This window comes from Erinaceus europaeus, chromosome 2 (assembly GCF_950295315.1).
Source record: "Erinaceus europaeus chromosome 2, mEriEur2.1, whole genome shotgun sequence".
Lineage (NCBI taxonomy): Eukaryota > Metazoa > Chordata > Mammalia > Eulipotyphla > Erinaceidae > Erinaceus > Erinaceus europaeus.
In genome coordinates this window covers 98,786,195-98,858,283 of record NC_080163.1, presented here as the reverse complement: position 1 = coordinate 98,858,283, position 72,089 = coordinate 98,786,195, and the positions used below count along the sequence as shown (strand labels likewise).

Genomic DNA, 72,089 nt, shown 5'->3' with positions numbered 1-72,089 from the left:
TGAGTGTCATAAGGGGAAGAGAGGATTGAATCAGAAAAAGAATGGCAACTATGTATGAATGTAGACAGATAGTTGTAGAAGAAGATGGTCCGCCCATGTCTACAACTTTAGGGAAACTGTGATGGATTGCAGTGGGGAAAGTGAAGATTCAGAACTCTAGTGGTGGTAACAGTGTGGATTCAAACCCCTGTAGACATGTAATTTTGTAATATAAAAATAAAAAAATACATAAAATAAAAATGTTCCAATAAATGTGCTCGCCTTCTATTCCCTGAATTGTTCCAAGGTTTCTGTCTAAGCATCTCATTTCCATCCTTTTCTTCTGATCCCGTAGAGCCGGACTCTGCAAAATTGTACCCGTTATTGTAAAATCTTGATAATCATTATTAAATCACTAATAAAAGTTTTTGAAAAGTAGTTAAGTCAAAATATATCTGTTTAATTATTTCAGTTGTTTATTGCAACTATCCACATTTGCCCAAAGAGCTTGTGTAGGGGCCAGGCAGTGGATCACCAGGTTAAGTGCACATAGGAAGCTCAAGGACCTGTGCAAGGGGGAAAGCTTCACAAACAGAGAAGCAGCTCTACAGGTTTCTATTTTTCTTTCTCCCACTGTATCTCCCCCTCTCCTCTCAATAAAATGGAAAAAAAATGGCCATCAGTAGCAATGGATTCATAGTGCCAGCATTAACCCTGGAGGCAAAAACAAAACAAACAAAAATGTATACAAGTAGACTGAACTCTAACAAAGTAATTCAAATGTTCCTGAATTGAATGACAGAAGATGATTATTACTATTATTCTTTGCTCTGAACTGTTTTACTAGTTCTTATAGTTACCACCATCCTCCATATTAATATTGTTTTTCACACATAGTAAGGTAAGAAGTTAAACTTTAGACTTCTACTAATTTCATCTAGAAAAAGGTGTTAATGAGGGTTAGTGTCAGAGTATGGAAATCAGAACTCTTATCTGTACATCTGAAAGCATCTTTCTTTGATTTATAAAACTTTTTATATATGTTATTCAATATTAAAAGAATATGCAGGGAAAAGAAAAAAAATGTACTGGGCAGAGAGCTTGCATTGTCATATATGTAATTCAAGTTTGAGTTCCAGCACCTCCTCATAGGTGCTGCAGCAATGGAGAAAGCTTAGGCCCTGTGGTGTCTATCTTTCACCTGTCATCTGCCTGTCTATCTATCTGGCTATGTATCATCTGTCTATTCTCTACATATCAGTCTAAACTCTGAATAAGAAATGTGACCCAGAGTGATGGAATGGTACACAAGCTCTGGGTACACTATAAAATATAGAAGAAAGAACATTAATCCTTATTGTGTTGACCCATTTAATGTCACTTTTAATTCATTTCATCTTGTGACTGACACACAAGATGTTTTGAATAGGCATTGGCTAAGATGTTTTAGCATTGATAAAAAAGAATTATATATCATCAGTGAACAAATTGAAATCAAATGTGGTTTCTGCTATCATCTGGATGAACAGAATGACAAAATTTGAAATGAGTTTTAGCAAATTGAGATGCAGCTGAGCTAGATGGTGATTTTAATTAGTCATGCTTCTAACAAAAATTCAGTGACTTCTATGTACTAATAAATCTTGTATATTTTGCAGGTACATGTGTATAAAAAGACTATATCTACCTGTATGTCTCTGTCCATTCTAAAGTGTATTCTCTCTGTTTTTATTTTCTATAATTTTGAAAATATGACTAATTCAGCAATCCAGATTTAATAATGTAGCACTGTTAGAGAAAGATATGTATCATCACAGCTGTATGACTGAAGCACAAAATCTCATTTTCTTAAAAAAAAAATTTGGCTCTTCAAAAAATTAAATCTTCAGAGATTAGCATTTTATTTTTAGATCAATCCTCCTGCTGCATTCATAGCACATGAAACAGGATCAAACAATTTCACCTTTTAAAAGCACAATAAGAAAATTTTGGGCTAAAATACACTTTAAAGTACATAATTTCATTCTGTAAAAAAAAAAAACTTTTAGCAATGATTATCTGAATGTATATAAACCATACAGAGAATACAAAACTACTTTTCAGAGTTAACATAGCTTTTATAATATCATAGACAAAATAAGATACTCACTGATAGCAGTGTAGCAAACAATGTATAGGAAGATTTATTACTATGATCCTTATGTAATTAAAATTCCATGTACATATAAAACTACATGTTTCCCTATAATAAGAAGTGCCAATAGGTAGACATTTGACATAAAATCAATGTATGTACTAGCACACGGTTGAGGGGGGATTATGAAATTGTATTCTTGAGATAACAGCAGTGTTAAAATTAACATTTCATCAATAAAAAGAATTTTAACACATAAAGAAAACAGAATACAAATACAAATAGAATATTGATTCTCTGTTCATATCCTCTGCCCATGCCAGCATGATGCTGATCAGTCTTCCCTGGACAAATGACCCCACCAATGGGTCCTGGAGCTCCACTTCCTCAGAAGAAAGAGGAAGGCCGGGAGTATGAATAGACAAGTCAACGCCCATGTTCAGTGTGGAAGCAATTACAGAAGCCAGACCCTCCACCTTCTGCATCCCACAATGACCTTGGGTTCATACTCCCAGAGGGATAGAGAATGGGAAAGCTATCAGGGGATGGGATGGGATATGGAGACCAGGTGGTGGTAATTTTGCGGAGTTGTACCCCTCCTACCCTACTGTTTTATTAGTGTCTCCTTTCTTAAATAAAAAATAAAAAGAAGAAAGATTTAAAAAATAAATTAATTAAATAAAATAGAAAAAATATATTGATTGTAGTCTGTAATGAAAGCTTGTACTTAAGATAATTATTGAAATGATAAGTAATATTCAATAAGTCTAAAATGACAATTGTGGGAATTGTTAGAAATTTGGAAAGCAGCACTGGGAGATTTTTAAAAGCTATTTAAGCATAGAATATTGTTGGTATGCATGAGACTCCTTCTGTTTCATTTGGTTTAAACCCCCCCCTGCTTAACACTATTCTATTTACATAACCACTTCATTCTATTTACATAACCACTGTTAACAAGTACCACCTTCCCTCCAGGGCATTTGTGGTTCAGTGATAGGATTCTCGCCTGCTCCACCCCCTTGTCACACTCTGATTTTCGCCAGTCACTTTTCTCTCCACCCTCTCTATGTCACATCCTGTTTCCACCCTACTTGGGAAGTATATATAATGACAGCATTGTGAGTTTTAGAGTACTGTACTTTGAGTTTAGCTTAGCTCGTCTTAGATTGTGCTGCGTCCTGCATGAATAAAGAGACACTGCCTACAGCTCAACCATGAGTCCGTGGTCGTCTGTTACCCGCCTGTGAAGCCAGCCCATTGAAAACAACCTAACCCGTCGAAAACAACAGAATATTAGAAAAATATCATAAAGTATTAGTCCAATTTCTTATCTAAGCCTCTTTTAGGATGAAGCTGTTATTAAACTGAATTAATAGGTTGAGCAAATTTTGGAAAGAAAGTCAGTTGTGAAATTATGGAGTTCAGGGGAAAGTATGCATAGGAAAAACAAAAATAGTCTTGTGATACCAATATTAATTATGCCTATGAAACAAAGGACATAAGAATATATATGTGCATATATAAAACATATGTATATATTATATAGGTTATCATAGACTTACAAATTAAATGTAAAAAGTAAGAGCAGAAAAGTAAGTAGAGAGTTTTCAAGGGAGTCTATTTCAATTGTTAGAAAAATATGATTTTATATTTATTTGGAATTTGAACAAAATACCAAATTAATAATTTGATTTGCAGAAAGGACTCAATAATTCTATTATATATCCAATTTCAAGTCCCTACCCCAAACTCATCTCCAAAGGGGAATTTCAGGAGTGGTGAAGCAGTGCTGCATGTGTCTTTCTCTCTCCTTCTCTGCCTCTCCCTCCCCTCTCAATTTTTCTGTATCCTATCAAATAAAAGAGGAAAAAAAAAAGGTTACCAGGATTGGTAGATTGATTGTATAAACACTGAGCCCCAGTAATAACCCTGATGGCAATAGATAAGTAAACACATAAATAAATCTATTATATATCAGTGAATAGACTTATATTTTTTGTTAAATCTTATTAGGTTACTAGAGAAATAGAAAGAGGGAATTATATTCAGAATAAGTAATTGTAGTGATATATAACTAGAAGTGACATAAGTTTTTGAACAACTGTTCTTTCTTGTGTTCTTATTATACTAACTTAATGTAACATAATCTTTAAGCACTTTATTTTGAGGTATATAATTGTTCCTTGCTTGTGGATACATGTATATACATACTTAGTACTCTAGGCCTTGGGTCATAGGCCCTAGCCTGTAGCTAGGATATGTAACTGTGTTGAAAAATGTGCCATCTGAAATGGAACTAGGTAGTCCATATGTTATAGAAGATCAAACCAGATTAGAGGAGTTTGGAGGTTAATATCTCAGGGTTGGTATCTCTGGAGACAATCTGCAGTAACAAGTCAGTAGCAGTGTAATATGATATAGTGGCAATGGTAGCCCCAGCCAACCAGTTGAGCACCCATCTAAGGCTGTAGTACTTCTGTGGATGTTTCAGCTGTAATTATTTTGTTGTTTGAGGGGAGAGTCTGGACTGTCTGCCCTTACTCCAGGGTCATGCCTCCTGGAAGTCCCCTCTAGTTTTCAATTTTCTACAGCTATTTGCCTTGTGCATTTACTTTTCAAGCTTAGATTAGTAAGAAGGAAATTATTCATATATTTATTGTGCAGCTATAGATATTATGCTGATTAGTCATGTACTACATTTGAATAAATGGCTGAAAGTAACTACTCCCCCTCTAAACATTTTTTTTTTTGTGATCAAGTGAGCAGCAGGCTCAAAGACCTGAAGGTGTAATCCTTATTTTATACTATCACTTGCATTCAGAAAAAGACAGAAATTAACTTTTTTTTCCTTCCCACATACCAGCTATTTTTATGTAGTTATATTGGTTGAATATCCAGGTGCCATGGTGACAGGAACCATAGAGATCCAAAGAAGCATAAAATCTCAGCAGTGGTAGAAATTTGTAATAAATATGATTATATAAACTTAAATGAAAAGCTAATAAACTGCTTTAGCAGTAATAAACCAGGTAGTTAAATCAAAATTCTTTGAAGTAGTTTATACCATTTTTCATTTACATCTGTGCTTTTGTTTTTACCTGCAAGGTTACTGAGAACTGGAAGATCACTTGATTTTGCTAAGGTAGTTCTGCTAGATGGCAAGGTAGCTGTGGAAATATAATTTTCTGACATAAAGTCTAGTACCACATTGTGTTTGCTGTAGTTCAATTTTAGGATCACTAACACAGATACCAGAGTTTGGTTTTAAAATGTGTGATTAAGAAATAAAGTGAAAATTTTGCTTTACTGAGTAACATCCACTATATAGTTTCTACCAAAATATATTCCAAATTATTTAAGTGACTAGGCTGAACATGTTGATGCTGATTTACTGCAATATCAATGCAAAAGGACCCATTTCATTAGCAATGACCATTCATTCCCATTACATAATGTGTTTGAATTACACTGTGGTCTATTTCTTTCTCTTCATGTTATGTTCTCACTTCCATATGCTCAAAATATCCCATTACAGGATTACAAATTTGATTCAAAATTATATTTCAGTCATCAGACTTAATCACACCTTGTGGCATTCTTGATCATTTTCTGGAGTAACCACTCTGTTACAATATCTTAATTCTACTTAAACTTTAATATTTTGGCCTTACTAATATATCTCATTTATTACCCTTAACCTACTTTTACATCTTTTATCCAGAATAATTAAAATGCTATCAATAGAAATTATTACCTTACATATAATCTTAAAATTTGTGTTCATTAATGTCTTCTCCTTCCTGTTATTGTTATAATACCACTAAGATGGTGCTATCCTGACTGCTGTTTTGCTTTAAAGTTTAATTATTATCACAAATAATTACTCATCTTGTATGATGACATGACTATCATTTTCTAGAACCTTAATTGTTTTCTAAGATTATTTCATGCCATATCCCCTCTCCTAATATATATCAAGTAAACCTTCCCTGGAGACTAAAAATTCCTAAGATTAACACCAAATCTAAAAACATCACTGTGCGTGGCCTGAAGGGTAGTATACCCAGTAGATTACACAAGTTACCATGCTCAAATTTTTTGGTTCAAACTCCCACTCCCCACTTGCAGGGAGAAGGCTTCACAACCAGTGAGGAAGGTCTGAAGGTGTCTCTCTTTCTTTTTTTAATTTTTTAAAAATTTATTTTATTTATTTCCTCTTGTTGCCCTTGTTGTTTCATTGTTGTAGTTATTATTGTTGTTGTCGTTGTTGGATAGGACAGAGAGAAATGGAGAGAGGGAGGGGAAGACAGAGAGGAGGAGAGAAAGATAGACACCTGCAGACCTGCTTCACCACCTGTGAAGCGACTCCCCTGCAGGTGGGGAGCCGGGGTTCGAACCGGGATCCTTGTGCTTTGCGCCAGCTGCGCTTAACCCGCTGCGCTACAGCCCGACTCCCGGCGTCTCTCTTTATTTCTCCCTTTTTAACTCCCTCTTTTGTCTCAAAGAAAGGTAAAGCGAGGAGAAGGGGCTAAAAGTGACAGAGGGTAAAGGGAAATAGTCATCTTTTTCTTTCAGATATGAAAATTATTGTGAAGATCTTCCTTTATCCCTACCACAAGAAAAAAATCATTTTAAATGTTGATGGAGAATATATTGTATGATAAACATTTATTACACTTTATAGTCTTCCATTTTACTTTCACAAAATTTATTTTGAGATAAAACTGGAAGGAATGAATCTGACTATCTCTAATATTGTAAATCTTGCAGATTTTAAATTTATTTGTTTATAAACCTATTCATTTTAAAACTAACTCTAGTACCTGGGGAAGTAGTTCACCTGTCAGAGTATAGGACTTAAAAGTCTGAGATTCCTGGTTAAACCCCTGGTGTAGTAAGTGCCAGAGCAGTGCTATTGTTTGGTTTTGGGAGCCCACACCTGGATCCAAGAAGGAACCTAAACTCCAGTTTGACAGGTTTCTGGTTCATTCACAGATACCACCTTGGACCAATCACAAAAGACTTCATAAATCAGGTGTGCAAGCTTAATTTCAAAGGAGTGAAATAGATCATGTGCAGGAACAGATATTACTAGTGAAGAGCATAGACAAAAGAGAGCCTTGGTGTCTTTGGTCTCTCCTTGTAGTCTCTCCCTTACTTTATTTTGTCTTTTTAAAAATGTTTTATTATCTTTATTTATTTATTAGATAGAGACAGACAGAAATTGAGAGGGAAGAGGGTGATAGAGAGGGAGAGAGATAGAGAAACACCTGCAACACTGCTTCACCACTCGTGAAGCTACTCCCCTGCAGGTGGGGACTAGGGGCTTGAACCTGGGTCCTTGCGCACTATAACTAGCACGTGCACTTAATCAGGTGCGCCACCACCGGCCCCCTTTATTTTGTCTTAATACTACCAGAAGTCAACTTTTCTTTGGTCTAATGAGATTATTTGCCTTTTCTATTGGACCTCTTGTTTCCCAAGTGTGGCTAAATAAAAATAAATCAAAAGTAAAAATTGTTTAATTTGTCTCTAGCATTATCATAAAGAAACATTTGAAACATAATATTAATAGTATTTATTTTTTATTAAGTAGCAATACTTTAGGAACTATGCTTACACATATTATAGTTATGAAATATATATATATGTATATTCCTTAATTTGTGCACTTACTTGTCTTAAATATGTATTTATTATGTGCTTTGTCAAATACTGACTGGTGAGTAAAATGATTAAAATCCCTAGTTGCACAGAGACTACATTCTAATTAGGATAATAAAAATTTTTATTTTTAAAGATTTTATTTATTTATGAGAAAGACAGGAAGAGAGAGAAAGAACCAGAAATCACTCTGGTGCATGTGCTGCCAGAGACTGAACTTAGGACCTCATGCTTGAGAGTCCAAAGCTTTATCACTGGGCCATCTCCCTGGCCACATAAAAATGATTTTAAATGAGTTATTTGCCTAATTTAAGTTCAATAGGTTACTTGGTAGCTTTTTGGGCTAGTAAACTAACATGCTAATTAAATACATGGGGACTTGCTCTGTTTCTTTGCTTGATATAACCTATAGTTTGATTAAGTATTTTGTTCAAAGTTTAGTACATGAAAAATTGTCTTTTTGGTGAGTCAAGGGAGCATTAAAATTTTTATTCTAGAATGTTAAGTACTTAATGTTAAGTACTTAATCTCTGACATTGTTGATTTAAGGAAATGAAATTAACTTGGTTGATATTCAATAAAAATATAAATTTACATTTTCTATTGGCTATACTTATCTTTATGAGAAAATTTATAATTAGTATTTGTTACTATCAATATCAAGTTTATGTTCAGAGAAAACTTTGTGGCCGCATTTGTAGACAGGTATACATATAGGACCTAAAAAAAGAGGCAAACAAATCTACTATCCATCTCTTTCTCAACATACTGTATTTTATTGTTGTATATTCCTGCACACTAAAAAATCTTAAAGTCTGGATATCTATGACTTATCTTAGTTCTATAGCTTATTTTTCTCATTATCTAATAAGATAAAATAAAATATTCCTTAACATGAAACCCTTAATTTTTCATTTTATGCTCTTAGTTTAGTTCTTTTTTTTGTTTCAAATTTTTATTAATGATTTAATAATGATTAACAAGATTGTAAGATAACAAGGGCACAATTTCACACATTTCCCAACACCAGAGTTCTATGCCCCTCCCCTCTATTAGAAGCTTCCATATTTTTTATCCCTCTGGGAGTACGGACAAAAATTCCTTATACAGTGCAGAAGGTGGAAGATCTAGCTTCTCTTCTGAACATGAACGTCACATGTTGATCCATACCCTCAGCTTATTTCTATCTTTCCCTAGTGGGGTAAGTCACTGGAGAGGTGATGTTCTGGGACACACTGGTCAGGCTGTCTCTCCAGGGAGGTTAAGATGGCATCATGGTAGCACTTGTCACTTGGTGGCTGAAAAGAAGTATGATATAAAGCCAATTGTTCAACAAACAGGCACTCAAAGGTGGAGATAGGGAAAAGGAAACTAGGGGTCTTCATGTAGGAGGAAGCTTGGAAATCTTTTTTAGATATGTTTCATGACTTTAGTAATTTTTGTCTAAGTCTGATAACTAGCATAAAGAGCAAAATATATATATATATACTTTTTAACTTCACTTGGAAATAATAGGTGACATCATTACAGTAAGACTATTATAGTCCATTCCACTGAAATAAAAATCAAAGTAATCATTATTATTATGACATGTCCTGTCAGAGGACAGTTACCTAACAAAATACCAATATTCATAAAATTGAGCATGTTTGAGATTGTTGCTCAGCCTTCTCAATATCAAGCTTTATAATAGTAATAGACCTTAATGGGTGTGTTTATCTAACCAACTCCATTGATATATTGTCATTCATTTTGTTTAGAGAAATGGCTTAAGCTGACATTTGCTTCCTCAAACAGGGGAATATCTTAAGTAATAGCTCACAGCCACAAGCAAATATGTGTTCTTCATAAGACAGTCATAACAGCATTGATAAAAATGCCCACTATGTCCCAGTGAGTATCACTTCATATACTCCTCAGAAACTACCCTGATGAAGAACTATACGCCACCAAGCTAGAGAATCTGGAAGAAATGGAACAATTCCTAGAAGCATATGCCCTTCCAAAGAAGAACTACAAAATCTAAATGCACCAATCACAGACAAAGAAATTGAAACCGTTATTCAGAATCTCCCCAACAACAAAAGTCCTGGACCAGATGGCTTCACAAACGAACTCTACAAAACTTTCAGGAAACAGTTAGTACCCATACTTCTTAAGCTTTCCCATAAGATTGAAGAAACAGGAATACTCCCTTCCACCTTTTATGAAGCCAACATCACCCTGATACCAAAAGCTCATAGGGACACAACAAAAAAGGAAAACTATAGACCAATATCTCTGATGAACATAGATGCCAAAATATTAAACAAGATCTTGGCCAACTGGATACAGTAACATATCAAAAAGATTGTTCATCATGACCAAGTGGGATTCATCCCAGGAATGCAAGGTTGGTTCAACATCCGTAAGTCAATCAATGTCATTCACCACATCAATAAAAGCAAAGCCAAAAACCACATGATTATCTCAATAGATGCAGAGAAAGTCTTTGACAAAATCCAACACCCATTCATGCTCAAAACTCTACAAAAAATGGGAATAGATGGGAAATTCCTCAAGATAGTGGAGTCTATCTATAGCAAACCTACAGCCAACATCATACTCAATGGACAGAAGCTGAAAGCATTCCCCCTCAGATCGGGGACTAGACAGGGCTGTCCACTGTCACTGTTACTCTTCAACATAGTATTGGAAGTTCTTACCATAGCAATCAGGCAAGAGAAAGAAATCAAAGGAATACAGATTGGAAGGGAAGAAGTCAAGCTCTCACTATTTGCAGATGATATGACAGTATACATAGAAAGACCTAAAGAATCCAGCAGAAAATTACTGGAAGTTATTAGGCAATATAGCAAGGTGTCAGGCTACAAAATCAATGTACAAAAATCAGTGGCATTTCTTTATGCAAACACTAAATCTGAAGAAGACATCCAGAAATCACTCCCATTTACTGTTTCAGCAAAATCAATCAAATACCTAGGAATAAAGTTGACCAAAGAAATGAAAGACTTGTATGCTGAAAACTATGAATTGCTACTCAAGGAAATAGAAATTGATACCAAGAAATGGAAAGATATCCCATGCTCATAGATTGGAAGAATAAATATCAAAATGAATATTCTCCCCAGAGCCATATACAAATTTAATGCAATACCCATCAAAGTTCCACCAAGCTTCTTTAAGAGAATAGAACAAAAACTACATTCATTTATCTGGAACCTGAAAACACCTAGAATTGCCAAAACCATCTTGAGTAAAAGAAACAGAAATGGAGACTTCACACTCCCAGACCTTAAACTATATTATAAAGCCATCATCATCAAAACAGCATGGTACTGGAACAAAAATAGGCACACAGACCAGTGGAACAGAATTGAAAGCCCAGAAATAAATCCCAACACCTATGGACATCTAATTTTTGATAAGGGGGCCCAAAGGATTAAATGGAAGAAGGAGGCTCTCTTCAATAAATGGTGCTGGGAAAACTGGGTTGTAACATGCTGAAGAATGAAATTGAACCACTTTATCTCACCAGAAACAAATATCAACTCCAAATGGATCAAAGACCTAGATGTCAGACCAGAAACAATCAAATACTTAGAGGAAAACATTGGTAAAACACTTTCCCACCTACACCTCAAGGACATCTTTGATGAATTAAACCCAATTGCAAGGAAGACTAAAGCAGAAACAAACCAATGGGACTACATCAAATTGAAAAGCTTCCGAACAGCCAAAGAAACTATTAAACAAACAGAGAGACCCCTCACAGAATGGGAGAAGATCTTCACATGCCATACATCAGACAAGAAACTAATCACCAAAATATATAAAGAGCTCAGCAAACTTAGCACCAAAAAAGCAAATGACCCCATCCAAAAATAGGCAGAGGATATGAACAAAACATTCACTACAGAGGAGATCCAAAAGGCTAACAAACATATGAAAAACTACTTTATGTCACTGATTGTCAGAGAAATGCAAATTAAGACAACACTAAGATACCACCTCACTCCTGTAAGAATGGCATACATCAAAAAGGACAGCAGCAACAAATGCTGGAGAGGATGTGGGGACAGAGGAACCCTTTTACATTGCTGGTGGGAATGTAAATTGGTACAGCCTCTGTGGAGAGCAGTCTGGAAAACTCTCAGAAGGCTAGACATGGACCTTCCATATGATCCAGTAATTCCTCTCCTGGGGTTATACCCCAAGGACTCCATAACACCCAACCAAAAAGAGGTGTGTACTCCTATGTTCATAGCAGCACAATTCATTATAGCTAAAACCTGGAAGCAACCCAGGTGCCCAACAACAGATGAGTGGCTGAGAAAGCTGTGGTATATATACACAATGGAATACCATGCAGCTATCAAGAACAATGAACCCACCTTCTCTGACCCATCTTGGACAGAGCTAGAAGGAATTACGTTAAGTGAGCTAAGTCAGAAAGATAAAGATGAGTATGGGATGATCCCACTCATCAACAGAAGTTGAGGAAGAAGATCTGAAAGGGAAACTAAAAGCAGGACCTGACCAAATTGTAAGTAGGGCACCAAAGTAAAAGCCCTGTGATGAGGGGTAGACATGCAGCTTCCTGGGCCAGTGAGTAGTGGGAGTGGGTGGGTGGAATGGGTCACAGTTTTTGGTGGTGGGAATGGTGTTTATGTACACTCCTAGCAAAATGTAGACATATAAATCACTAGTTAATTAATATGAGAGGGGGAAAATCAATTGCATGTCTCAAAGGTTTTCAAAACACAAACTGAATCTTTTTAATATATAGGCTATGTATTTGATATGCGGACTCTCTCAAAAGCCTAGACCAAGTAGATTAGAAGCATCCAATAGCACAGCTATATACAAGATACTGGGTACTGTACAGCAAACCATAACAAAAGGACTTTTCAAAGTTAACCCAATTAGCAAATAATGTGATGATAACATTAACTATCCATTGTCTTTTTGAACCCTAAGACAGCAGGAACCTCACATCTCCACTATAGAGCCTCTACTTTCCCCAGTCCTGGAATCCTTGGATAAGGCCCACCTTCCTGTATGCCTCTCCCAATCCATATCAAATAATATTGCATCCGCCGATCAGAACCTAACCAACACAACGATTGCCACCTCAACATGCTTCAGCTCAAACTGTGTCCAGAGACTTCAGGTGTGGAATGACAACCCTTCAGCTTCATTACTCGGGTGAGACCTTTCCTTTTATAGAACACTCTAATTTCATCTCAGGTGGTTCACTTTCTAACAAAGTCCCAAAACCTAGATATACAGCAGTTTCTGTGAGAGAGAGCTTATGTGCACATGTACCCATAAACTAGTGCAAAATATATACCTGAAAGCAGAAGTACACTAGAGTTTGCAGTGAGTACCTCCCTAACACTTCCTCTCCACTATTCCAAGCTTTGGGTCCGTGATTGCTCAACAATGTTTGGCTTTGTATGTTAACTCTCTTTTCAATCACCAGGTTCCAGATGCCATCAGGATGCTAGCCAGGCTTCCCTGGATTGAAGACCCCACCAATGTGTCCTGGAGCTCAGCTTCCCCAGAGACACACCCTACTAGGGAAAGAGAGAGGCAGACTGGGAGTATGAACCAACCAGTCAAGGTCCATGTTCAGTGGGGAAGCAATTACAGAAGCCAGACCTTCTACCTTCTGCAACCCTCAATGACCCTGGGTCCATGCTCCCAGAGGGCTAGAGAATGGGAAAGCTATCAGGGGAGAGGGTGGGATATGGAGATTGGGTGGTGGGAATTGTGTGGAGTTGTACCCCTCCTACCCTATGGTTTTGTTAATTAATCCTTTCTTAAATAAAAAAAGAAAAAAGAAAAGAAAAGAAACTACCCTGAAGGCACTTACCCCAAATTGGGTATCTTAGGTTTGTAAAGGCCCATATAGTCTTCTCCTGGGACTTCAAATCACTTTTCCTATTGACATTAATAAAAAGCAAATGCCCCAAGTCTTTTCTAGCTCTCCATTTGAGCAATTTGTGAGAATTCTCAAGTGTGCCTTGTGCTTTCTCTAGGACCTGCGAGATTCCTTACAACTGTTCTAGTTCTGTTTCTCTTGTGATCTGTTGTGGAACCTGTCTGGCACCCTGGGCTTTTAAGAGCCAAACATTAATTAGCAAAGTCAGAGCAACGAATGTACAAAGTTTATTTGCATTTCACTAACAGTAATAGTCTCATTTAAAAACTTCCAAGTTTTAAGTTTCAGAAGTATTTTCTCATTCATTTGTATGCAATTTCATATGTCTCGACATTATTGAATATTAAATTATTTGAATCTATGAACAGTACATTTGATTTGATGAACCAAATTCACTCCAATTTGACTTAAGGAACAACAAAATTAACAAAGCTAGACAGATAATAAAATTATTTGTGGATTTATTAAATTCCATTTTTACATAAATTATAACTTAATTGTTAATTAAGACCAGATTAAGATGTGTCAGAAGTAAATGATGTTAGAAAACTATCCAAGTTATTTCTTATATACTAATAGTAATAGATTAACAGAGAATCTACAGTGTCCCAGGATCTACCTATAAATAAATTTTATATTATGATATTTCAACTAAGATAATTAATTACTGATTTATAGATTCAAGAACCCACTTACAAAGGTCTACCTTTTGGTATTTTGACACTAATTATTTATGCTCTAAAGCATAGTGAATGCATTTTGGAAAATTAATGTAAAGCATTCTATTTTTCATTGATGAATTTTTTTAGAATGATAAGATATTTTAACTGAAATGAAATTCAAGTCTTGCATGAACACTTTAGAACAATTTAATCAGATAGTTTTCAAAAATGTCTGGGAATAAAATAAACTTGTCTATTTCAATTCTATTCGTTCAGAAGACTACTAGTGTTAACAAGAGTAGCAAAATTTATTTGATAAATGTACATAAAATTAATAATAAGATCACTTTTCACCACTACATTGTGAGAACATTAAAATTACATAGAAATTTATAACTGAAAAATAGATTCTCCAAAATTTCCTGATGATGATGGTTACCATGAAATTTATATTCCCTTAAGTTACCATTTCCAAATCTTGATTTATCAGACTTTGTTTTCATACACCATTTAAAGTCCTCCATTTTCTGTTTCAAGTTGCCTTAGAATAAATTAAGTGAAAATGTTGTTCAAATCATGTAGCTTGCTTGTTTATATAACTGCAATAGTATTCTGAGGTCTGCATTTGGCATATTTTCCTATTTTCCATAAATTGCTTTGTAATCTGAAAACATGTCTGTTTTTATCCATTCAAATTATTTCACAATTTATAATTTTTTTAAAAAATTAAATATTTCTTTCTGTATTCCCTTTTGATGCCCTTGTTGTTTTATTATTTTAGTTATTATTATTGTCACTGTTGTTGGATAGGACAGAGAGAAATGGAGAGAGGAGGGGAAGACAGAGAGGGGGAAAGAAAGACACCTGCAGACCTTCTTCACTGCCTGTGAAGCAAATCCCCTGCAGGTAAAGAGCCGGGGCCTCCAACTGGGATTCTTATGCCAGTCCTTGCGCTTTGCACCACCTGCGCTTAACCTGCTGTGCTACTGTCCAACTCCCCACAACTTATAATTTTGAGACAAATTATATTTGTTTACCTTTATAGTAATAACTTTGATAATATTTTCTCCCTGGGATGACATCTTATCTTCCTCTTTGTTGAAGTTTTCTTCATAATGAAATACCAGAATTAGAGTGGAGAATGGGTAGTGGCAGTGTAATAGTATAAAAATATGCATCGTTTCTTGATCTCAAAATTGGCTCAGTGTCTAAAGGGGCTGAGTAGTTTCAAAATCTGAGTAAGCAATCTGGAGAACCCATGTAAATGGTGTGATTTCATCTCAAAAACCTCAACACCTTGGGTTTTAAGAAAAGTCTGTTTCACTTCCATTCAGAATGTAGGGCTGACTCAAAAAGAAAAACCAAATATTTCAGGTCATTTTCTCTATTTCTGTATAAGGTCATTTCTATTCCAGTTCTTTCCTAAGAATACTTCTTGCCTGGTTCTGTTCATTTAAAGAACTGATTATATGCCCATGAAAATGACAGGAAAAAATAAGTCCCTATGTCAAATCACAATTGTAGTCAGAGTCTCCTTCTGCATTTTATAATGAACTACTTCACAGTATTAAGTCTTCCCCTTTAATATAGGTATAGGTAGTTTTATTTATTAGAACTGAAGGGAAACTGATATAAAAAGTTGCTTTAATATAATTTTCAGTAAATCCTCCCAAAGTGATAGCATTTATAAATTACCTTACTAGTAAGCCCACAAGAATTACATTCACATCAACAGCAAAACATTTAGAAATGTTTAGATATTTACTCTACCTATCAAGGGTTTTTTTTTTGTATTTTTTATTATCTTTATTTATTGAATGGAAACCATCAGACCTTGAGAGGAAAGTGGGAGATATAGAGCATTGTTTTACTACTTATAAAGCTTTTCTCCTGCAGGTGGGAGCTGGGGGCTTTGAACTAGTGTCCTTGCACACTATAGCATGTGTATTCAACCAGTTATGCTGCCACTCAGCCCCAATGCTCCACTTTTTCTTTTGGTATTCTTATATAAAGGCTTATAGGTAGCTAATCAATTATAAGACAGTAGTTACTATTATGGACAGATTAGGGCTAGATGGATTTTGTTACATGGATATTCTACAGTGGTGACAGAATTGGTCAAGATGACTTTCAGGACCCTGGTCTATTGTTTATGGATACTTTAGGGCAGTTTATGATTATACAAGGGAAAAGGAAGAGAAAGTACCTGTTGATGGGAATAGAGCTTCTAAGGATATAAAAGGCAAATGAAAATTAGCAGGGCACCACATTCTTCAGTGACTGTCACGTAGTAAACTAATCAAATTAAATTAATCTGAGGAATAAAGCCTGAGAGTCATTTATTTAAACTCCTTAGAATTTTCTTCTATGATACTATTTCTTGCTAGAGGTCATGTAATTATTTATACTATGTCAAAACTTAATGAAAATTGAAAATACTGTTAGAAAAATTGGAATTAATTATATTACATTTTTGTCTACTGACATTGTAACTGGAGCAACTCAATATTCCAAGATTTAATTTAAACTTTGAGCAAGAAAATGCGATTATTTACTAAAGCAAAGTTTTGATAATTCTGAATTGCTACCATTAGTATATACTTTGACATTCCATTAAAACATGAATATTTGTTGGAATTGACTTGTATTTTCTTATATCAAGTATTGATTTATTCATTGTAAATTATATAACACTGCAGAAATAACTTCTGTGATTTTTCTTGTGCTTTGTAGTACTAAAATATATTTTAACAGTGGTTCACGTTGTACACTGATTTCTTTTTGTTATGAAGCTTTAGAAATGCTGCCTTCTATTATGTTACATATATAAATCTAATTTTCTCCTTTAAAGTCATTTATATGTATATTTAGCTATTTTCAAAATATATCACTGGAAATTTATCTGGAGTTTCCTGCTTAGCTATCAAATTAAACCAACTATTAATGTTGTATTACTCATCCCTGCATTACTTCTTTTGAAGTTAAAATGTGTGTGTGTGAGAGTGTGTGTGTGTGTGTATTTGTGTGTGTGTGTATGTGTTGGATCAGGCAGTGGTATGGTTGAGCATATATGTTATGATGTGCAAGGAGTCAGGTTCAAGCCTCCAGCCCCCACCTACAGGAGAAAAACTTTACTAGTGGTATAGTAATGCAACTCTTTCTCTCTTATTCTCCATTTCCCTCTTTCCTCTTGATTTCTCTGTTTATAGCCAATAAATAAAGTAAGTTAGATATTAAAAGAAAAGATTGTGCTGTTTTTGATTAAATAAATAAATAAATATCTACATCGGGAGTCCAGGAATTTAAATATTTATCTTAAAGATACTTTCATGACCGGCAAAAACTAATAGCAAAAGAGAGAGATAAAGACCAGATCACTACTTACCTCTGGCATGTGGTGATGTACAGATTGAACCCATCAGCATTTCCTTAATATAGTGTTTAAAAGAAAGTGAGAGAAGTATACTTCAGAAGAATTTACTGTCTTTAATTTTATTTTTCTTTCTTTTAATGAAGAAATTCTATTGTATAAGTGTTGTTTCAGAGATAGAATTTCACATTGCCCCCAAATACTTGTTAGTACTTTCAAGTACTAACATTTCAAGTGCCACATTCTTACCATTACAGTATATTGTGCCCCTCCCTCATTTTAACTCTTCTTAAAAAGTCCCCTTAAATAGTCCCAGGCCTGCAGCTATAGACCAAGGACTTTTTTATGTTTCACACTGTCTTTTCACATGTTTTGCTTCTTAGATTCTGCGTGAGTGATATTATCCTGTATTCATCTTTCTCCTTCAGGTTTATTTCTTTTAGCACAATCTCTTCTCATTCCATTTATCCTGTAGAAAAAGACAGGATTGCATCTTTTCTTACAACTGAGTAATATCCCATTGTATCTATTTATAACTTCTTTATCAACAGGCCTATCCCTCGTGGGCTAGGGCTCTGGGGCGATGGGGTCCCATTTCACATTGGTGAGGCCTTATGCCCAGGTAAGTCAGGTTGGTATTATGGTAGCAACTGCAACTTGTTGGCTAAAAAGCAAGACAAGTTGTTTAATAATCAGGAACCTAAAGGTAAAAATACAGCAGATGAAATTTGGAATCTTTGTTCTGGAAGAAGCAAGGAAGTCTATTTTATATTCCAATGAGCCAATGACTTTACTAATTTTTGCCTGAGCCCAACAGTTAACATGTAAGTGGGCTAAAAGTATTGTCCGGGGAGATGGTGTTGGAGTTGGGAATAGGATCAGAAAGCTGCATCAGAGCAGAGAGAAGCTTCCAAATACGGGAAAAATATAAATACCATTAACTATAAACCCCATCAATCTAACCTAGGGCCCATGTCTATTCATATTTAGCACACAGGAGCAAGCCTGTGTGACGTCTCTATCCCTGTTTGTCTGAGGTCACTTTCCATGGCCGTAGCTAGGAACATTCCAGGCTGCAGTTATTTCAGGAACAGTCTTCCTTGAGTGGCAGAGTATGTTGACACAGTCTCTCTGGAGAGTGGGGCAGTTTCTAGTATTGCTGTTCTATATTGAAGGAATTGTCCTATAGAGGTCCACAAGAGGGTTTATAATGTTGTTCCTGTTGAAGATGACCAGTGATGGTGGAGAGAGTGGTCTGTTAGAGGTCTAGGCCCATCATATCTATGTGGAAATCCCTGGATTCCCTGACTAGGGTCCTAAAAGATGGGGTGGCCTGGTAGTATTCAAAAGGGCCATCATTAAACTGTGCAGGTCTCTTGCATTTATCCAGCTTTTGTATTCCTTACTTTATCTGGTAGGGTTAGAGCTAGAGTGATAGGAAGTAGTTGAGGAGGGTATCTAGGTAAATTAGAAAATATCTGATCAAGTACTTTATAGTATCTTTTTTTAGGTCTTTCTACTTGCTTGCTGTACTTTTGAAGTCACTGTAGACTATTGTACACTTTTACTTTAAGGTCTATATTTTCCCTTATCTTATGTATACATGTGCACATGTACCCTATCTCATGGACCCTGGTCTATATCTAAGTACCATAATTTTGTTAGGAGGTATGCCACTGGAAATAGAATTAAGGAGTCCTATGAGCTAGAAAAGGTCCTACCGGAGTAGTAAAGCTAGAAGTTTGACATCCCAGACCTGCAGTCTCTGTATACAGTCTAAAGTGAAACATATCAAAGTGACACTGGTTCCCTTGATTTGCTTGAGATGAGTACATGCAGTATCAAATAGTCTAGATCAAGGGAAGCATGAAAGAAAATGAGCAAAGCCCCAGAGCTTCCAGGACTGGGAGAAATATGTTTTTTTTTTGTATGTGTGTGTGAAATTAATTCTTTACATTAATTTTTATTGGGGAATTAATGTTTTACAGTTGACAATGAATACAGTAGTTTGTACATGGATAACATTTCCCAGTTTCCACATAACAATACAACTCCCACTAGGTCCTCTGCCATCATGTTCCAGGTTTTATAGAGAATGAGGAAGGTTCCTTGCTGTCTTAGAGTTTAAGAAGGAAAAAGACAATTATTTTGTACAATACAAGGCCTTACCATGATTTATGGCATTTAACGTTATTTACAAATAGATACAACTTTTAAAAAATATTTATTTTCCCTTTTGTTGCCCTTGTTGTTTAACATTGTTGTGGTTATTGATGTCATTGTTGGTAGATAGGACAAAAAGAAATGGAGAGACGAGGGGAAGACAGAGAGGGGGAGAGAAAGATAGACACCTGCAGAGTTGCTTTACTGCCTGTGAAGCGACTTCCCTGCAGGTGGGGAACCGGGGGCTCGAACTGGGATCCTTATGCTTGTCCTTGCTCTTTGTGCCATATGTGCTTAACCCACTGAACCACCTATATACTGATGAGACTGGTTGCTTCTGGTCTCCCTGGTGTAAGATTGCAGGTGTTTTAATATTTCAGAAAAAAAAGCCATTATTAAAAATGTATTCGCAATTTAAGCCCAATGTTAAAATACAATCAGTTTACTAATTTGAAACCTTAAGTGCTTAGATTGTAGGAAAATGTATACTCAGAACTGAATTCTATGCATTAAAAAGCTTGAGACATCAGTCTATTTTTCCCCTCTCCTATTGATGACACAGTGATTCATAATGCTTAGTATGTGATTTTAAGCTTCTTCCGTTAAGGAAGGGAGTATCCTGCTGCTAAAGCTAGAGAGAAAAAAACATGGTAGAAGTTAGGCATTTTTTTTTTTAATCAAAAGAGTAGTTAAGAAATACAGATAAGAAAATAATTTTATTTTGTGTTTTAATCAGTCACATTTCCCTTCTATGTGTAAAATTAACTTAAATCTCCCTCTTGCTCAATTTCTTTCTATCTACCTGCAGCTTCCTTGGCAGCTTTGGTTTTCAAACAAAATATAGTAAATACAGTAGTAAAGCCATATTTGAAAATCAGATGAACCCAATAGTAGAGGTGGAGATAAACACTCAGAAATAATTAAGAAGGTATTTCCTCTATTATTGACTGTGCTGTTTATGATAGTAACCAAATTCTAATAATGTGTGGAAATTTCAATGATAACATTTTAATTTCAATCCATTCAGGGTATTCTGCCAGCATGTAAAATAAGATTTATCAGCCTAGAATTTAAAAAGAATAAATAATCACTAAAATAATGGTTAAATTATTTGATTATTCAATGTAATTACTGTTTATAGAGATATTTCACAGAGGAAATCGTAAAAGAATGAAAACTTCTTAGGATTGGAAATATTCATTTAGACAGACAATAAAAATCCACTTTTAAAACAATTAAATGAAACAAAAATATAAATTATTTTCATGGGATTTACTAGTCATAACTATCATGTAAGTTCCAGAGAAACTGAATAGTCTTCATTCTCTTAATTTAAACACCATACAATAATAGAGATTTATGAATGAACTAGATTTCTAACTAGATATTTTGTTAGCAATTCACTTCTTTATACATATTTTCTTTCTTTTTAAAGATTTTATTTATTTATGATAAAGGTAGAAGGAGAAAGAAAGAACCAGATGTCACTCTGGCATATGTGCTGCCGGGGACCGAACTTGGGACCTCACGCTTGAGAGTCCAAAGCCCTATCACTGTGCCACCTCCCGGACCACATACATATTTTCTATTAAGTTCCCTTATATTCTCAATTTCAGTAATTTATGGGGGAATCAAATAAGAAAACAAATACTGTAATTTTTTTTCTGAAACTTTTTATATGAAAACTGACCTCAGTGTAGTTAAGAGAATTTGAAGAGAACAATATTGGGGGGAAAAGTTTGATTATTTCTCATGAGGGAAGCATAAATATTTCTTAAAGTTTTCACACTACCAAAGTTGCGTATTTTAAATTGCAAATAGTAAGACTACATATTTACAATTATATTATTAGTACAGCCTATAGTAAAACTAATTAAAAATGAATAGCTTGAGATTTTCATTATCATCCTTACTTTATTATATTAATTGTTTTCTGTAGTAACTTGTTTCATTCCTATCTATTTTAAGATCCTCAAACACATATCTGTGTATGGTATAATAGATGATGAAACACAAAAGATTCTTTGACTTTGTAAAAAGTTTACAAACCTGTGTAGTAGAAATAGATTCAGTGCATGGTGGAAGAAGTAAGCTGGTAAGAATGATACTCAGATAACTATCACACAAAGATAAGAAATTGTATTCAACTTGTCTTTTTCTCTTTCACCCCACTCTGTGGTGTGTGTGTGTGTGTGTGTGTGTGTGTGTGTGTGTGTGTGTGTGTGTGTGTGTGCCAGCTGTACTACTTCCAGTGTAGGGTAGGTTTTGTTTTTGGTACCAAGCCCTTGCTGCCCATATTTAAAGTTAATATGTATTACACTAAAAAAAAAAAAAAAGAAAGAAAAAGAAGAAAGAGATGAGTGATATTCATGTAACAACATCTGCTGTAAACTTTCATTTCCCTAACAAAATTTTCCAAAAGAAATATGTGATCTAGAGTAAGACAGAAGCAGCCAGTTTGTATCTTTTGCACAGAACTAGGGCATCACACATGTGCAATTTCATGACTTCTCAGCTGGCTAGCATTTTATTTTATTTTATTATTCTATTTTATTTTATTTTTTAAGTTAAAGGGACAGAGAGAGGCCTCCATATCTCCATGTGATGGTTCAAAGCTGGGGTGCCTTAGGAAGTTATTATCCTACCTGCTGAGCTATCTCTAGACCTCTGTATAGTTTTGGATATAGAAGCAGTAATTAGGAAGAGTAGACAAATAGGTTTGGAACACCATTTATTTTTTTCTGATTTTTTATCTTTATTTATTTATTGGATAGAGAGAGCCAGAAATTGAGAGGGAAAGGGGTGATAAGAAGGGAGAGAGACAAAGGAAGACACCTGCAGCCCTGCTTCACCACTTGCAAAGCTTTCCCCTTGCAGGTGGGGGCTAGGGGCTTGAACCCTGGTCCTTGAGAACTGTAACATGTACCCTCAACCAGGTGCGCCACCACCCGGCTCTGGTTTAGAATATCATTCAGACAGAAGCATTCTTTTTTATTTCCGTAAGAGTTGTGATTATTTAGTACTATACTCTGTATATAAGTTTGTGTACATATTCTTCAGACCAATATGCTAAGACGCTGTAAGATTCTACTAGAAAATGGTCATGTTCTGCAGATCCCCAGTACTTCAGGGTGATCCATTCAAATGATGTAACTACAGAGTTGAGAATTAGCTTTGGAGTGAACTCTGAGATTTATAGTTTTTGTTTTTTATAGTTATAGTTATAATATATATATATATATATATATATATATATATATATATGCATGCTATAGTACTTGTTCCCCTTCCACACTTAATTCTTACCCTTCTTTAATTTGAGTCCACCAAAAATCCACCAGATAATATTTCTTCATCTCTATTAGATAATCATGTGGAGGGTCATGAAGTAAAGCTAACATAAGCTAAAAGAAGAAGAAGAAGAAGGGGAAGATTTACTCATTAACTGTTTATTCACTTCAAAAAACAAAAAAACAAAAAAAAAGGAAAAAAAAATGCTACGTTGACACATTTTGGGAAAGCCTGATCTAGAACCCAACAAATTTACACAAAGTCAATAAACTTTTGAAAACGGCTATTCATTTCTCATTATTGATCTCATAGATAGTTACAATGTAGTTACTGAGCACAGCAGTGGAGAATATAGACATGTTCCCTGTATTCATAGAGTTTATAAAACATTATGGAACGTGATAATGTAAAATACCAAGGAATACCTAGGAGAGGGATTACAAGGTCATAGGGTAGATCCATTTCTAGCCTTCTGAGAGTTCTCCAGACTGCTTTCCACAGGAGTTAGGTCAATTTACATTTCCACCAGCAGGGCAGGACATTTCCTTTGCCCCACAACCTCTCCAGCATTTGTTGTTACTTTTCTTTATTATGTATGACATTCTCACAGGAGTGAAGTGGTATCTCATTATTGTCTTTATTTGCATTTCTCTGACAATCAATGACCTGAGGCATTTTGGCTGAAATAGAACCACTGGTTCCAATGCAGGGCAGGCAAGGTCTAGTGGTTGCAGGAGAGTGGAGTGAAGTTCCTGGTTTCTTTGCACAGACAGAGCAGGGGCCTATTGTCTCTGACTGGGTGCTCAGGTTTTTGGTGTTACAATTGGCAAAGGACAATGGTGTCCCACTGCAGCAGAGACATCAGGGCCCAGTTGAATGTAGACCTCTGTTGGCTAGTGCTAGAGGTGGGGGCCCTCTCACTGTGTATCCCTAGGGTCTTGGCAAGAATGTCAGATTATCTGCCACTTGTGGTTAGGCAAATGGGCAGGTTCCCTCCTCCCCAAGATGTGCCGGACTTCCCTGGAGCTGGTGCATCTCTGCCTACTAGGCATGGGACAGGCTCATTCCCTCTCCCCAGGTGCATGGGCGCTTCCCTACCCCAAGCAGGTGAAACCTCTGACAGTTAGATTAACAGACCATAAGCCCCCTCAGTGGTCCTTGGGAGCCCATGGGACAATGCACTCTTTAGTCAGTGATGCGTGTTGGCATGCTCCTTTCCTAGATGCAGTGTCTTTGAGGCATGTGGAGCAACTGAGAAATGTAGGGAGTGCTGACCTCAGGAAGGGTGTACAGGATACCTTTTCTGGGAGTCAGGGCCTAGGCTGAATAGGGCTGGTTATTTGGGGGAGGGATACTCTCTTGAAGCTGGATATACAGGTAGGTTTTTGTAGGTAAAAAATGGCAAAGCAGGGGACAGAGAGCTGGTGAATCCAGACAGGGAGATGTGCAAGACCATCAGAGTAGGTCTCTGGAGTATTGTGGATTCCCAATGCAGGGAAGCCAGCCCAGCAGTTTGAATGGTTTGGAGGGCAGAAAGATTCCCAGTGTAGCCTTCATTCTTTTAGTTCTGTTTAGGGTTCAATTGGTTGAGGGCACAGGGAACCCTTTGAGGGAGGAATCTATACCTCCAAGATGCTTTTATCTCAGCTCCAGTGTTCCCTGGGCTTTGCTCCCTCTATTTCTGTTTGTTTGTTCTTATGTTTTACAGCTTGTTCCAGTTATTAATGTTCTGTGTAGCTCCCTGGGTTGTTGTTGCTTTTGTCGTCTCCACTTCACAGAGTTTAGTCACGGCACTGGTAGCATTGCTAGATGGTCACCGTCTTTCCCAGAAATCATGAAAATAAATTTTTATAGTTACAACAGAATGGAAAAGCACATTTATCTTTATAATTTTACATATGAGATGAAAGAGGTTAACTAAAATTACTGTACTGATTATGCCATATTATGTATGTCAAACCATGCTGTATAATGTAAACTTACACAAGTTTTTTTAAATATTTATTTATTCTTTTCTGTTGCCCTTGTTTTTTATTGTAGTTGTCATTTTGTTGTTGTTATTGATGTCGTTTTTGAATAGGATAGAGAGAAATGGAGAGAGGGGAAGACAGAGGAGGGAGAGAAAAAGAGACACATGCAGACCTGTTTCACCACCTATGAAGCGACTCCCCTGCAGATGGGGAGCAGGGCCTGGAACCGGGATCTTTACGCCAGTCCTTGAGCTTTATACCACCTGCGCTTAACCTGCTGCACTACCGCCCATCTCCCCCCTTCTTTTTTTTCTGTTGTTTTTGGCTAGGACAGAAAAAGATACCTGTAGACTTTCTTCAGTGCTTGTGAAGCAACCCTGCAGGTGGGGAGCCGGGGGCTTGAAACAGGATCCTTGCACTGGTCCTTGTGCTTTGTACTATGTGTGTTTAACTCAGTGTGTTACTGCTCTGCCCCCTATATATCAATTTTGTAGTGTGTGTGCTTAACTAGGTGCACTACCCCCTGGGCCCTCTAATATGTCAATTTTGTATCAGGAAAAATAGTAAATAAATTTTGAAAAGATGGGGGTCAGACGGTGGTGCACCTGGTTGAGCACACATGTTACAGTGCACAAGGACCCAGGTTCAAGGTCCTGGTCCCCACCTATAGGGGGAAACTTCACAAGTGATGAAGCCGGACAGCAGGTGTCTGTATCTCTCCTTCTTTATTACCCCTTCCCCTCTCAATTTCTGTCTCTATCCAATAATAAATAAATAAATGATAAAAATGAAATATTTAAACATTAAATATGATTACTTACATATGGAATTCTTGGGGGAAATAGGATAAATAGAATAAATCTCCTTCTACCACATGAAGCTTTTAAAATGCTCTTTAGAGATCTATTACTGTCTTTCCCTTCTTAACAGTTTATTGTCCTTCAACTAAGTTTTCTACTACACATATAATGCTTTTTCTTATCCTGAATCAAACGTTTATTCTGTAGCTTTACTCTTCCTTAACTAATCTGTTTCCTACTCTTTGTGGAACTTGGAGTCAGACTTTGTCTTAGTTCCTGAGATCAGTCCTACATTCCATATTTTCTAACATTATATATATTCTTTACATCCCCAAAATTCTTTAATATGCTTCAGTGCTGAAAAAATAATTTGTAAGCAGACCAGCAGTATGAGCAATAGTGTTAAAGTCAACAAATCCAGAACATATGAGAGATAGTATAGGGGCAAAGAGTACAGTCAGATCTATTTGTATTAAACAATATTTAGAAATAATGGGGTTTTTTTGTTGTTATTGTTTTAACCAGAGTACTGACCAACTCTGATTTATAGTGGTGCAGGAGATTGAACCTGGGACTCATGCTTGAGAGACACTTTCCATAGCCGTTATACTACCTAACCCTGCCTGAAAATAATGTTCCATGAAAATACAAGAGCTGGAATGAAAGGCATTTAGCCAGTTGCCATTGTCTGTAGAATTGTGGGTCTTGTTGCTAAGCAGTTAAATCTAGAACATAATCATCTGAGAAAGGAAAGGAAAAGAACCTGTTAATTCCTTTGTTATGCAGAATTATCAAATAAAGATCTATTGAGAAAGATTTTGAACCAACATTGATAAAGACATTAAGTAGAAAAGATGGTAGGAATCATAAATTCTGCCAGGGGTAAGTCACTCGAGAATTTAACTGTAAAGCTGAGAAAAATTTGTGCTTGTACACACATGGACACACGCACACAAATATGCTATTAGTAGCCACTTTTCAGACTTTGGGGAGGACCTATAGCTTTCTTTATTGTTCCTTAACCCATTTAAAAAACTGTGGATGATAGCTACACAGCTGAGTTCTAAATTTTTTTATATATAGTTTGGAAAACAATGAATTAGAGTATAAGTAAAATAAAAGGCTGTAGTAAGGATTCAGAGCTAGATGAAATTGGTAAAAACTGTTGGGCAATTAAAAATAATTTTTAAAAGCTGGTGTCTGGTAATGTACTTGAGGTTTTACACTACTTTGTCACTATACCCCATCATTAGTGCACATATCATATTATCTCATGATATCTCTGAGCAGTGTCTCTGGAGCCATTGTATAAAATGTTGCCAGGACAATATAGTTTGACTCAAATACTCTTTTAAGGTTTTATTCTTTCAAGTTGATCTATTATAATGATTAGATAATTCTGTTGGACTTATACTGGTTGAGGTAACACTCAGAAACACTGTGTTACTCTTATTTTTTCCATAAGAGCAGTAATACTTATTTCACAGTAATTGCCAAACATATATCAAAAGATACATGCAGAGAAAATTAATAAATGAAAAATTTTATATGCTATTTAAAGATGCAGAGATAAAGCCAGCCCTCCATTTTTGATAAACAAATCTTTCTTGTAACCACTATTCCAAACTTGAGACTATGATAACTAAATTATCTGGACCTATACATTTACTTACGTTTCTCAAGATACACATATTTTTACTGGTGAAATAAATACATTAAAAAGGAATACTGAGGAACACATTCAATTTAAATTCTGTAAGTTTGGGGGCCAGGAAGTGGCATATCTGTTGGAGAGCACTTATTACCATATACAAGGCCCACTCCCCACTTAAAGGATGGATACTTCACAAGCAAGGAAGCATGTCTTCAAGTGTCTATATTTCTCAATTTAATATCTATCTATCTATCTATCTATCTATCTATCATCTTCTCTTCCCCTCTCAATGTATCTCTGTCCTATAAAGTAAAATAGAAAGAAAAATAAATAAATTATATAAGTATGTTAAGTATGATGCTTTTGCTGCCCTAAGTGGCTAAACCTCCCCGCCAAACTAGCTTACCCTAAGGATTCATTGATTTTCTTTACATATATGAAAGTATTTTCTTTGCCTTTAGTATTGTTTTACTTCTAATGGTAACTTCCTAATTTTTTACTTCCAATTTCTGATGGATTCTTTTCAAATGTTGTTCTTTTAGAGCATGATCAAAGGCAAACACTTCTGAGTAACACAAAAACCTACTATATATAACCACCATTTGTTGTCTATAGGATATTGAAGTAGAGTACCATCCTAGGTATAAAAATACTAGTGATAGAAATTGTTACCATGACCACTGGAGTTTCAGAATTCATATTTAACAAGAAGCTCAGAGAGGGAACAGAATAAGAAATAATTTGTTAGGATGTTTATGAATGAAAATAAAAATGGATTTTTCTTCTCTCATAACCAAAATATCTAAATGATTTGTGATGAAAAGATAAAGGAAGATATGAATATTGATACTGATACTACAAATAAAATCTTAATTTGACTACACCCAAGAAAAATATATCTTCCAATAAGATCTTGATCTTTATATTTTATATACTGACTATAGACATGTTCATACATATTTTTATAGAAAGATAACAGCATGAAACACAACTTGGATCCTGACCTTCTTCAATAAGTCTCAACCTGTGGAATCATCATTCATTTATACACTTAATGTCATTATATCTCACCATTATTTCAAAGTAAATTTATTCATTTTTCAAATTTTACTTAGAAAACACTGACAAAAACCATAGGATAAGAGGGGTACAACTCCACACAATTCCCACCAGCAGAACTTCATATTCTATCTCCTCCCATGATAGCTTTTCTATTCTTTATCCCTCTGGGAGTATGGACCCAAGATCATTATGGGATACAGAAGGTGGAAAGTCTGGCTTCTGTAAATGCTTTCCCACTGAACATAGGTGTTGACAGGTCAATCCATACTCCCAGCCTCTCTCTCTCTTTCCCTAGTGGGGCGGGCTCTAGGGAAGCAAGGCTCTAGGACATATTGGTGGACATATTCATCTGCCCAGGGAAGTCCAGTTGTCATCATGGTATCATCTGGAACCTGGTACCTAAAAGAAGAGTTAACATGTAAAGCAGGACAAATTGTTGACTAATCATGAACCTAAAGGTTGGAATATTGCAGATGAAGTTTTGGGTCTCTGTTTTAAAAATAGCTGGTAGGCCTACTTTATATTTCAAAGGGCCCACAACTATATTACTTTTTTTCCTAAGCCTGATATCTGATATGCAGTTGGACCCAAACTATTGTCTGGAGAGATGATGTCATGGTTGGAAAATGGGCTAGAAAGCTGGATTAGGGAAGAGAGTAACTTCCAAATATGGGAAAGGCGTATAAACATTGTTGACTGTAAACTCTATCAATATGATCCTGGGTTCCATATTCAGCTTAGGATCCTTTGCAAACTCTGCATCCCTGTAGACATGAGCTCGCATTATGAGGTCATGAGTAAGAGCATTCCAAGCTTTCCCAAACTTAGGATGCCATCTTCCTCAGGTGGTAGATAAGGTGTTATCCAGCCTCCCTTTGAAGGATGGAACATTCTCTACCATTGTTGATCCACACTGAGGGCTAGGTCCCATAGGGGGCCACAAAGAGATCTATTCTGTTACTGATGGAGGTGACCAGTGACAATGGAGAGAGGGATCTATTCAAGGTCTAGGCCCATCATGTCTGTGTGGGAATGTCAGGATTCCCTGACTAAGGCCCCAGATATTGGGGTGGCCTGATAGTAACTAAAGAGTCATCATTAAAGTATGTCAATCTTTTATCCTTATTCAGCTTTTTTTTAGTGTTTACTTTGATAAGGTTAACTTTGGAGTGACTGAGGGAAGTGTAATAGGAAGTAAGAGAGAGGAGTATCTAGGTCTAAGTAGACACTACTTCATTGTGAACTTTATGGTGTCTTTTTAGGTCTACTTGCTTGTTTCATTTATTGACTCAATGCAGATTATTGTGCACTTTTCCTTTCAGTATATATTTTGCCCTAATTTAAGGATACATGATTGCATATGCCTTATCTCATGGGCCCTAGTCTATATCTAGGTTTGAGGGCTTTGTTAGGAAGTGAATCAGCCAAAATGGAATAAGAGAATCCTATGAGAAAGGAACGGCTTCACCTGAGTAATGAGTCTGAAAGGTTGACATTCCATGCTTGACATCTCTGGACATAATCTGAAATGATGCATGCCGAGGTGGTATGCATTGCATTGATAAGGATGGCATCAACAGATGTAGAGTCATTTGGTATGAATCTAGAGAAGCATGTGAAAAAGTGAGCCCCACCCTAGAGGTTCCATTAGCAGGGGAAATATAGGTAGAGGAAGTTGGTGGCTCCTGCTATCATAGAGTTTAAGAAGGCAATAGATAGTTATTGTTGTAATTAAATTATTTGGCAGTGGGTTTACTAACAGTAAATTTAATACATATGGTAATATATCTTGAGCAAAATAATAATCATGTTGATCTCATGATTTTAAAATCCTCCTCACCTGATATGTTTATAATCCTAATGCTGTCTCTGTCCCTTTTTTTGTATAGGTTTAAGGATTACTGTTTTGATGATGAGATATTGACAGAGGACAGTCATCCATGGTCATCACTACACAAAGCCTGCTCAGAGGGAAAAGATAGAATAGTGATGCTCCCTGCCCTGCTCCCAATCTCTGTCAGCAATGGATCCAAATGCAGGCTCCATAATAGCTGTGGCTGAAGCCTTGGTACATATGATACATACAGCCCTGCTGTTCTGGATGAAGATCTTTCTATTCCATTGTGGACTGTCCCACTTTGGGCACTCTCAAAGTCAAGGAATCCCAGAAGTGGTGACACCCTTGAAGATAACAGGCACTGGTGGAAGCATGAGGCCCCCAGGCTGGACCTCTTACAGTTTGCATTTTGGAGGCCAGACACACATCCTCCACATGAAAGTCAACAAGAATTTGCTGGCTAGACACATGCCAGTGTTCACCTACACAGACCAGGGTGCCCTCCTTGAGGACCAGCCCTTTGTCCAGAGTGACTGTTTCTACCATGGATATGTGGAGGGAGACCCAGAGTCCCTCGTAGCCCTGAGTAGCTGTTTTGGTGGTTTTAGAGGAATGCTCCAGATACATGACATTGCTTATGAAATCAAACCTCGAAATCGTTCTAGTACATTTGAACACCTGGTGTATAGGATGGAACGTGAGGATACATCCCCACCCTTGAGATGTGGATTGACAGATGAAGAAATAGAATGGCAGCTAAAGTCTCTGGAGAGTGACAATTCCACTTTGATGCAGAGTGGGTATGAAGGCTGGTGGACCCACAGGCGGTATTTAGAACTGGCAGTGGTGGTGGATCACAACAGGTATCTCCATAGCAACAGCAATATCTCAAGTGTGTATGCAGATGTATGCACTGTTCTGAATGGAATAGATTTCTTTCTAAAATCAGTGGATGTGGAGGTGATTTTAACTGGAATTGAGGTCTGGACTAACCAAAATGCCATGGTATTACCTAGCGACATCAGCCCTATGTTAACAAATTTTTGCACATGGAAGAAAACCAGCTTTGCTAATCGTGTGCCACATGATATTGTTCATCTTTTTGTAAAGATGTATTTCCAAGGAGTGCTTGGCTTAGCCTTTATAGCATCAATTTGTAATGATGACTATAACTGTGGAGTTGACAGTTTTATGAATGACAAGCTTCAAGAATTTGCCTTTATTGTGTCACATGAACTGGGTCACAACATGGGGATGTATCATGATAATAACTTATGTACATGTGGTGATATAGACTGCATAATGATGCCAAGTAGATCTGATGCAACGAAATTCAGCAACTGCAGTTATTCTTCATTTTGGACTCTTACCACAGATGAAGGAAAGTGCTTTTTCAGTCCACCAAAGCATGATCAACTCTTCAAATACCCACGCTGTGGAAACCATGTGACTGAGCCACAAGAAGAATGTGACTGTGGCTCCTTAAAGTTGTGTGCAAAAGATCCATGTTGTCAGTCAAACTGTACTCTGAGACCTGGGGCTAACTGTGCTTCTGGGCTTTGCTGCAAAGACTGCAAGATCTTGCCAGCAGGCACAGTGTGTAGAGCAGCCGAAAACATATGTGATCTCTCAGAATGGTGCAATGGGACATCCTATCTTTGTCCAGAGGATGTGTATGTGCAGGGGGGCACGCCATGCCCAGGTGGTTACTGCTATGAAAAGAGATGCAATAATCGTGATGAACAGTGTGGGAAAATTTTTGGTAATGGAGCCAAGAATGCAAATGACAGATGCTACCAAGAGATGAATACACGAGGTGACCGCTTTGGTCACTGTGGTCTAGATGAACATACGTATGTACGATGTAAAGCTAAAGATATACTGTGTGGAAGGGTTCAGTGTGTGAACGTGGATAAAATTCCTCTTCTGAGTAATCACAGTACTGTGCATTGGACCTCTCTTGATGGCATCGCCTGCTGGGGCACTGACTTCCATTTTGGGATGACTATTCCTGATATTGGTGAAGTGAAAGATGGCACAGAATGTGGTGCAGAGCATATCTGCATTGAAAGGAAGTGTGTCCCTATGTCAGATCTGACAAGTCCTTGTTCAAGTGAATTCTGTAAAATGAATGGAGTCTGCAACAATAAAGACCATTGCCACTGTAATTTTGGATGGAGTCCCCCCAACTGTGAGCATCCAGGTCTTGGAGGTAGTGTTGATAGCGGCCCAGCCCCCCAAATAACTAACACATTTATGAAACAATTTTGGTTGCTTCGTTTAGTACTTTTTTTGATAGTTGCATTAATTTCGACTGGTTTGAAGTACTGTGAAACAAGAAAATTAATGAAGGAGGCTGAAGATGAAGAGATGAAAAAGACCCATGAAACAATAAAAATAAATGATACCAAAGGCATCACAGAGACAAATAAGAGGAAAGAAACTAAAGACACCAGAGAGACAAAATTGACCAAGCACATAGAGATTATTGATACAAAAGAAAGTAATCAGCCTAAAGTGAAAGAAAAATCTTCAGTTGCACCTAAAATAGAAAAACCAGCATCTATGAACCAGAAAGTATTGCAAACACAGAAATCACAAAGACAGAAATCCCAAAAATTATGAATTTTCTATGTATTAAGTTCTTGATTCCCTGAAATAGTAATTTTGCAACATGTGTCAACTTTCATTGACAGAAAATCCCAGAGATTTTTCATTGTTTGGATTCATAAGTATTCTCCATTAAACAATTCAGGAAATATTTTTGGCATGTTTTAGCATATTTCTACTCAGCAATTTTGGATTATTTTTTTATGTAATTAGACTCTCTGTCTCTGAAGCAAAGGCATAGCTCATAGATGGTGTATATGTGTATTCACTTTGCTATATCTTGGTTTAAAACACATTTCTTTGTTCTCTAACTTTGTCACACAGGGAATGAGAATTTTAAAGATCAGAAACTTCTATAGCAAATTTGCTCCCTATTTCCTTTTGCCAATAAGGTAACTGAAGTGCAATTGGAAGTCTTGATACTCTTTGAGGTTAGTTGTGTCAGTTATTTTTCATTTTTTTCTTTATTTAGGGATTAGTGTCTTATAGTGGACAGTAAATACAATAGTTTGTACATGTATAACATTTCTTATTTTTCCACACAACAATACAGCCCCCCACTAGGTCCTTTGCCATCCTGTTTCATGACCTGAACTCCCCCCCACCCCCACCTCGGACTCTTTTACTTTGATGCAATACAGCAGTCCACATTCTGCTTAGTGTTTTCTCTTCTGATCTTGTTTTTCAACTTATTCCTGTGAATGAGATCATCCCACATTCATCCTTCTGCTTCTGATTTATTTCACTTAAAATGATTTCTTCAAGCTCCATCCAAGATGGGTTGAAAACAACAAAAAAATCACCCTTTTTTACTCAGAAAATGTTCAACAGTAATAGTTAATCTGTCTCTTCATTTAGCTCCCTTGTTTCTTTATTGTTTTTCTGCCTGGATGATCTGTCAAGTTGAGAGAGTGGGGTGTTGATGTCCCCTACTATTACCATATTGCTATAACTCTTTTAGTATATGTCTGATATATTTAGATGGCCTCTCCTTGGGTACACAGATGCTAATTATCATTAGGTCCTTGTGATTGATTTATCTTCTGAGCACTAAGTAATATCTATCCTTATCTTTTTAAATTTTATTTATTTTAAAGTCTATCATATCAGATATACAAATAGCTGTTCCTGCCCCTTTTTGTGGTCCATTGGCTTGTATGGTAGTTTTCCATCCTTTCATTCTGAGTCTGTATTTGTCTTGTCTAGTTAGGTGGGATTTCTGCAGACAATATATGGTTGGATTTTGTTTTCTGATCCATCTTCCTACTCTGTGCCTTTTAATAGGTGAATTAAGTCCATTGACATTTATTGGTATGATAGATTGAAGCTATTTTGATGCCATTATTCTAACTTTTTTTAGTGTTCTGATACATGGCATGGTTTTGGTTATCTGTTTATAGGACACATTTCATAACTTTTTTCAGGGCAGGCTCGGTGATAGTTGATTCCTTCAAGTGTTGCTTGTCTGAGAAGGTTATTATGCCTCCATCTAGTCTGAATGACAGTCTATCTGGATACAGCAGTTTTGATTGAAAGCCTTTCTCATTGAGCACTCAATAGATATCTTGCCATTCCCTTCTGTCCTTTAGTGTTTGAAGAACTTTTCAGCTAATTTTATGGGTTTTCCTCTGTAGGTGACTGTTTTTCCCTTGCAGCCTTCAGGTTCCTTTCTTTATCCTTATTACTTTCCACTCTAAATATGATGTGTCTTGAAGTCTGGGTTAGCTCTGTTTGGGACCCTCTATGTTTCCCGAACATTTACGTCTTCCATCTTTTCTAGAATAGGGAAGTTCTCATCTATTATGTCCTGAAGAATGCTTTATTCCCCTCCCTCTCTTTCTTCCTCTGGTAGGTCTATAATGCATATATTATTTCTTTTGAAGTGATCCCACAGGTCTTTGTTGTTGTTTTCAGTATCTCTTAATATCTTTTTGAGATCTCTAACTTCTTTTTTAGTTGTCTCTAATTCTTCCTCAATCTTGCTAATTCTATTTTCTGCCTCATTTATATTTCTATCTCTCCCTTGTACTGTTTTCTGTAGTTCATCTATTTTGTTACCTTATTCTCTTGATTATTTCTATATACATTTGTATCTATTTAATTTATATGTACTTATACATTATTTTATATTACATAATTTTGTAAGTTCATGTACTATGGAATTATTTTCCCTATGACATATATTCTATAACTTCACAAGACACTATATTGCATATTATATAACATACTACATATTATATATGTGTGCTATAATGTATACAATGTAATATTTTCTAGAAACTATCAGTTCCTATAATCAACCACAGCCTTGGTGATTTGATTCACAGGTTTCAAGTCCTCCACAAAATTTCTGACATCTCAATTGCCAGTTAGCTAATCAGCTCCTCAGATTTAAAGGTCTTATGTCGCTGGATCTATGTGTAATTACAGGTTTGCTTAAACCCAACCCATTACTCTGATCCAGCCCTACTAAGGGCATCTATATATTCCTGTGAGCAACTCACAATTCTCTCAGGGTTTATGATTTCCTTTATTTTCACTGAAACCTAATATAGACTTACCACAGTACAGTGGAAAGCACAGAAAGGAATCTGACATTAAAGGGGATAGAAATTTTTTCATCCTTTCCTCTGCCATCTTGGAGTCATGATAAACATTTAGATTTCATCTGAATCCTGAAAATAACAACATAAAATGTGCTATATAATTCCAGTGTAATTGTTGTTTTAACCTAGAATAAAAGAGCTATTTAAAGAGTGAGGGCAAATAGCTGACTTGGAAATTGCACTGCTTTGTTATGTTTATTTTCTTTCTTTTATTTTTTCTTTCTTTCTTTTTTTTGAGCAAATAGTCAAGTTTATTTATTGGGCTCAGAGCAGGAGTCCATGGGTCTTAAGGACCTCTGTGAACTTGCAGATTTTCTTTTTGGCATTCTTCTCTGCCTGTTTCTATAGCTTCACGAGCTGCTTCTTCTTGTGGTAATGCACCTTGGCCTTCTCCTTAAGCTTCTCCTCCACAGTGGCTGTCACTGCCTGGTACTTTTAGCTCACTTCATGAGCCAAGCGCTCCAGATAGGCAAACTTTCTCGTTGGCTTCAGACGCACAACCTTACGGGCAGCCGGAACCACCATCCACTTTTTCTTGTCATATGGAGGCGGGATGCAGTCAAACACCTTCAGACGGTCCAGGGCAGCCTGGCCCTACTTGGTTTTGTGAGGCAGTATGCCTCGCAGGGTACTCCAGAAGACACGGCTGGGGGCTCAGAAGTGGTAGGGGCCACGGGAGGGGTTGATGTTCATCCGCTTGCAGAGAAAGGCCAGGTATTTCAGCTTGTTCCTGTAGAAATTGCAAGAAATGTTGATACCCTCACAGAGCACAACCACCACCTTTCAGCCCAGCAGCACCTACCTGGCCACGATGGCCTCCAGGCGGCCCAGGAGATGGCCTTGGCCATCAAGAATCAAGACCTGCCCCTCCGCCATCTTCGGGAGCCTCCTGGGAAAGCTTTCTTCTTCTTCTTCTTCTTCTTCTTCTTCTTCTTCTTCTTCTTCTTCTTCTTCTTCTTCTTCTTCTTCTTCTTCTTCTTCTTCTTCTTCTTCTTCTTCTTCATTGACAAAACCACAGGATAAGAGGGGCACAACTCCACATAGTTCCCATCAGCAGATCTCCATATCCCATCCCCTCCCCTGATAGCTTTCCTATTCTTTATCTTTATTCTTTATTTTTTACATTTATAACTAATATTTAGCCTGGCCCCCACTGAACTAAAGAAACTTTGGTACTATGTTTTTTTTACCCCCACCCCCCATTTCCTATTTGAAAAAGTCATCTCAGAGCTGTGAAGCACAAATGATAAACAGAAGGAAGAACCAAAGAAAGAATGGTATATAAACATGTTTATAGGTTATGCTCTGTAATAGGCCAGCTACCTGTAGGATACAAACAAACAAAAAGCTAAGTAATTTCATTTCTAGCCTCTGAAAATTCTGACTGCTTTTCATAGGAGTAAAGCAATCATGTTAAGTGAGATAATCGAGAAAGATAAGACTAAAGATGGGATGATCTCACCCATAAACAGAAGTTGAGAAAAATATAACAGAAAAGGGAAATACAAATTAGAATTTGGACTGGATTGGTGTATTTCACCAAAGCAAAGGATTCTGGGAGTAGAGGCTAGGGTCTTTCAGGTTATTATGCATTATGGTAGAGGATGATCTAGACTGGAGATGAGAATGTTTTTCATAAAATTGATACATTTTACCCATTAACTTTATTTGCTGTACACCATTAATCTCCTCAATAAAGGGAGATTAGTATTTTATTAAGATAAGGCCTTTTTTTTTTTTGGTAGCCATATGTAAAATAGGCCTTGTGGGTCAGTTCACTTTCTTCCCTAGGAAAAATTTCCTGTAATAAATGTGGAAAATGATAAGGAAAATAACAGCCATAGAAAAATCTCAATTATATATTTAAAACACCAGGCATTTTATATTTGATGAAGTACATTTTCATGTAAGGAAAAATTGTTCTGAAGCCATAAAAAATTATTTCTCTGAAATTTTAATATTTCATGTTCCAGTGAGAGGAACTATGCTGAACAGAGGAAGTATCCAGTGCTCTCAGGTACTATACAAGGTTAGGTTCATAAATTAGACATCGAGGGACCTCCAGTTTAGAGATATTTTTGTTCCAGTTGCATTTACTATTTGAGAGTTTAGTAGTTTAAACCCTTCCCCACCCCCCACCAGGGTTATCTTAGGGACTTGGTGGCTGTACAGTGAATCTACCAGCCCTGGAAACCATTTCTTTCCTTCTTCCTTTAATTTTATTAGAAAGGACTGAGTAAAATTGAAAGGGAGGGGGAGGCATAGAAGGAGAGAGAAAAAGTTATCTACATACCTGCCTTACCACTTGTGAAGCTTCGTTCCACCCTACCCCTGTAAGTGGTGAATGGAGTTTTAACCTGGGCCTTCACACATACATATGCACGCAAACAGATATGCCACAACATAGACGCTGGTTTTAAACTTCTAAAAAATATAAACTTATTTAAAATCCTACTACCATTTGGACAGAGATATTGTATATGGAGATTTATCTAAGCAAATGTAGTGACTTCTAGTACACTTATCACATTCTGAACTTTTATGTGACAAGAGGGTAGAGGTCTTGATTAATGATACAATATATTTTATATTATTTTTGTGTAAGTGATTTAATAGTGGCTAACGTGATTATAAGATAACAGGGGTTCAATTCTGTACAGTTCCATACAACAGGGTTGTAAGTCCCATCCCCTCCACTGGCAGCATCCTTATTCTTTATTCCTCTCTGGGATTATAGAACAAAATTCTTTATGGGATGCTGAAGATGGAAGTTCTGGATTCTGAAGTTGCTTCTCTGCTAAACATGGACATTGGCAGGTGGATGCATGCCCCCAACCTGTTTCTGTCTTTTCCCTGGGGGATGGGGCTCTGGGAGGTGAATATTACCATAATGCTACTGCTTAAAATATGTGAGTTATTCTGAAAAGAAAGCAAGATGCAGAAAATAGGTTAGATCAACATGTAACTGTATAGAAAGACTACAAAATATGACAGTAATTAATGGCTTCAAAATAGGTAAAAAGCATGTAGATTATGGGAAAAGATTAAGACTACTATGAGTGAATATCAATCTGTACAAAATAATGTAATTGTGTATTTTAAAAATAATTCTTGTATTACAAGAATTAAGTGAATGGACTGAATTGTAGGTTACGCAAACTAGATTGCCGAAGTATTTATTTGAAAGCAGTTGAATGGCGATATTCCTAAAGTGATATACACACGGAAGACAAAAGGTATAAAATATGAGCTTAAAAGTACATGGCTTACATAAAATATAACTTTTCTAATACTGGAGACATAGTCACAATCAAAAAGACTAATGAGTAGAAATAATCATCAAGGAGTCAGGAGGAGGTACACTTGGTTGAGCACACATATAACAGTGCACAAAGGACCCAGGTTAAGCCCCCTGTCTGCACATTCAGAGGAAAAGCTTCATGAGCAGTGAAGAAATGCTACAGCTGTCTTTATCACTCTCTTATCATCCCCATTACTTTCAATTTCTGTCTCTATCACACACACACACACACACACACACACACACACACACACACACACACACACACGTGCACACGCGTAATTTAAAAGATTGGGTATAGCAAGAAAGTAAATTAACTTTAGGTTTTCCCCAACAACAAAAGTCCTGGACCAGATGGCTTCACAAATGAATTCTACAAAACTTTCAGGAACCCATACTTCTTAAGCTTTTCCATAAGATTGAAGAAACAGGAATACTTCCTTCCACATTCTATGAAGCCACCATCACCCTGATACCAAAAACTCATAGGGACACAACAAAAAAGGAAAACTACAGACCACGATCTCTGATGAACATAGATGCCAAAATATTAAACAAGATCTTGGCCAACCGGATACAGGAGCACATAAAAAAGATTGTTCATCAAGACCAAGTGAGATTCATCGAAGGAATGCAAAACTGGTTCAACATCCATAAGTCAATCAATGTCATTCACCACATCAATAAAAGCAAAGCCAAAAACCACATGATTATCTCAATAGATGCAGATAAAGCCTTTGACAAAATCCAACACCCATTCATGTTTAAAACTCTACAAAAAATGGGGATATATATATCACAGCTTTCTCAGAAAGCTGTGGTATATATACACAATGGAATACTATGCAGCTATCAAAAACAATGAACCCACCTTCTCTGACCCATCTTGGACAGAGCTAGAAGGAATTATGTTAAGTGAACTAAGTCAGAAAGATAAAGATGAGTATGGGATGATCCCAATCATCAACAGAAGCTGACTAAGAAGATCTGAAAGGGAAACTAAAAGCAGGACCTGATCAAATTGTAAGTAGGGCACCAAAGTAAAAACCCAGTGGTGAGGGGTAGACATGCAGCTTCCTGGGCCAATGGGGGGTGGGAGTGGGTGGGAGGGATGGGTCACAGTCCTTTGGTGGTGGGAATGGTGTTTATGTACACTCTTAGCAAAATGTAGACATATAAATCAGTAGTTAATTAATATGAGAGGGGGAAATCAATTGTATGTCTCAAAGTTTCTCAAAAGACAAACTGAATCTTTTTAATATATAGGCTATGTATTTGATATGCGGACTCTCTCAAAAGCCTAGACCAAGTAGATTAGAAGCATCCAATAGCACAGCTATATACAAGATACTGGATACTGTACAGCACACCATAACAAACGGACTTTTCAAAGTTAACCCAATTAACTATCGATTGTCTTTTTGAACCCTAAGACAGCAGGAACCTCACATCTTCACTATAGAGCCCCTACTTCCCCCAGTCCTGGAACCCTTGGATAGGGCCCACTTTCCCGTATGCATCTCCCAATCCAAACCAAATAATATTGCATCCGCCGATCACAACCTAACCAAAGCAACAATTGCCACCTCAACATGCTTCACCTCAGGCTGTATCCAAAGACTTCACGTGTGGAATGACAACCCTTCAGCTTCATTACTCGGGTGAGACCTTTGTTTTATAGTACACTCTAATTTCATCTCAGGTAGTTCACTTTCTAACAAAGTCCCATAACCTAGATATACACCAGTTTCTGTGAGAGAGAGCTTATGTGCACACGTATCCATAAACTACTGCAAAATATATACCTGGAAGCAGAAGTACACTAGAGTTTGCAGTGAGTACCTCCCTAACACTTCCTCTCCACTATTCCAAGCTTGGGATCCATGATTGCTCAACGAATTGTTTGGCTTCATATGTTAACTCTCTTTTCAATCACCAGGTTCCAGATGCCACCAGGATGCTGGCTAGGCTTCCCTGGATTGAAGAACCCACCAATGTGTCCTGGAGCTCAGCTTCCCCAGAGACATACCTTACCAGGGAAAGAGAGAGGCAGACTGGGAGTATGGACCGACCAGTCAATGCCCATGTTCAGCTGGGAAGTAATTACAGAAGCCAGACCTTCTACCTTCTGCAACCCTCAATGACCCTGGGTCCATGCTCCCAGAGGGCTAGAGAATGGGAAAGCTATCATGGGAGGGGGTGGGTTATGAGGATTGGGTGGTGGGAATTGTGTGGAGTTGTACCCCTCCTACCTTATGTTTTTGTTCATTAATCCTTTCTTAAATAAAAAATTTAAAAAAATGGGAATAGATGGTAAATTCCTCAAGATAGTGGAGTCTATATATAGCAAACCTACAGCTAACATCATACTCAATGTACAGAAGCTGAAAGCATTCCCTCTCAGATTGGGGACTAGACAGGGCTGTCCACTGTCACCATTACACTTCAACATAGTATTGGAAGTTCTTGTGATAGCAATCAGGCAAGAGCAAGAAATCAAAGGAATACAGATTGGAAGGGAAGAAGTCAAGCTCTCACTATTTGCAGATTACATGATAGTATACATAGAAAAACCTAAAGAATACAGCAGAAAACTACTGGAAGTTCTTAGGCAATATAGCAAGGTGTCAAGCTACAAAATCAATTTACAAAAATCAGTGGCACTTCTTTATGCAAACACTAAATCTGAAGAAGAAGACATCCAGAAAGCACTCCCATTTACTGTTTCAGCAAAATCAATGAAATACCTAGGAATAAAGTTGACCAAAGAAGTGAAAGACTTGTATACTGAAAACTATGAGTCACTACTCAAGGAAATAGAAACTGATACCAAGAAATGGAAAGATATCCCATGCTTATGGTTTGGAAGAATAAATATCATCAAAATGAATATTCTCCCCAGAGCCATCTACAAATTTAATGCAATACCCATCAAAGTTCCACCAAGATTCTTTAAGAGAATAGAACAAACACTACAATCATTTAATTGGAACCTGAAAACACCTAGAATTGCCAAAACCATCTTGAGGAAAAGAAACAGAAATGGAGGCATCATGATCCCAGATCTCAAACTATATTATAAAGCCATCATCATCAAACAGCATGCTACTGGAACAAAAATAGGCACACAGACCAGTGGAACAGAATTGAAAGCTCAGAAATAAATACCCACACCTATGGACATCTAATCTTTGATAAAGGGGCCCAAAGCATTAAATGGAAGAAGGAGGTTCTCTTCAATAAATGGTGCTGGGAAAACTGGGTTGTAACATACAGAAGAAGAAAATTGAACCACTTTAACTCACCAGAAACAAAAATAAACTCCAAATGGATCAAGGACCTGGATGTTAGACCAGAAACAATCAAATACTTAGAGGAAAACTTTAGTAAAACACTTTCCAACATACACCTCAAGGACATCTTTGATGAAATAAAACCAATTGCAAGAAAGGCTAAAGCAGAAACAAACCAATGGGACTACATCAAATTGAAAAGCTTCTGCACATCCAAAGAAACTATTAAACAAACAAAGAGACCCCTCACAGAATAGGAGAAGATTTTCACATGCCATATATCAGACAAGAAACTAATCATCAAAATATATAAAGAGCTCAGCAAACTTAGCACCAAAAAAGCAAATGATCCCATCCAAAAATGGGCAGAGGATATGAACAAAACATTCACCTCAGAGGAGATCCAAAAGGCACACAAACATATGAAAAACTGCTCGAGGTCGCTGATTGTCAGAGAAATGCAAATTAAGACAACACTGAGATACCACCTCACTCCTGTAAGAATGGCATACATCAAAAAGGACAGCAGCAACAAATGCTGGAGAGGCTGTGGGGACAGAGGAACCCTCTTGCATTGCTGGTGGGAATGTAAATTGGTCCAACCTCTGTGGAGAGCAGTCTGAAAACCTCTCACAAGGCTAGACATGGTTCTTCCATATGATCCAGTAATTCTTCTCCTGGGGTTATACCCCAAGGACTCCATAACACCCAACCAAAAAGAGGTGTGTACTCCTATGTTCATAGCAGCACAATTCATAATAGCTAAAACCTGGAAGCAACCCAGGTGCCCAACAACAGATGAGTGGCTGAGAAAGCTGTGATATATATACACAATGGAATACTATACAGCTGTCAAGAACAATGAACCCACCTTCTCTGACCGATCTCGGACAGAGCTAGAAAGAATTATGTTAAGTGAGCTAAGTCAGAAAGATAAAGATGAGTATGGATGATCCCACTCATCAACAGAAGTTTAGAAAGAAGATCTGAAAGGGAAACTAAAAGCAGGATCTGACTAAATTGAAAGTAGGGCACCAAAGTAAAAACCCTGTGGTGAGGGGTAGACATGCAGTTTCCTGCCGGTGGGTGGTGGGTGGGATGGGACAGTCTTTTGGTGGTGGGAATGGCATTTATGTACACTCCTAGTAAAGTGTAGTCATATAAATCACTAGTTAATTAATATGAGAGGGGGAAAATTAATTGTATGTCTCGAAGTTTTTAAAACACAGACTGAGTCTTTTTAATATATAGGCTGTGTATTTGATATGCAGACTCTCTCAAAAGCCTAGACAAAGTAGATCAGAAGCAACCAACGGCGTGGCTATATACAAGATACTGGGTACTATACAGCAAACCCTAACAAAAGGACTTTTCAAAGTTAACCCAATTACCAAATAATGTGATGATAACATTAACTACCCATTGTCTTTTTGAACCCTGAGACAGCAGGAACCTCACATCTCCACTACAGAGCTTATATTTCCCCCAGACCTGCAACCTTTGGATAGGGCCCACTTTCCTGCATGCCTCTCCCAATCCATATCAAATAATATTGCATCTGCCAATTGCAACCTAATCAACACAACTATTGCCACCTCAACATGCTTCAGCTCAGAAGGGAGACTTCACGTGTGGAATGACAACCCTTCAGCTTCATTACTCAGGTGAGACCTTTCCTTTCATAGTATTCTCTAATTCCATCCCAGGTGGTTAACTTTCTAATAAAGTCCCAAAACCTAGATATAGACCAGGTTCTGTGAGAGAGAGCATATGTTCACACATATCCATAAACTAGTGCAAAATATATACTTGAAAGCAGAAGTACACTAGAGTTTGCAGTGAGTACCCCCCTAACACTTCCTCTCCACTATTCCAAGCTTTAGGTCCATGATTGCTCAACAATTTGTTTGGCTTCGTATGTTAACTCTCTTTTCAGTCACCAGGTTCCAGATGTCATCAGGATGCCGGCCAGGCTTCCCTGGACTGAAGACCCCGCCAGTGTGTCCTGGAGCTCTGCTTCCCCAGAGACCCACCCTACTAGGGAAAGAGAGAGGCAGACTGGGAGTATGGACCGACCAGTCAATGTCCATGTTTAGCAGGGAAGCAATTACAGAAGCCAGACCTTCTACCTTCTGCAACCCTCAATGACCCTGGGTCCATGCTCCCAGAGGTATAGAAAATGGGAAAGCTATCAAGGGGGGGGATAGGATATGGAGATTGGGTGGTGGGAATTGTGTGGAGTTGTACCCTTCCTACACTATGGTTTTGTTAATTTATCCTTTCTTAAATAAAAACTAAATTTAAAAAATCTTTAGGTTTGCTATGTATTTATTCATGGTAAAGGTTAATGAATTACTGTTAAATACTCTCAGCTTCCCTCCCATCCCATGAAGGACTCCAAAGCCCCCTCCTCAAATCCCTCTTTTTTATTCCCTTGCCAGATTTCATTGCTACGGTGCCGTACAGCATTTCCAGTTCAAATTTCATCCTGTGCTCTCCCTTTCTGACTCTGTCTCCCAAGTTTCACCTAAATATCAAGTCATCCAGTATCTATCTTTTTATTCCTGACTCATCCTACCCAACAGGTTTCCTTCAGGTTCCAGTGAAGGTGAAGTTAAGATTAAACTTTCAGAGTTTCCATTCTGGTGTCTAGGTCTTTACTAGTTAGCCTTGCTTCACTGACACTGACCACTCTCTGCTTTCTTCTCTCCTTTCTACTTCATTTGCTGTTGTCGTTTGTGTTCCCAGTTCTATTCTACCACAGATAACTTAGAGTTGGAGTTCCCTTGCTACTTTTTTTTTTCCAGGGTAATTGCTTGGGCTCTGTGCCTACACTATAAATCCACTGCTCCTGGAGGCTATATTCCTCATTTTTTTGCCCTTGTTGTTACCCTTGTTGTTGTCACCCTTATTATTGTTGTCATTGCAGTTGTGGGTATGGAATAGGAAAGAGAGAAATAGAGAGAGGAGGGAAAGACAGAGAGGGGGAGAGAAAGATTGACACCTGCAGACCTGCTTTGCTGCCTGTGAAGCGACTTCCCTGCTGGTGGGAGCCGGGGGCTTGAAATGGGATGCTTATCCTGGTTCTTGCACTTTGCACCATGTGCACTTAACATGCTGTGCTACCGTCTGACCCCCTCCCCCCCTCCACTTGCTACTTTTCCTGTAGGACTCATTTCAATAGTTTTTGCAAGGAAGGGTTGGTGGCCATATATTCCTTAGTTTCTGTATGTTTGGGCTGTTTTTGATTTCTCTTTCATACCTAATGGATAGCTTAGCAGGATAGAGTATTTGTTGCTGATAATCCTTATCTCCTAGTACTGTAAATATATCATTCTACTGCCTCCTATCTCTTCAAGTTTTTGTTGAGAGTCAGGTGAAAGGCTTTAGTTCTGCCCCTGTATGTAAAATTCTTTTTTAAATGATTTTTTATTGTTTTTATTTATTGTAAAGACACAGCCTGAAATTGGGAGGGAAAGGGGAGATAGCAGGAGAGAAAAAAAAGAGATATAGAGAGACCTACAACACTGCTTCACCATTTACAAGGCTTTCCCCCTACATATGGGACCAGGGACTTGAACCTGGGTCCTTGCACATTGTACCATGTGCACTCCACTAGGTACACTACCACCCTGGTTCTCAATTCTTCCTTTTCCTAGCAGCCTGCAGTATTTCTTCAGGGTTCTTTACTTTTGAATAGTGTTACTGTGATGTCTCATTGAAAGAGCTCTGTAGGGTTCAGGAATTTTACTTTTTGTTCATCCTCCTCTATATTTTGAACATTGCCAAGGTGTATGATATTTTCTTCTATAATTTCTTTGGATATGCTCTCTTTTTCTTCACACTCAAGCATTCCAATAATTTTCACAATTTTTCTTCTAATGAAGTCTGCTAATTCACAGAGAATTGCTTCATTTTTCACTAATGTTTTCACCTTCAGCATCTTTATAGTCTAAGAGTGTGATGGTTTCTTCTACTAGTCCTGCTAAGTCTCTCCACAAGCTAATTTATTCTACTACTTATTAGGACTCCTTTGTAAGCCCTTGTATGCTTCTGCATATCATTTGCTTCAAGTGGTTGCTTCAGAGTTCTCTGTGAAATTTTAGCTCTTTGGTGACATGATCACTGAGATCCTTAACTTCTGTTTCTATTTGATGGTTTCAGTCTTAAATTGCCTTCTTAATATGCTTTCTGAATTCAAACTCAGACATTATTTTAAGTTTCTGGGATTTTGGACAGCAATACTCTTTCCAGGTTTTGCCTGAGTATGGTTTCTGCTGTTGAAACAGCAGGTAGTGTTATGGCTATATTTTTGTATGTCTTGGTGGAGAGTCATCGGGGGGAGTTTCACTTTACCATGGTTTGGCTCAGATAGAAAAATAGCTAGTGGTGGGAATACTGGCACTCTTATTTCGCTGCCACTCTCAGCAACAATGTTGTGTCATCCACAATCTCTGGGCTGAGCCTGCATTCTAATATGGCTCCCTCTGCTTCCTATAGGCTGCAACACTCTGTTCAAATTATCTTTGTCTCAAGATATTTTCCCTACCCTTTTCCCAGTTTTCTTGAATTCACTTGTTTCTCAGTGAGCTTCTTAAGCTGTTGTAGATTTTAGTATGAGGTAGTGTGTGTGTGTGTGTGTGTGTGTGTGTGTGTGTGTGCACGTTTTAAATGACTTATCTTGTTTTCCCCCAGGTATGATCATTTAGTCACTTTTACTCCATGACCATATCTAGATTTGTCAATCCCCTTGTTCCTGTAAGTTATTTTCCATTGCCTGACCACCTTGACCATAGCATTACACATAACAGGTCTGCTACAGAGCAAACGTTGGTATTAAGTGTGTGCACCTTAGCATAGGTACCCAATATCTAGGTTTGTTTTAGTGATTGTAATTCTTCTTCTAGCGTTTGCCCTTCTTCCGTAGCCAGTCAATAGCGTCAGGTTGAGCCTGAGGTCTGCTTGTTGCTGGCTCTGAAAGTGACTGGGATCCATGTGGATTCAGTCGGCTAGGAAGGATCGTCAGTTTCCCCAATAAATGGGTACTCACGGGATGCACCACGAGAAGGTCGATCCAATGCATCCCAATGATTGTAATGAAGAGGACTTTTATTGACTGCCCTTTCCCCTAACTTCTTTTTTAAGTTTCTGACTGGTTCACCATTTGCGTGATATTATTAATTTCATGGAGTAAGTGCTGACTCTAAAAGATCTAAGCCAACATCTCCATTGTTTTAATAATCATTACTCATGAATCTCTTTATTCTGTGTAGCAAACAAATCAATCTCCTTAGGCATTGCAGTCTATGACTTGACTCTCTTCATGTGAAACACTTGTACTGCTTGGATAGGAACTGTGTATGTTGATGATTTATCAACTATGATATGAATTATATTTAAAAGATATTTAAATGTGATGGGGCTAGGGGGGTGAGCTTGGACCTGCGCTATGTGCATGCAAAAGCAGTGCACTATCCAAGAGAACCACCCGACTCATATCAATCATTTTTACTGAGAAATGAGTAACAGATTTCTTGCCTGCTCAATGCATGATATCTCAAACAGGAAACCAAGAGAAATAAGTGAAAATTAAGATGAGTCTGAGATATAGGAAATATATCTGAAAATCAGATAAAAGTCCCTGTTTGAATAAAGATGTATAACTGGTCTAGTAGAGTAGAGATTTAAGAACTGTCTTTGCCTTCACCACATCTTTCCAGAATGTGAAAAGTTACAGATTTGGGAAGAGATGGGGACAAGGCATAAAATTATCCCATATTGATCAAAGTCACAATTTGTATCTGTACCAAAGTCCATTGGATGAACTCCCCCTTAGTAATGCATTCACCCTCATCCCTCTTGAGATGCTAAAAAAAAAAAAGTGCATTGTTGTTGATGTTTTAACTGGTTAAAACACTGGGAAAATTCTTGAATTCATTTTCATTCCTGAGCCTATATATGCATGATTTTTAAAAAAACTGAATTAATACTTTACAAATGTACTTCCACATTTCAACTGAATGGCATTTACAAAAATATTTATGTAAATATTTACTGCAATGGCCCCAAACTGAAAATCAAAAAATTTTCATAGAAGATGATCTGGAGAAATAACATGTGACATATTCACATGCTGATATCCTATGCAGGACTAAGAAGGAATGTTCTATGCATACCACACAATGAACTTATGAAATATTGAGTGAAATAAACCATCTAAAGTATAAAATATATAACATATTTTACTAAGAAACACAAAGAGGGAAAATGAGCCATATTATTAAAACTGAGAATAGAATTCCTTCTTTGCTGTATGCAAACCACTCACACACTCCAATAGAGAAATCTTGAAATCAACAATGTAAAGTAAGAAATGACTTGGAAAGCGTAAAAGCAAGATTGTCTGAATTCTCTACAACTTAAGTACAGTCAAGTTGATGCCTTTTATTTGATGCCTTTAATTCAGAGTGTAATGGTGTTTTCTGGCCTCTCTTCAAATACATGGTTTATGTCAGACATATGTTTAATTAGAATAGGCAGAAAATTGTCCTTTTTAGTCTATTGTAGGCTTTTGAACATATTAAATGATAATCAATAATAAAATTGAGAAAATGATTAAGTCATCTAGGAAATTTATGGACAAGATGAAAAGTAAATTAATTGCTGGTCTATATGGGAATTGTTCTAGAAAGTACAAAAGACAAACATTTTGTAAAGAGCCTTTTCAGATTAGCAGGATCTCAAGTTAACTGCACCTATATCTGACAAAAGTGAGGTGTTCACTTAGGGATGGATTTTAGTGCAAAATTTTAGTGCAAAATAGTGTAATTTCTCTAGTGACTTTCATAATATTTCATTTTTGATGAAGAACTGAAAATCATTTGATATTACTCCAGAAGTTAATAAATCATGTTTGTCTCTGATCAAATCAATAATCATTATGAAAATTCTAAAAATAGATTAATAATGGTATTTCTACCTGATTTATGGATATACTTACCTTGCCTGAAATCATTGCTATCTAAGTGATATTTTGACCTGATCTTCTTCATTAATTGATGGTATTAGTCAATTTTTTAAGTTGAATTTCATTTTCACATGTAAATTTAATATTTGTAAGGTAGTGCATGTGTTTTCTTGAATCATACAATACTGATTTTAATGTTGCAAATAAATTTTATTTATATAACATATTCATCTTTCTGCTCCTCAACTTTGTAGTTAATCTTAGGATAGAATGACAAAGCCATATAATAATAAAGACCACTATGCAGCTATTAAAAATAATGAACCCACCTTCTCTGACCCATCTTGGTTGGAACCATAAGGAAGTATGTTAAGTGAGATAAGTCAGAAAGACAAGAGGAAGTTTGGGATGATCAAATCTGACTGAGTTTGGATTATGGCACTGAAGTAAAAAATCTCGGGGTGGAGGATAAGGGTAGATGTTCAGCATCACTGTGGTGGGTGAGGAGGTGGGGACACAAATCTTTGGTGGTGGGAATGGTGTTAATATACACTCCTATAAACTCATAGTCTTACAAATCACTATTTAGTTAATATGAGAGGGAAAACAGATTGATTGTCTCAAACTTTTGGATGCATAGACTATAGATCTGAGTATAGATTCCTTCAATCTAAGCACTCAAGACTTCAACTTGGTAATCAGATTGAATTTTACCAGTGGGCTCAAATTGTTAATACATTTCTAATAGTGACTTCTTCTTTGAAATATTAAATCACTTATAGAGTTAGACCAGGGAGAACAGAAGCAACTGGTGGCATTACTTTATAAGATACAGCTATATGTAAATAGCATTAAAGGACATAAATTATGGTGATGTTTTGTATGGTACTGGAAATCCTAACAATGGAATTTTCAAATCTAACCCAATTGCCAAATAATATGGTTTTAACAACAACTATTTATTGCCTTAAATCCTAACACAGCAGGAACCTTCCCCATTCTATATAGAACTCATATTTCTCCCTTGGAAACCTTGGGGTGGGGCTTGCTATCCTGAATGCTTTTCTCAATTCATACCGATACCACATCTGCTAATCACAACTTAATCAATGCAACCAGTACTACCTTTACATGTTTCACTTCGGACTGTGTTCAGAGAAGTCAGGCTTGGAATGTCAACTATCCAGCTTTATTGCTCTGTTGAGACCTTTCCTAGTTCATAGAATTCCTTAATTCCATTTTGGGTGGTACACTTCCTAACGAAGCCTCAAAACCTAGATATAGACAAGGGCTCATTAGATAGGGCATATATGTACATGTATCCATAAGTTAGGGGAAAATATATATCTTAAATAAAAAGTGTACAATAATTTACAGTGAGTCAATAAATGCAGCAAGCAAGTAGAAAAACCTAAAAACTGCACCATAAAGTACCTAATAAAAAGTTTCTTATTAGTCCTAGATACCCTCCTCACCTACCTCCTATTTCCCTCAATCACTCCAAAGCTAACCTTGTCAGACAAAGGACTACAAAAGCTGAATAAGGGCAAGAGACCAACATATTTTAATGAGGACTCCTTTTGTCACTACCAGGCAAACCCATCACCTGGGACTCTAGTCAGGGAGTGCTGGGATTCCCACAAGAACTTGTTGGGCCTAGACTTCTAACAGATTCCTCTCTCCACTGTCACTCGTCACCTCCATCAGGAACAACATAATAGATGCCTTTGTGGGACCCTATAGGACCTTGCCCTCAATGGGGATCAACAATGGTAGGGACTGTTCCATTCACGAAGGCAGGTTGGACAACATACTCTTGTCACTGGAGGAAGATGGGTCTTGAAATTAATGCAGACTGGAATGTTCCTAGCCATGACCACAAGCTCCTGTGCTAAATATAAGCTCCAGATCAAATTGATGGGATTTACAGGTAACAATATTTATATATTCTCCCCATATTTGGGAGCTACTATCTTTCCTGATCCAACTTTCCAGTCCTTTGACCAACTCTAACACTATCTCCCTAGACAATACCTTGGGGCCACCTGCATATTAGCTGTCAGGATGAGGCAAAAACTAAAGTCATGGGCGCCTTGGAATATACCTAAATAGACTTACTAGCTTTTTCCAAAATGGAGACCCCAAATCTTCATCTGCAGTATTCTAGCCTTTAGGTTCATGATTAGTCAAAAATTTGTTCTGCTTTATATCTTGACTCTTTCAACCACCAGCTTCCAGATGCTACAATGATACTAACCTGACTTCCCTGGGCAGATGACCCAACCAATATGGCCTGGAGCCCTGTATCCTCAGATCCCTGTCTCACTAGGGAAAGAAAGAGACAGGCTGAGAGTATGGATTGACCTGCCAATGCCCATGTTCAGCAAGGAAGCAATTAAAGAAGCCAGACCTTCCACCTTCTGCACCCCATAATGATCTTGGGTCCATACTCCCAGAGGGATAAAGAATAGGAAAGCTATCAAGGGAGGGGATAGGATATCAAGGGAGGGGATAGGATATTCTGTTGGTGAGAATTGGGTTGAATTATTATTATTATATCCTATTATCCTATCATCTTCTCAATATTTCCATTTTATAAATATAAATTTAAAAAGAATATTTACATGAAAATAGTAAACCATATATTCAAATTGTTATACAATTCATTAACTAAAATTTCTAAATAAATAAAAATTATGTACATGTGTCAATATCATAAAATGAAAACTAAGCATTGATAGAAATTTGGCTTAGACCACTTACAGTATAAAAGAAAAAGCATTATATATTAAAATTTAAAAATATAATATATTGTTTGACAGTGAAGAGCACTCACTTGCATAGTGCACTTGCTTTCATATGCAAGAGATCCAAGGTCAAGCTCTACTTCTAGCAGACTGAAGGAAATTTGATGCGATAGCACCCCCCCATCAGTCACTCTTTCTCTCTATGTATATATGTATTTCTAATTCTGTCTTGAATAAAATATCAACCTGTGATGCTGAAGCTGCAACAATAAAAAAGAAAAAAGATGAACTAGAGGCTATTTACATTTGCAAAGTTAATGGTATTAGTATATTTTCCTCATATTAGGGAGATACTCTTTGCCCTAATCCAGCTTTCCCATTCTGTTCCAGTCACCATCTTCCCTGACCATACTTTTAGCCTATCTTTATGCTAGCTATCAGGATGAGGCAAAAACTACCAAAGTCATGGGCCCCTTGGAAAAAAGCTAAAATAGAATTCCTAGTTTCTTCCTACATGAAGATCCTTAGTTTCATCTACTCTATTCTTACCATAAGTTCCTCTTTTTTTTTTTTTTTTTTAACAATTTCTTCTGCTTTATATCCTAATGCTTTTCCACTATCATGTTGCAAATACTACCATGTCACCATCCTGACTCCATGGGCAAAGGACCTCACCAATGTTTCCTGGAACTTCATCTCCCCAGAGCCCTACTCTACTAGGGAAAGAGAAACTGGCTGTGGGTATGAACTGACCTGTCAAAGTCCATGTTCAATGGAGAAGCAATTACAGAAGCCATACATTCCACCTTCTGCACCCCACAAAGAATTTTGGTCCATACTGTGGGTGGGAATAAGGAATAGGGAAACTTCCACTGGAGGGGATGAGATATGAAACTCTGTTGGTGGGGATTATATGAAATTGTACCATTCTTATCCTACAGTATAGTTAATAATTGTTAGATCACTAATAAAATTTAGAAAAACTCTAAAAAGTTTAAAATTTGAAAGTATAGAACAATTTTACTCCTGTGCAATATAAATATATCAGGTTGGTCAACAGAGCAAATAGAAAAACTGGTGGAAACTGATAGTAGAACTAATATTACTGGAAGAAAGAAAGGGGGAGAGATAGAGGTAATGGTATAAAATTTTTAATTAAATTTTTAATATTAGCTATATTTATTATATGTATTTTTATAAAAACAGAGTAAAATAACCAGAGTAACTGATCAAGCCTTTTCACAACCAAATTAGAAGATATTTTATTAAGATTATTTTAAAGTGAAAAGACAAATGATAGCAAAAACAAACAAAAAAACAAAATAAATTGGTGCTGAACAGATGAAAAATACTCACCAGTTCTATTATCACTGTCCACTGGTTTTTAGGGCATGTGCCTTTTGCCACATAAACAACCCAGAGTTAAACCCTGGCACCACGTGCTATAGAACTAATGGAAGTGCTAGTGCTGGCTGTGATCTCTTCTTGCTTCCTTTCTGTCCTTTCTAGGCAACAAAGAAGCTGGTTGGGAGTAGTGAGCCTATTCATTGATGAGGCCTTGCTCCACAACTACAACAAAGTAAAAGTTTGTGTCACCTAATAGATTGCGCTGTTAGTGTAAACAGTCATAAATCCTACTTATATGAATGAAAAGTTTACATCTAATGGATATTGAGCTTTTAAAAATTGACCTTAGTCCTAATATAACACTTTGAATTTTAGCTACTATTTCTAATGTTACATTTTATGTACAGTAGTATAATGCAAATACTTTAGGAAGCAGCTGGCCTTTTATTCTTCTTTCAATATATTTAAATAGGGCACTATCAAATCCATGTTTTCTTATCTTCTCTTGAATATTATAAATGAATGGTGTAGTCATGGATAAACACTGGGCTCACAAACATGAGGTTTTGAGTGTGACCCCCAGAATAACCTGTGCCAGAGTGTTGTTCTAGCTTACTCTTGTTCATTAACAAATATTTAAAAAATGTAATAAAATTGGTGATAGTTTGTGTTAATATAAGGGATTTTTCACTGGATCACTTCACCACTGAAGACAGTAGCTTAAATCTATAGGAAATGTATTTTTTAAATAGCTTAAATTTCTTTAAAAAATTTTATTTATAAAATTAAAATACTGACAAGACCATAGAATAAGAGGGGTACAGTATCACATAATTCCCACCACCAGAAGTTCATATCCCATTCACTCCTTTGTCAGTTTTCCAATTCTTTATAGTCTGGGAGTATGGGCCCAGGATCATTATAGGGTACAGAAGGTGGAAGGTCTGGCTTTTATAATTACTTCCCCACTGAAGATGGGGGTTGACAGGTTGATCCATACTCCCAGCCTCTCTATCTTTTTCCCTAGTGGGGCTGAGGTCTGGGGAAGCAGGGATCCAGGACAGATTGATGTCGCCCTCTGTCCTGGTAAGTCCGGTTGACATCATTGTAGCATCTGGAACCTAGTGGCTAAAAAAAGAGTTAAGACTGAAAGCAGAACAAACTGTTGACTAAACATGAATCTAAAGGCTGGAATAATGTAGAAGAAGATTTGGGGTATCCATTTTGGAAAAACCTATTAGGTCTATTTTAAGTTAATATCACAGTATATTGAATTATGTCATATTTATTTATTTATTTATTTATTTATATTTTTATCAGAGCTCTGTTTAGTTCTGTCTGTAGTGAAGCCTGGGACTGAGCCTGGGACATCAGCATTTCAAATAAAAATCTGTTAAACTATTGATGATAGCATTTCCCTAATATATATATATTCATATTTTATGTAGTTATTAAAATTTCTTTCTCAGAGTTATAGCTTGAACAACAACTATAAACTATACATTTTAAGTAGAAAATGGAATAGTATGAATCTTTCCAGTAAGACCTGTAAGTTAAGACTTGAAATATTGTAATATATATCTCTATAATGAAAAAAATACTCAACTTAATTTGGATTTTTGAAAATCTGGGGAAAAGTAAATACTATTGTAAAACTATTTTAGTATAACCAAATCTTAAAGAATTTTCACTTATAATCTTGTGTAAGTATTCAATTATCACAGGAAATTAAACAAAATTATGCCTGAGAAAATGCTCATTGATTTGATCAAAGCATGCTAGATATAATTTGAAAAATCAGTGGGTCATTGCTATTTTCTGTTAAATTGTTCTAAGAAAACACTGAGATATTCCTCAATGTAAATAAAACTGCTGAAGAAGTGAACATTCTAGCACTGTGCCTTTAAGTCAGTTATTACCTGAACAATTACCATACAAGAGATGAGAACATTTGGTACCATCTCATTAGTTCTAAAAAAAAAAAAAAAACTTAACAATTAACTACTGATGCATATCTACCACTTACCACAGAGGTTCACCAAAGAGTAATAGGATAACTCACACAAGCAGGATATTTGCTATCTACAGAGGAAAACTACCTTGTGCTTCAGTTAGAATCATTGTGTGAACAAATGAGATGTACTTGAAATACTAGAGTAAGTGGTACATTTGGAAATCAACAACAGGGCTGGGGAGATGATGACATAGGGGACTTGGGTGCAGAGATTCCAAGTTTTGCAAGTAGTAACACCTAGCCAGACCTAAGTGGTGTTCTGGCCAAAATAAACAAACAAATAAAACTCCAGATAGCTCATTATCCTAAATTATACATTTCATACTTCTTTGAAGTATTTGTGATATCATTAGAATACCCTCATTCAAGTAATTTTAATAATTATTTACTATATTGTATAAAATGTGTATACCATAATTATGTGTGTGTGTGTGTGTGTGTGTCTGTCTGTCTGTCTGTGTGTGTCTGTGTTTAAATTTCTTTATTGGGGAATTCCTGGTTTTCCAGCAACAGTAAATGTAATAGTTTGTACATAGTAACGTTTCTTAGTTTTCCACATATCAATTCAATCTGCACTCGATCCTCCTCTGCCGTCATGTTACAGGACCTGAGAATAAATATTGTTTGTAGTTAGTAAATTTAACTTCTGTGGAGACATTAATCAAAGTTTAGGGACATATTTATCTTCTCTTTGTTTTCAGAATTTTTCTTCACTCTACACAGTGGCTTCCACCTTTATATACTACTGATGAAAAAGTTACCTTTTCTTATCATTTCATATTTTGGAACCACATTATCTACAATCACTAGTTTTTAGTTCTTTTATTCAGAACCAAATTTTAAAGTAGTTCATTTGTCTGTCTGTAACAGGTTACATTCTCCTAGAAATATATGCTATTGAGTTTCTTTAAATTTTTACCCAAATTCATTATATCTTGTTATAATCTCTCAGATTTATACAGTGGTATTTTCCTATGGTTCTCATTTGCATTCCACTAATGAGAAGTCTATTAAGAAAAGTTCCCATTAACCTTTTAGTGATACATATAATTTCTTAGTACATTTTTATCTTATTAGCAAGTCATGAAAATTCTGATGTATTCTGAGAACAGGTTCTTCATAGGTATGGGATTGAACTTATTTTAATTGAATCTGCTGCTCTTTCTTTTTTAAATTATATATTTTCCCCTTATTTGCCCTTGTTATTTTTATTGTTGTTATTGATGTTGTCATTGTTAGACAGAGAGAAATGGAGAGAGGAGGGAAAGACAGAGAGGAAGAGAGAAAGAAAGATAGACATTTACAGACCTGCTTCACCACCTGTGTAGCAACTCTACTACAGGTGGGGAGCTGGAGGCTTGAATCAGGATCCTTATGCCATTCCAAAAAAAAAAAAAAAAAGATTGTGGAAAGACACATTTATTTTACATCATATACAATTTAATGTGTATATTTTTTGTGATACCCAATGAACATCGATGTAAGAATATATCACCATTAAATCTGTTCCACTAATTTCTTTTTTTTTCCATTTTGTTTTCCACCAAAGTTAATGAGGGTCAGTCCCAGAATCCTCCACTCGAGGCAGCCACTTTTACCTTTGTAATTTTTATTAGACAGGATTGAGAGAATATGAGAAAGGATAGAGAGATACAGAGTGAGAGGGAAAGAGAGAGAGAGGCACCTGCAGACCTGCTTCACTATTGTGACGTGAAACTTCTGCAAATAGGGAGCAGAAGCTTGAAACTGGGTCTTTGAGGTTGGTAAGATATACACTTTACTTGGTGCGCCTCTGCCTGGTTCTTGTTCCACTGTTTTCTATATTTATGTCCTCATATTCTCGTCATCTAGCCAAAATTTGTTCCTTTCACTAATATTTTCAAGTAAGCAGGTCCTAATTTTGTAGAGTTTCTATTTCATTAATTTATTCTCATATATTTATTAATCTCTTATGTTTGAATAATATCGTTTATAATTATGAAATATGTATGTATACAAGTTTGACAGAATCTATTTTACACTTAACACTTCTTTAACTTCCTTCCTTCCATAAGATTTATGGTTTGCCAATTGTTTAAATTTCATTCAATTTGGGCAGTTAAGATGATGGCTTGGAAACAACACCTGGCATGAGCTCTGCAAGGAGGCTGCTTTAAACCTGAAAATTTTGAGTAAGGGTAGGATATCCAGGCCAGTGGTGGAAGAGGAATATGGGGTAGGGTGGTGGTGGTGGTGGGGTGGGGGTCTAGGTGGAACTAAGGAAGAGCCCTATAGCCACCCTTATGCTGGCAAAGGGAGGCTGAAAGGATAAAGGAAACACAGAGTTGGCCTGTGGACTATCAAGTTTGCTCTTTCCATCTGTAACCTTCCCCAACACCAACCTCCACACCAGAGGGGTGGGGGAACCAGCAGTAGACAGGGAGGTGCTCCTGTGAAGTTCATCTACTTATCAAGATTCAAAGCTCAGCAGGGGAATCTTTTCAGAAGTAACCCCCCCTTTTTTTTGTCCCCTTTGTGAAGGGGGCTGGAGGATTATCTGAGTGAATAAATACCTGACCAATCCTGGACCACTGCTGGAGCTGTGAGGATAGTGTTCTTCAACTTTGCTTGAGTAAGACTGTCTGTCCTTATTTCTTCACTCTACCTCTTGAGTTTGTTTGATATTTGCTTCTCTTGTTTGTCTTTGCTTTGTTTGGAAAGGGGGTCAGGATGTGTGCACTCAGTCTGGAGTAGTTTAATCTGAAGACTGACTGTTAAGGTTTATATTTTTTTCTTATCTTTTTTGCTCTTTTCTATTTGCCCTTCTCTACGGGTTGACCAAAATTGTCTTTTTTGCTTTTCTATTGATTTGTGATTGAGTGGGCTCTTTGTTGTGGGAGGAGCTTATTTTTCTTTCTATCTTTTCTCCACTTTTCTTTGTTCCTCCTCCTAGTAATATTGAAAGTCTTTTTTGTTTGCTGATATGTTTGTGAATTATCTTGTAGAAGTAGTCTGACTCAGAGTGTATTTTTTCTTTTTCTCTCTCCTCCTTTCTTTCCTCTTCCCACTATCTCTAGACTGCATAGCTGAATTTTGAGATTATCTATTCTTGCTTTGCCTTTTTTATTTGTTTATTATTGCTTTTGTTTCTTGTTTTTAGTCTTGATTTTGTTTTTGGAGTGGAGGTGTTGACTGGATAACTAGTTTTGTTTAAACTGATTTATTCTTTGCTTCTGTGGCTATTATGATTTCTCAGGTTTGTGATTTCCTTTGTGAAAGGATTTTGATTTATTATGGCTAGTACTCAACAAAACAACAACTGAAGAATGAATAGACAAAAAAATATAATCTACAGTAATGAAAAATGGTTAAAGCAATTGAATCAGTTAATACAGTAAATTATGATAGGTGTCTGGAAGTAATTCCCAGTAAGCCAGAAGCAACTGAAAATGAGAAAAATATCCAAACATTAATTAATGCCTTAATCACAAGAGAAAAGAAAGCTTTTGAAGAAAATGCTATCAGAAATAGGGAAATAACAAATGAGACTGTCAATGAAAATAGTAGCTATCTTGATATAAGTAGAGAACTGAAAGGTGAAATACCTGCGCTAAGAGGCCTGTTAGCATAACCTGCAAATACTGTAACTAAGCAAAGTAAAATAGAAAGAAAGAAAGAAAAGTAAAAAGAAATAGCTGAACTGAATGAGAAATCTGAGGAAAAGGAAAGCAGATTAAGAGAAGCAGAAAACAGAATTAGTCAAACAGAGGATAAGTCAGAGAAAACTAAGAAGGAGGTAAAGGAACTAAAAAAGGAACTAAAAAATCCCAGTGACAATATATATAAATATATATACATGTATATATATATATGTGTGTGTGTTGGTTGTAGAAATGTTCATATGTATTTAAATAGTAGCATAGTGCAAAATAACATAAATGCCCTTCATTCTGTTCAGTAAGTGTCAACTTGTCACATATAGAGTTACTCTCATAGTATCACTCTATTTCAAATTGCTTTCAGATCAAATGAAATGCACTGCAAAGTCATTCATATCTGAAGCCAAATGATAATTCTATTTATCAAATTATTTTGGCTGCCTCTTATGCCTTCTTATGGCTACTTCATAATCCTACCCCAGTCTCTGCCTTTTTTGTATTATTTATAGGATACCCATATTGCTGGTCTGACACTACACCCAGAGGAAGATCAGTCAAAGTCAGCACTGCACACAGACTTCTCACAGAAGAGACAGAACAGTGATGCTTCCTGCCCTGCCCCCTAGAAGCTGTCACCAATGGCTCCAAATGCTGGCTGCATAACAGCTGTGGCTGAGGCCTTGGTGCATATGAGACATACAGCCCTTCTATTCTGGATGAAGATTATTTCTATTCCATTGTGGACTGTCCCACTTTGGGCACTCTCAAAGTCAAGGTCTCCCAGAAGTGGTGACACCCTTGAAGATAACAGGCACTGGTGGAAGCATGAGGCCCCCAGGCTGGATATCTTACAGCTTGCATTTTGGAAGCCAGACACACATCATCCACATGAAAGTCAACAAGAATTTGCTGGCTAGACACATGCCAGTGTTCACCTACACAGACCAGGGTGTTCTCCTTGAGGACCAGTCCTTTGTCCAGAGTGACTATTTCTACCATGGATATGTGGCCATATCCAGAGTCCCTCGTGGCCCTGAGTAGCTGTTTTGGTGGTTTTAGAGGAATGCTCCAGATACATGACATTGCTTATGAAATCAAACCTCGAAACCATTCAGATACATTTGAACACCTGATGTATAGGATGGAACACAAGGATACATCCCCACCCTTGAGATGTGGATTGACAGGTGAAGAAATAGAATGGCAGCTAAAGGCTCTGGAGAGTGACAATGCCACTTTGATGCAGAGTGGGTATGAAGGCTGGTGGACCCACAGGCGGTATTTAGAACTGGCAGTGGTGGTGGATCACAACAGGTATATTCATAGCAACAGCAATGTCTCAAATGTGTATGCTGATGTATGCACTGTACTGAATGGAATAGCTTTCTTTTTAAATTCACCGGATGTGTGTTGTATGCTTTACATTGGGTTGTTCTAGATCTCCCCCGCCAAGAGAATTGGATCAGTCCAGTTAGTTTTCGCGGGCCCGCTTGGCCCCACCCCTGGGAATCCCGAGAGAGGGTTGCAGAGTTCCAGAGTTCGGAAGTCCAGAGTTCCTGAGTTCGAGAGTTAGAGGGTTCCTGAGTTCGAGAGTAAGAAAGAGTGCTTGCGCCACCGCAAAGAGACAGCAGAGTTCTGTTTAGTGATTAGTTTGGTTTAGTTTATGAATCGTTGTTCCTGAATAAAGAAATACAGCTTCCCTGCCCAGCCGTTGTCTCCGTGTCTCTGTTACCCGCCCGTGAAGCTAGCCGGGCCAGCTAGAGCCGCCGAAAATTTTAACAGATGTGGAGGTGATTTTTACTGGACTTGAGATCTGGACTAGCCAAAACCCCATGCCAACAGATAGCATGGATAGTCTCTTATGAGAGTTTTGCACATGGAAGCAAACCAGCTTTACTAATTGTGTGCCACATGATGTTGCTCATATTTTTGTAAATCGAGGTTACTCTGGTCTCCTTGGCAAGGCATATGTAAGAGTGGTATGGGACACAAACTATAATTGTGGATCTGATGGTACAGGATGTGTATGTGCATGGGGGGCATGCCATGCCCAGGTGGTTACTGCTATGAAAAGAGATGCAATAATCGTGATGAACAGTGTGGGAAAATTTTTAGTAAATGAGCCAAGAATGCAAATGATAGATGCTACCAAGAGATGAATACACGAGGTGACCGTTTTGGTTACTGTGGCTTCCATGAACACATTTATATACAACGTGATATTCAAAATTTACTGTGTGGAAGGGTTCAGTGTGTGAACGTGAATAAAATTCCTCTTCTGAGTAACATAGTACTGTGCATTGGACTTCTCTTGATGGCACAGCCTGCTGGGGCACTGACTACCATTTTGGGATGACTATTCCTGATATTGGTGAAGTGAAAGATGGCACAGAATGTGGTGCAAAGCATATCTGCATCGAAAGGAGGTGTGTCCCTATGTCAGATCTGAAAAGTCCTTGTTCCCTTGAGTTCTGTAAAATGAATGGAGTCTGCAACAATAAACAACACTGCCATTGTAATCTAGGATGGAGTCCCCCCTGCAAACATCCAGGTCTTGGAGGTAGTGTTGATAGTGGCCCAGCCCCCAAAATAATTGAAACACGTATGAGACTCTTTTTGTTGCTTCGTTTAATACTTTTTTTCTTAGTTGCACTAATTTAGCCTGGTTTTAAGTACTGTGAAAGAAGAAAATTAATGAAGTAGGCTGAAGAGACCAAAGAAACTATAAAAATGATTAAGTTTGAAGGCATCACAGGGAGCAACAGGTTGGAGGACATTAAATCACCTAAGAGACGAACTTGACAGAGCACACAGGAATTATTGATCCAAATGAAAGTGATCAGTCTAACTGCAGGAAATCACCAGCTTCATCTAAAATAGCAAAATCAGCATCTATGAGTCAGAAAGTACTGTAAACATAGAAATCCCCAAAATTATGAACTATTTTATGTATTATAATATGTAGCTTCCCTGAAATGGAAATGTTGTACCATGTGTCAACTTTCACTGATAGAAAATCCCAGAGATTTTTTATTGTTTAATTTCTTAAATATTCTCCATTAAACAATTCAGAAAATATGCTATTTTTAGCATATTCAACTCAGAAATTGTGTACTATTTTTTCATTAGACTCTTTTTGTCTCTGAATAAAAGGCATGGTTCATAGATTGTGTGTATGTGTATTCAATTTTTTATATCTTGGTTTAAATTAAACACATATCTTTGTTCTCTGGCTTGGTCACACAGATAATGGAAATTTAAAAAATTACAACCTCCACTGCCAATTCCCTCCATAATTTCTTTTGCCAATATGGGAATTGAGTGCAATTGGAAGGCTTCATAATCTTTCAGGTTAGTCATGTCAGTGAAATTTAAATAGGCCTCTCAGCTTGGTAACACTAGTACTTTCATTCTTTTGATTACCTCTACTTATGTTTATATTTATTTAATTTTTATTAACTCATACATTATTTTGTTATATGTTTTTGTATATTCATGTGTTGTGGAATTATTTTCCATATAACATAAATTCTGTAATCTCATATGACACATTATATTGCATATCACAACACACTACATATATTAATATCTAATATAATGTATACAATGCAATATTTTTTATTTTTATATACTTTTCCCTCCAGGCTTATTGCTAAGGCTCAGTGCTTGCACTATGAATCCACTGCTCCTGGAGGCCATTTTTCCCATTTTGTTGCTCTTGTTGTAGTTGTTATTGTTGTTATAGCTATTGTTGTTGTTGGATAGGAGAGAGAGGAACTCTGGAGGGGAAGACAGAGAGGAGGAGAGAAAGATAGACATCTGCAGATCCACTTCACTGCTTGTGAAGCTACCCCACTGCAGGTGGGGAGCTGGGGCTTGGAACCTGGATCTTTATGCAGGCCCTTGTGCTTTGTGCCATGTGTGCATAACCCACTGTGCTACTGCCTAGCCCCTACAATGTAATGTTTTCTAGAAACTATCAGTTTCTGTAATCAAACATACCCTTGATGATTTGATTGCCATGTTTCAAGACCCTCACAATATTTCTACATCTCAGTTCCAGTTTGGCTAATCAGCTCTTTGAGTTAGAAGTTTTAAGTCACTGGATCTATGTGTAATTACAGGTTTCTTTAAACACAACCCATTACTTTGATCCACCCCATATAATGGAATATATATATTCCTGTGAGCAACTCACAGATCTTTTGAGGGTTGTGATATCCCTTATTTTCACTGAACCCTAATATAGTTAACTGGAAACCACACAAAGGAAGCTGACATTAGAGGGGATAGAATTTTTTAACCTCTTCCCTTTCCCATCATAGACTCATCATTAACATTTAGATTTCATTTGAATTCTGAAATACAACAACATAAAACTTGCTATAAAACCCAGTATAATTGTTGCTATAACCTAGGATAAATGAGCTACTTAAAGAGTGAGGCTTGGGACCACGTGGTGGCACACCTGGCTGATGCACATATTATAGTGCGCAAGGATCCAGGTTCAAGGCCCCCTTTCCCACCTGCATTAGGGAAAGCTTCATGAATGGTGAACTAGGGTTGTGGGTGTCTCTCTATTACTCTTTTCTCTAGCTCCCCACTCCTCTCTGTTTCAGGTTGTTTCTGTCAAATAAGTGAAGATAATAAAAATTAAAAAATATATAAAAATACAAAATAAAGAGTGAGGATAAACAGCTGACTTGGAAAGTGTTTTATAACTAATGTTTATAAATAATGTTTAGCCTGCCCCACCACACAGAATTGTTAAGCTTTGCAACTGTGATCTCTCTCTCTCTTCTCTCTCCCCCTCTCTTTCTCTCTCCCTCGCCCCCCGCCTCTCCTTTGCTATCTGAAAAGTCATGTCAATCTCTGAAGCCCAGGTGATGACAAAAAGAAAGAAGAACCGAATAGTGCATGGCATATAAAGTTTGTGTAGCTTATGTTCTGCAATAGATCAGCTTCTTGTAGGGCTGGAAAAAAACTAAGTAGATTTGTTTCTAGCCTTCTGAATTTTTTTAACATGGACACTTATTTATTTATTAGTTCTTTTTAAAAAATATATAAAATAGAAAATATCAATAAACCATGGATAGGAGGGGTTAAATTCCACATATTTGCCACCACCAAAGTTCCACTGGAAGCTTTCCTATTCTTTTTCTCTCTGGGAGTATGGACACAGGATGATTATGTGGAGCAGAAGGTGGAAGGTCTGGCTTTTGTACTTGCTTCCCCACTGAACATGGCGTTGGCAGTTCCATTCATGCTCCCAGCCTTTCCCTAATGAGGCAGAGCTCCAGAGATATGGGTTTCTAGGGTACACTGAGGAGGTTGTGTGTCCAGGGGTGTCAGGTCAGCATAATGGTGGCATCTGCATTTGGCAGCTGAATAAGCATTAAGCTGTAAAGAAGAACAAATTGTTTAATAATCTGGAACCTAAAGATAAGAATACAGCAACTGAGATTTGGGGTCTCCATTTTGGAAAAGACTAATAGGTCTATATTTGGTATATTCCAAGAAGCCTATGATTTTACTAATTTTTTCCCGATTCTACCAGGTAACATGCAGGTAGGCCAAAGGTATTATCTTAGGAGGTGGAGTCAAGGTTGGAAATAGGACTAGAAAGTTGTATCAGGGAAGTGAGTAGCTCCCAAATATGGGGAAAATACATAAATACCATTAAGCTTAAACCGTATAGATTTGACTTGGGTTCCATATTCAGTACAGGAGTCTGCTTAACCTCTGTATCCCTGTAGATCTGAGCTATCATTCTGTTGTCATAGCTAGGAATGTTCTAGGCTTCACCCATTGCCAGACCCATCTTCCTAGACTGGTAGAGGATTTTGGTCCAATTTCCCTTCGGAGAATGGGGCAGTCCCTCCCATTGTTGATCTACATTGAGGTCCAGGTCCTATGTGGGACCACATAAGGATTTATTATGTTCTTTCTGAGGGAGGTAACCAGTGACAGTGGAGAGAGGGATCTGTTAGAGATCTAGGCCCATCATGTCTGTGTGGGAATCCCAGCATTCCCTGACAAGGGCCCCAGGAGATAAGGTGGCCTGGTAGTAAGCCAAAGAGCTATAATTAAAGTGTACCAATCTCTTGCCCTTATCCAGATTTTGTAGTCCTTACATTGTCTGACAATGTTAGCCTTGGAGTGATTGAGGGAAGTGAAATCAGAAGTAGGTGAGGAGGGTATCTAGGTCTAAGTAGAAACTAATTGATTGGCTACTTTATGTTGTCTTGTTTAGGTCTTTCTACTTGCTTGCTGCATATATTGGTCACTGAAAATGATTGTGTACTTTGCTTTAAGCTATATATTTTCCCTAACTTATGGATACATGGTACCTGTGCTCTGTCTCTTGAGCCCTGGTTCATATCTAGGTTGTCAGGGCTCTATTAGGAGGTGCATTATATAAAGTAGAATTTAAGAGTTCTGTGAGCTAGGAACAGTCTCACCAGAGTACTGGAGCTGAAGGGTTGACAACTCCAGTCTGTAATCTGTGGACACAGTCTGAAGTGAAACATGCAGAAGTGGTACTGGTTGTGTTGATTAGGTTGAGATCAGCAGATGCAGCATCATTGATATGGGTCAAGAAAAGCCTGCTGAAAAAGGAGCCATGCCCCAGACAGCCGTTCCAGGACTGGGAGAAATAAGGATTTTTATAAAGAATGGGGAAGTTTCCTGATGTCTTAGAGTTTAAGAAGGGAATAGATATTATGATAATAAGGTTATTTGAAAATTTGGCTGACTTTGAAAGTCCCATTGTTAGGATTTTCTGTATCACATATGACTTTGCCATGATTTATGTCCTTTCATGCTATTTACATATATCCCTATCTAATATAGTTACTCAGCTAGTTGCTTCTGGTCTCCTTGCACTAAGATTATAGTTGATTTAATATTTCAAAAGAAAGGTCATTATTGGAAATGTATTAACACTTTAAACCCACAATTAAAATTCTGCAAACCAATTTTACGCCTTATGTGCTTAGATTAAAGGAATATATAGTAAGAACTGAGGTCTATGCATCAAAAAGGCAGAGATATTCAATCTATTGTCCTCTCATATTAATTAAATAGTGAACTAGAAGATTATAAATCAATAGTGTGTATTAACACAATTCGTACCACCAAAGATCTGTATTCCTACCTCCAGCCCCTGGTAGTGAAGCTGAAAAATCTACCCCCCTTTCTCAGAGTTTTTACTTTTGTGCAATACTCCAAACTTAGTCAAATTCTGCTTTGCATGTCCCTTTCTGCTCTTCTTTCTCAACTTCTGTTTATGAGAGGGATCATCTCATACTCATCTTTGTCTTTCTGACTTACCTCACTAACATTATTCCTTCTAGCTCTATCTAGAATGGGTTCAAGAAGGTGGGTTCATGATTCTCTTTTTGGGGGGGGTTGGGGAGTGAGTCATGATTCTAATAGCTTACTAGTATTCTATTGAGTATATTTACCACAACTTTCATAGAGATTCATCTGTGCTTGGACACCTGGATTGCATCCAAGTTGCACTATTATGAATTGTGCTACTATGAACATAGGTGTACACATATCTTCTTGAATGGATGTGATTTAATCCTTAAGATATATCCCTAGGAGAGATACTTGTGGTATCTCATTGTTGCCTTTTTTTTTTTTTTTTTGGTAACTACATGTAAAACAGGCCTTGGGGTTCAGTATTATCCTCTCTGTATCTCTATAACATATGTATTCACTTTCTTCCCAAGAAAAAATTCTTCTAATTAATATGGAAATGACAAAAATAAACAGAAAATATCAGTATTATTTTTTGAAAACATAAGGCATTTGAAGAAGTACTGTATATTTGATGAATAACATTTCCATGTAAGGAAAATTTGTTTTGAATCTATCAAAAATTATTCCTGGGAGCCAGGCAGTAGCACACTGTGTTAAGCACATATGGCATGAAGCACAGGGATTGGCGTAAGGATCCTAGTTTGAGTCCCTGTCTCCCCATCTTCAGGGAGCATCACTTCAAGGATGGTGAAACAGGTCTGAAGGTGTCTATCTTCTGCTTTACCTCTCTGTCTTCCCCTCCTCTCTCTATTTCTCTTTGTCCTATACAATAATGACAGCAATGGCAACAACAACAACAAAAAGGGCAACAAAATGGGGAAACTGGTCTCCAGCATCAGTGGATTTGTACTGCAGGCACCAAGGCATAACAATGATCCTGGGGGGGGGCAAAAAAAAAAATCCTTTGAAATTTGAGTATGCTCTAGTCAAATGACCTCTGCTGAACAAAAGGAGAACCCAATGCTCTCAGGTACTGTAGAAGGCTAGATTCATAAATTAGACACCGAGGGACCTCCAGTTCAGAGTTATTTTTCTTGCAGTTATATTTACAATTTGAGAGTTTTTTTGACTTATGAGTTAGTTTACCCCCTCCCCCTCCACCACCAGGTTTATCTTAGGAACTTGGTGGCTACACAGTGAATCCAACAGTCATGACAATCATTTCTTTACTTCTTCTTTTAATTTTGTTTAGAAAGACTAATCAAAATAGAGAGGGGAGTTGTAGATAGATAAAGAGAGAGATATCTGTAGACCTGCCTCACCTCTTGTAAAGCTTTATTGCTTCTCCACACCCCATAAGTGGTGAGTAGAAATTTGCATATAATAATATTTGCACTCAACCAGGTGTTCCGCCACCTAAACCTACTTATGAAACTTCTTAAAATATATATTACCTTAAAATCCTACTATAATTTGGACAGAGGTACAGTATATGGAGGTTTTTCAAAGCAAATGTAGTGGCTTCAATTACACCTACCAGATTTTGAAATTTTATGTGACAAGAGGGTAGAGGTCTTGATTATTTTATTTCTGTACTAGTTATTTAGTAGTGGCTAACATGATTATAAATAAGAGGTGTTCAATTCTATACAGTTTACAAAACCAGAGTCCCATTCCCTCTCTCTCTCATTTAAAACTTCCCTATTTCTTATTTCTCTCTGGGCATATGGAGCAAAATTCTTTATGGCATGCAGAAGGTGGAAGCTTTTGCTTCTGAAGTTGCTTCTCTGCTAAACATGGACATTGGCAAGTGGATCCATGACCCCAATCTGTTTCTATGTTTGCCCTGGGGGATGAGGCTCTGGGAGATGAATATTATCATAATGATAGTACTTAAAATATGTGCATTATTTTGAAAAGAAAGCAAGACAGAGAAAACAAATAAATAAATTATTTCACCATGCATAGCTATAGAAAGACATATAAAACATGAAAGGATTAATGGTTTTAAATAGATAAAAATATGTCAATTATGGGAAAAGATTAAGGTTATTGTGAGTGAAAGCAATCTGTACAAAATAATGTAATTGGGTATTTGAAAAATAAGACAATGTATTATAAGAATTAAGTGAATGGACTGAATTGTAGGTTATGTAAACTAGTTTGCAGAAGTATTTATCTGGAAGCAGCTGAGTGGAGATATCCCTACAGTGGTATACACATGGAGGAAAAAAGTATAAAATAGGGAGTTGGAGGGTAGAGCAGTGGGTTAAGTGCATGTTGCACAGTGCAATGATCAGCATAAAGAACCTGGTTCAAGCCCCTGGATCCCCACCTGCAGGGGGGTCGCTTCACAGGTGGTGAAACAGGTCTACAGGTGTCTATCATATTTAAAATGGAAAGGAATAAGGATAAAGAAAGGATCCTGAAGGCTACAAGAGAAAAACAAAGAGTCATCTACAGAGGAAAACTCATAAGATTAGCAGCAGAGTTCTCCACACAAACACTACAGGCCAGAAGAGATTGGCACGATATCAATCAAGTGCTCAATGAGACAGGCTTTCAACCAAGACTACTGTAACCTGCTAGACTGCCATTCAGACTAGATGGAGGCAGAAAAACCTTCTCAGACAAGCAACAGTTGAAAGAATCAACTATCACCAAGCCTGCCCTGAAAGAAATTATGAAATGTCTCCTTTTAACAAATCACCACAAACATGCCATGTATCAGAACACTAAAAAACTTTAGAATAATGGCATTAAAATATCATCAATCTTTGATATCAATAAATGTCAATGGCCTGAATTCACCTATTAAAAGGCACAGAGTAGGAAGATGGATCAGAAAACAAAACCCAACAGTATGCTGTCTACAGTAAACCCACCTAACTCAACAATACAAACACAGATTCAAATTGAAAGGATGGAAAACTATCATACAAGCCAACGGCCCACAAAGAAGGGCAAGAACAGCTATTCTCATAATAGACATGATAGACTTTAAAATAAATAAAATTTTTTAAGATATGGATGGACACTACTTAATTCTCAGAGGATCATCCAATCAAGAGGACTTAACAATTATTAACATCTATGCACCCAATGAGAAGTCATCGAAATACATCACAAACATCTACTGAAAGAGCTACAGGAATATATTAACAGCAACAAAGTAATAGTAAAGAACTTCAGCACCCCACCCTCTCAACTTTACAGATCATCCAGGCAGAAACTCAGTAAAGACATAAGGGAGCTAAATGAAGAGATAGATAAACTAGAACTATTGGACATTATCAGAGTCATTCATCCCAAGAAACTGGAATACACATTCTACTCAAGTCCACATGGGTAATTCTTAAGGACAGACCATATGTTAGGCCACAAAGACAGCATCAGCAAATTCAAGAGCATTGAAATATTCCCAAGCATCTTCTCAGACCACTGTGGAATTAGACTAACACTTTACAATCAACTAAAGATTAGTAATAGTCCCAAAACGTGGAAGCTCAACAGTACACTCCTTAACATCTACTGGGTCAAAGAGGAAATAAAGGAAGAAATAAAAATGTTTCAAGAGTTCAATGAAAATGTAGACACAAGCTATCACAATATTTGGGACACAGCTTAGGCAGTACTGAGTGAGAAGTTCATAGCCATACAAGCACTCATTAGGAAACAAGAAAAAGCACAAATAAAAAGCCTGATTACACATCTTAACGACAAAGAAGAAGAAGAAGGAGGAGGAGGAGGAGGAGGAGGAGGAGAGGAAGAAGAAGAAGAAGAAGAGGAAAATGAAGAACAAAGGAACCTTAAAGCAACCAGAAAGACAGAAATCACTAAAGTTAGGAGAGAAATCAGTAAAATTGAAAATAAGAAAATCATGCAAAAGATCAATGAAAGTAAATATTGGTTCTTTGAAAGAGTGAACAAAATCAACAAACCTTTAGCCAGTCTCACAAAATAAAAACAGGAGAAGACCCAAATCAATCAGATCATAATGAAAGAGGAGATATCACAACAAACACCACAGAAATTCAACATATCACGTGAGGCTCCTATGAGCAACTATATGCCACCAAGCTAGAGAGCATGGAAGAAATGGAAGATTTCCTAGAGTTTCCAAAATTAAGTAAGGAGGAAATAGATAACATAAACAGGCCCATCACAGTTAATGAAATTGAAATAGTTATCAAAAACCTTCCCAAGAATAAAAGTACTGGACCAAATGGTTTTACAAATGATTCTACAAAACCTTCAAATAAGAACTATTACCTTTCCTATAAAAGTCTTCCAGAAGATTGAAGACACTGGGATACTACCCTCCAGCTTCTATGAAACCAAAATCACTTTGATACCAAAAGCAGACAGGGACACAACCAAAAAAGAGAACTACAGACCAATATCTCTGATGAACATAGATGTTAAATATTGAACAAAATTTAGCCAACCAGATACAGCAGTATATTAAAAAGATTGTTGATCATGACCAAGTGGGGTTTACCCCAGGCATGCAAGGTTAGTTTGATATACGTAAATCAATCAATGTGATCCACCACATCAACAAAAGCAAGACCAAAAACGACATGGTCATATCATTAGATGCAGAAAAAGCATTTGACTAAATACAACATCGCTTTATGATCAAAACACTACAAATATGGGAATTAATGGAAAATTCCTGAAGATAGTAGAGTCAATATATAGGAAACCTACAGTCAACACCATACTCAATGGTGAAAAATTGGAAGTATTTCCTCTCAGATAAGGGACTAGACAGGGCTTCCCACCATAACAAATACTCATAAACTGTGTTGGAAGTTCTTGACATAGTAATTAGGCAGGATTAAGTGCTGGGAAATTGTGAGGATGTGGTAGAGCCTGGCAGGGCTTGACCTGAGGAGTGCATCTATCCTGTCAGTCTCTCTCTCTCTACTGAGAGGTTGAGCAAGAAGGGACAGGAGTAACCCCAAAGGTGTGCCCTATCTTATCAGACTCCCTGCCTCACAAAGCACTCTGCATTCCTGATACTATGGCCATTAGATAAAAAGAAAGGGCAAGATGTCGGGAAATTGTGAGGAGCCTCACAAAGCACCCTGCACTTTTCTGCCTCCAGGAGCTGGCATTTCTTAAAACATTAAGCCAGCTTCCCCTGCTCCACCCTGCATTCCTGATACTATGGCTTATTTACATAATCATTGTTTTGCCTGAAAGATCCCCACCCATTCCATTCCTTTGATCTATCTTCTTTCTACCCTCAAGACCATCCTTGCCTGCAGGGTATTATTAATCCTACCAGTTAAAACCCTCACAATAGTTGCTAAGGAAGTTCCTACCTTTCCAGTCCCTTTTGCCTTTCTCCGCCCCTTCTTTAGTCATTTCTGTTTCTGACTTGCCACTTCCAGATCTTCTCTTTAAAAGCCTTGGCTCTCTGATAAATAAAGAATTGCATTGCCTCGCCACCACAACCTTGGTTCATGAGTCATCTCCCTCCTATCGGTGAGTGAGTAGCAGCCCAGGCTGGCTCCAGTTGCTTTCTCTCCAACCCAGAGAATATGCACTTGGGAAGTGGCACCCCCACACTAGCCTGGCAAGGAAGGAATTAAAGGGAGACAGATTGGAAGAGAAGAAGTCAACTATTCCTATTTGCAGATGACATGATAGTATATATAGAAAAACCTAAGTAATACAGCAAGAAGCTTTTGGAAATCATCAGGCAATAGAGTAAGGTGTCAGGCTACAAAATTAACATTCAGTGGCATTC

General features: G+C 37.1%; 1 protein-coding gene and 2 pseudogenes across 1 annotated transcript; 2 read left to right on the top strand and 1 right to left on the bottom strand.

Annotated features, from left to right (window-relative positions):
- Window positions 1–26,765: 26,765 nt before the first annotated feature.
- LOC103118099 (disintegrin and metalloproteinase domain-containing protein 20-like) lies at window positions 26,766–33,273 on the top strand. The gene is made up of 2 exons (XM_007528275.2): window positions 26,766–26,865; window positions 30,589–33,273. Exon 2 carries the CDS (start codon window positions 30,723–30,725, stop codon window positions 33,159–33,161), a length of 2,439 nt encoding a protein of 812 aa, XP_007528337.1. The 5' UTR covers window positions 26,766–26,865; window positions 30,589–30,722; the 3' UTR covers window positions 33,162–33,273.
- Window positions 33,274–35,808: 2,535 nt separating this feature from the next.
- LOC103118084 (large ribosomal subunit protein uL13-like) lies at window positions 35,809–36,628 on the bottom strand (annotated as a pseudogene).
- Window positions 36,629–59,697: 23,069 nt separating this feature from the next.
- On the top strand, window positions 59,698–61,720 carry LOC107522805 (disintegrin and metalloproteinase domain-containing protein 25-like; annotated as a pseudogene).
- The last annotated feature ends 10,369 nt before the right edge of the window (window positions 61,721–72,089 follow it).

Coding starts and splice junctions, on each gene's coding strand:
- LOC103118099 (XM_007528275.2), top strand. CDS start 30,723: ATGGATCCAAATGCAGGCTCCATAATAGCTGTGGCTGAAGCCTTGGTA.